This window comes from Calliphora vicina, chromosome 5 (genome assembly GCF_958450345.1).
Source record: "Calliphora vicina chromosome 5, idCalVici1.1, whole genome shotgun sequence".
Taxonomy (NCBI): Eukaryota; Metazoa; Arthropoda; class Insecta; order Diptera; family Calliphoridae; genus Calliphora; species Calliphora vicina.
Genome location: NC_088784.1, coordinates 88,483,239 through 88,555,327, shown reverse-complemented (window position 1 = coordinate 88,555,327; position 72,089 = coordinate 88,483,239).

Below are 72,089 nucleotides of genomic sequence, written 5' to 3'. Positions count from 1 at the left end.
GTTTAATAGTTTAAGTTTAGTGTAATTAAAATTTTAGAAAATTTCAAATTGGCACTTCAATATTGTCTGGACGAATTTTTCATGTAAATTTGAATTTTATTTTTTTTTCCGGACAGTAATAAAATTTTTAAATTTTTAATATTAAATTTTTAATTCCGAAATAAATTTGCACAGTAGGTATTTTAAAAAAATTGATTTAGTTTACCCAGAATATATAAAGTAGGAGAAATAGCTTATGTTGGTGGCTCGTATGTATCACGACTTCTGGCAAACCTGAGGAACTGTGACCAATATCATCCGGAGATGGTTATGTCCGCTGGACTTCGATGAGGTGTTATATAGGAATAATTTTTTTGTAGTATTTTGGAAATGTCTTCAGACTTTACTTCTATATTTTTTCTATATATATATATTTTGCTGTTTAGCTCACAAACTGTCCGCTTTATGTATTGTTAGCAAATTTAAATGGGTAAAATGAACAATGTGTTTTTTATGTTTGTCTATCTCCTCTTTTTCTTCCAGTTGAAAAATCGAGATCACAGATTTTTTGCAGATTGTAATATGATATCGTGAGAAAAAGCACAGTGGTGGCTCATTAAATGAGTCCACCACTTTATATACGGAAATTTGTGAAGTTTGGTAGACAGAATGTAAATCTATGAGCAAAAAATATATATAAAAGCTCGTAAAATGAAATATATTTTACTTATTTGGCATTAAGCGGGCTTACCTTGAAAGTTATTTGTAATATGGCGTATTTAGGAGAATAAAAAAAGAACCAATTTATGGTAAATTAGTATTTAAGCAGAGCTAAACTCGTAGATTTTTAAAATATATTTATGAGCACCAGCAAGGATGATTTTAAGGCAAAGTTGGAAAATATGGCTGTGAGGAAAAAACGTATGGATTGGCAAAATTTGGCAAATTATTATATTTTAACAAGTTTACCTGCAAGTGGTGTTGATAATTTAGCTTTTTTTTTTTTTTTTTGATAATATGATTGACACAAAGGCCATGAAATTATTATTAAGAATTGTTCTTAAATACACAATTATTTGCTGTTTAGGAACACTATAAATTTGGTGTGCGTTTCCGAACAATTGAACTTTCCTCGTGCAATGTAAGATGTAAAAGAATTCCTCAACGGTATTCTTAGAGTTAAAGAAGATATTTTAGACAAAAAAACTTCGATAAATTCCTGGAAAACACAATGATTACCGAATAATCGAGTTGAAACAAGCATGCGTTATGTTGCGTTAACATGCGTTTCTATGCGATCCTATGCGTTGGTCTACTTTTTGACGTTTTGAAGTATATCAACTGAAAGATAATTTAATGCCAACTAAACACTGCTTTTTAGTTATTACATTTTCTATAGAATACTATTATAAACAAGGAATTTAACTAACTATTATAATAATGATACCGCTATTAAATAGATTTATATTTTATGAAAGAATAAATGTATTTCAATAGTAATAATTTACTTTAGGTGGTAACAAAATGTGATACAGTAGGGTTTCGATTAACATTGTATTGAAATATAAAATAGAAGTTAGAAGACAATCAAGAATAACTGTGTTGAATATTTGAACAGGCATCTTATGAGCATAAATTATAACTTCGGACAGTACACTGTTTCACATGGTCGTACATACGAAATCGATGGACTGAATGCACTGTGATATTCATTCCAATGACTCTATCATCATTCTTGTTGAAGCCCTGGAGAGAATAATCGACATCGAATCATTGACATCGGCATTCATTTACAAGTGTCTTTGAAATAAGGATCACTATATTTTCCTCAACATGCCTACATGGAGGAAAATCGGTTGAGACAGCATTTCACTACATAGAGAAATCCCTTGAATTTGACAATTTTACATTATGGAGAATCCATATCAAAACTTATAGAAAACTGCTATTTTCGTATTTTACATCTTCGATTTTAATGAATTTTACCACACATATTATGGTTACAAAGGGTTCCTCAAATCTATGACTATTTCATCGGAAAACCTTTCCATTTCAAAAATATCGCGATTTGAAAATTGCAATATTTTTTAAGATTGTTTAAAATTATATACACAAAATTGCCCATAACTTTGAAGCCCAACACAATATTTGATTCAATTTTAAAGGCAAAGATTGTGTTCTTAAAATGGTGTGAATAAAATTGTTCACTTCCAAAAGGTTAAAGGTCAATATTCGGAGTATATATTTCAATGTAAAAATGTCAAAGTTCGCGGTGTTAAAAATTCAAAAAGAAAATGGTATGATTACACTCTATTTATATTCTTGCAAAAGAAAATTCGATGGGGACTCGATTAGTTCAGTTGTTATAAAGATAAACGTTACTAAAAGTACGTTTATTTGGACTTTGAGTAGCTTCGAAGTTATGGACAATTATGTGTATATAATTTTAGACAATTTAAAAAAATTTTCAATTTTCAAATCGCGATATTTTTACATCGTTATGAGTTTCCATTGAAAAAGTCACTGATATGAGAAACATATTGGATATGTTATGTATATGGTAAATTTCATTAAAATCGGAGATGGTAAATCCGACTGCTGTCCGCATTGACACGAATCTTCCCATTAGTAGCTGGATATGAAGGAGTTTTGAATAATGTAGAATCTGCAACTTTTGGATATCCCTACAATATCTTGGTCTGGACCAATCAATTGTGAGGTTTTTTATGAGGATAATTCGTTCTTAAAAAGGAACCGCCACGATCGCGAGAATGGCCACGACGGGTACTCCGCAAGGAGGCGTCTGCAGGAAGGCCATAGGACGTATTGGCAATAAAATCTCTGGCAGGTGTGTACACAACATCAAACATAGTTCAGGAATGCCGGACATACTTAAATAGAATGGCGACATATTCAACAGTCGTACTCATGGGGGTACATGGACACGGAGAAATTTTAAGCAGATGTATTGCTGATGGTCTGGTGAAAAAAGCGTCATGATGCCTGATGGAGACATAGACGGGATTCCGTTATATAATTTCAAGTAACAAATTTGTAATTTTTACTATGAGCTCGCTCAGACAAGATGGGGATGTGAACGCACCTGTACGATTACGAGAATGATATGGGCCCGACTAAACCGAAGGCGGACAACATATCTTCTTGGCCTGAAATGCTCACAATTAAGCAATATAGTGGCAGTGATAACCGGACACTGCATATTTGGCAATTATGCGAAGAGACTTGGCCTGTTCTATAATGTCTTCTATAGAAGTTGTCATTTCTTTGTTGTTATTTCTTCTTTGTAATTACCCATTATTAGTAGATCTATGCACCAGGTTTCTGGGAAATCGTTCCTAAAATAGTCTTTTTGAGCTATCGGAAATTAAGTTAGAATGCATCAATGCCTTTATTAGGAATAGCAATTGGCTACTCAAGCAAGACACCGTAATCTCCATGGAGTAACCCAGTATCATTTAAAAGACTGGTGCATACTATTCTCTTCTCATTTCTCGTCTTCTGACCACTTTTATCTTTATTTTTTCTACTCCTTATTCTATCTCACTATTGTCCAGCTTCTTAGTAATGTAGACGGTATGTAGTTGTCATTGAAAAGTAAGTTATTGAGTAAATCTAAGTCATTAGCTTGTAATATATGGGAGCTATGACTTTGTGTAGATACATATATAAATTAAACATTTATGACCGATAAAGTCCAATTTCGAGAGGACATTTGTTTGGGGGCTAGGTGAAATAATGGACCGATTTCCATGGGCCGAAAAAAATTATACGTACCACCTGTACTTTGCGCACAAGGTTGACATAGACAGACAACCAGCCAGACGGACATCTTTAATCGACTCAGAAAGTGGTTCTAAGAAAGTGGCACAAACGCATTGAAAACTATCCCCAGTGATTCTACCTTATACAATTATTTTATTATGAATTTAGCATTTATTTTTGTTGTCAATTTCGTAGTTTAAAATTATTAATGTTAAAATTTATTATACCCTACACCACCATAGCGGGGAGGGTATTATGCGTTTGTGCAGATGTTTGTAACGCCCTAAAATATTAGTCTAACACCACCTTAAAGTATACCGATCGACTTAGAATCACTTTCTGAGTCCGTCCGTCCGTCTGGTTGGCTGGCTGGCTGTGCGCAGAGTACAAGTCGCAATTTTGAAGATATTTTAATTAAATTTGGTATGTATTATTTTTTCGGCCCAAGGACCAAGCCTGTTGAAAATGGCTGAAATCGGTCCATTATTTCACCTAGCGCCCATACAAATGTCCTTCCGAAATTGGACTTTATCGGTCATAAATGTTTAATTTATAAATGTATCTACACAAATTGCGCTTCAAATAAGTCTTGTATATACAAAATTTATGTCACCAAATTTTGTTACGATCGGTCCATAATTAGTCATAGCTCCCATATAGACCCGCTACCGAAAATCACTTTAATGGTCATAAATCGCTTAAAAATTTTGATATACTCACAAAATTCAACATAGTAAACATTCATATAGACATAAATCACACGATCTAATTTCATGGTGATCGGTCCATAATTAGTCATAGCCCCCATATAAGGCCCACTTCCGAAAATCACTCAAAATATAAATTATTGAAATTTTAAAAGAAAAATGTTTTTGTTGTATTATATGGTCGGGCTTGACCGACCATACTTTCTTACTTGTTTTTCACTTCAAGCGTTCTTGACTTTGGAAATACCCATGTATACATTATAAATACCTGAAGTAGGGAAAACTTGAGTTATTTCAGTGAAATTAAATCATTTGGAATAAAACTAAAATGTGTTCCTGACTCTCCATTTACCATTGCTGTTACTGCTTGGTTTCATATATATTTCTTTAGCATTTGATAAAATTACTTATTGCTATCATTTTGGTGCATTCAAATAGCCATGAGCTTTTTACTTTTCTTTTTTTTGTGGTCATAATTGTGCCGCTACTGAAATTAATTTTTAATGAGATTTTTGTTATATAAAAAAACGCTTTGGATATAAAACACATGTTGTGTCAGAATATGAAAAATTGTTTCAACTTTATGTGAATAAATGTTGTTAGTGGAAATTAATTTACTCAAATTCTTGATAAAATTAAAGAAAATTTCGTTAGCATTTTCCAGGGCCTACATTTTCTTGTTTAGCAATAAATATCTCACCAACAATTTATTTTATTATTTATTGTTTCGGCCGTACATTAATACAAATCCATATAATATTTTTTTATTATGCCAAAATTGCCAAATGCTTATTTATCTTCAGATATTTATCTGCATAATTATGTTCAGTATAAAATAAACAAACAAATAAAACTGGCAGCATTTTGTGATCAGTCCAGTGTGCAAGATTAATGGATGCATGCATCCATGTCAATCTTATAAAGTATTGCGTGAGCCAAATTTTTATTTTCAAACAATTTATGGCCGTATATTCTATTGAACTCTGAAAAAAAGGAATGAAAAACCACTTAAATTAATATTATCTAATGAAGTAAAAAGAAACTACATATATATTTACTCTAGCTGGCATTTTGGGGCCAAATGAATGAATGAGTTAATGCGTTAACTCGTACAAGTGGCCAACTTTATGGCGAAAATTGATGAAATATAAAATTTATATTGTAGATTCATATGTTTACTGAAAATGTCTGATGTGTTTTTCTTTGTAAATGTTTTTTTTCTTCTTGGTGATAAATGAAACTTAATGAATTATTAAGTCAATAAATTGAAAAATCAAAAAATTCTTTGTAATTAATTATGAGGCTGCATTTTACAGATAAATTGATTTGTTTTTGGTAGAAATTTAAGATTTTGTAGGAAATTGATGAATGTGTTTTATTTTAAAAATTGTAGTAAAAGTTATTTGAAACAAAATTGTGGGTTGAAAATGTAAGAGATCACTTTTCCATTCGGACCACTATTTACCGATTTATAGCCAATTTTATGTTTGACTTGATCACAGTTGATCTTCCTTTTTAAATTTTAATGACTATTTACCACTTTTATGTTTTACTTGTTATTCATATAAAACATCGATTTTTTTATGAAAATTTAAGTGATCGCAGATGATCGTCCTTTTTCATTTACATGACTATTTACCGTGTTGTAGCCACTTTTATATTTTACATAATTTCCATATAAAACATAGATTTTTGGTTGAAAATATAAGTGATCGCGGATGATCCTCCTTTTTTCATTGAGACCACTTTTTACCAAATTAAATTAAATATAAGTGTGGCTATAAATTTATATTTGATTTGATTTTCACATAAAAAATCGATTTTGAGTTGAAAAAATAAGTGATCGCAGATGATCGTCCATCTCATAGCCACATTTATGTTTCATTTATTTTAATTTTAAAATTAGATTTAAGTTTGAAAATATAAGTGATCATAGATTACTATCATTTTCCAGTTTATCCACTAATAGCCATTTTGTGTTTTATTTTCATATAAAAAAAATATTTTTTTTTTAAAAAAGTAAGAGATCGCATATGATCGCCACATTTATGTTTCACTTCATTTTATTAGCTGATAATATAAGTGATCACAGATGATTATCCTTTTTCATTTGCACAACTATTTACCGGCTGCTAGCCACTATTATGTTTTACTTAATTTCCATATTAAACATAGATTTTTGTTTGAAAATATAAGTGATCACTGAAGATCCTGTTTTTTCCATTGAGACCAATATTTACCAACTTATAGCCACATTTATATTTATGTCTTATTAGCATATAAAAAAATATTTTTTTTTAAAGTAAGAGATTGCAGATGATCGTCACATTTATGTTTCATTTTATTTTATTAGTGGAAAATAAAAGTGATCACAGATGATCCTCCTTTTTCATTTTCACGACTATTTACCGGCTGCTAGCCACTTTTATGTTTTACTTAATTTCCATATTAAACATAGATTTTTGGTTGAAAATATAAGTGATCACTGATGATCCTGCTTTTTCCAACTTATAGCCACATTTATATTTATGTCTTATTTTCATATACAAAATCATTTTTTGGTAAAAAATGTAAGAGATCGCACATGATCGTCACATTTATGTTTCACTTCATTTTATTAGTTGAAAATATAAGTGATCACAGATGATCGTCCTTTTTCATTTGCACGACAATTTACCGGCTAATAGCCACTTTAATGTTTAACTTAATTTCCATATTAAACATAGATTTTGGGTTAAAAATATAAGTGATCATAAATGATCCTCATTTTTCCATTGAGACCACTATTTACCAATTTATAGCCACATTTATATTTAATTTGATTTTCACATAAAAAATCGATTTTGGGTTGAAAAAATAAGTGATCACAAATGATCGTCCATCTCATAGCCAATTTTATGTTTCATATCTTTCATATGAAAAATAGATTTAAGTTTGAAAATATAAGTGATCATAGATGATTGTTTCATTTAATTTTCCATTTGGAGCACTATTTATCATCTTATAGCCACTTTTGTGTTTTATTTTCATATAAAAAAAATATATTTTTTGTTAAAAAAGCAAGTGATCGCAGATGATCGTTACATTTATGTTTCATTTCATTTTTATACGAAAAAAGGTAGATTTAAGTTTGAAAATATAAGTGATCGCAGATGATCGTACTTTCTTCACTTGAAATATTATTCAGTATTTATTTTGAAAATATAAGCGATCACATCTTTTTCTTTATTTTTCCATTTGGAACACTATTTATTGAATTATTCAAATAGTTTATGTATACTTGAATCAAATAAATTGAACTTTAGTTCAATAACGCTTAAATACAGTTTAGTATACCCTTCAATCCATTTGTAATTTCTACATTTTTCATTTGCGGCCCCAAAAAGTATTCACATATTTAGTATACTTAATTTAATCAAATAGATTTTACTTTTTTTCCATAACGCTTAAATACAGTTTACTTTAAGAATCAAGCTAACATGACCTCAACAACAAAGGCATTAATAAATAGAAATTTGATTTTTTTCTTTTTTAGTCATCAAAGGTTGTAATATTGATGTATTCTACATGCAAAAATTCTACATCCTCTGAAAGTCTCCTTTCAATGCTTTTTGTATAAGTTGAACATTTAATCCTAAATGACTCCATTATAAGATAATCATGTTACACCAGATTACCGCACAAAATGTCTCTTTGATTGTGAATATGTATAAAAGAAAGAAAAAAAAGCACACTTCGTCCTTTATAAACGTACTCTTCTTAGTTGATCAGGCATTGTCTGCTGGTACGCTTTCATAGTCAGTTAGTTATTTTCTAGTTTCAAATAGCATAAAATAATAATTCGCATTTGTGATTATTATTTCAATTTGTCTAATGATTCTGAATGATTGACTGAATTGAGTCAATGTTGCGAATGAAACCACAAAAGGTTTATAAAGGTTACAATGAAACGCTCATAATGATATGTATATATGGACATTTATAAATTTTTTTATTTAAATTTATAGTTAAAAGAAGTAAATTATTTTTATGGCATATTTAAATCACTGTATTAAAAAATACAGAGAGACTAATGCACGTGATATCTGTTGAAGTTAGTAACTAGAATGTGACTGTCAGAGGGACGAAACGAAAAATTCCGATTAAAAAAAAACAAGTAAGAAAGTGTGCCCGATCATATAATACCCTACACTAAGTAAAAGGCAAAAAAAATTTTCTTTTAAAATTTCAATAATTTATATTTTTGAGTGATTTTCGGAAATGGGCTTTATATGGGAGCTATGACTAATTATGAACTGATCACCATGAAATTAGGTCGTGTGATTTATGTCTCTATGAAAGTTTACTATGTTGAATTTTGTGTGTTTACCAACATTTTTAAGCGATTTATGCACGTTAAAGTGATTTTCGGAAGCCGGTCTATATGGGAGCTATGACTAATTATGGACCGATCGTAACAAAATTTGGTGACATGAATTTTGCATATATTAAACTTATTTGGAGCGCAATTTGTGGAGGTACATATATAAATTAAGCATTTATGACCGATAAAGTACAATTTCGGTAGGACATTTGTATGGGGGCTAGGTGAAAGAATGGACCGATTTAAGCCAGTTTCACTAGGCTTGGTCCTGGGGACGAAAAAATAATATGTACCAAATTTGATCGAAATATCTTCAAAATTGCGACATGTACTCTTCGCACGAGGTTTACATGGACAGCCAGCCAACCAGACGGACATCGTTTAATCGATTCAGAAAATGATTCTAAGTCGATCGGTATAATTTAAGGTGGGTGTTAGACTAATATTTTTGGGCGTTATAAACATCTGCACAAACGCATAATACCCTCCCCACTATGGTGGTGTAGGGTATAAAAATCAAAGTATTTTAATTTTTTATTATTATTTTCCCAACGTTTCGTTTGTTTGTTTCAAACTTATTCAGGGGTTTTTTCCTTTTATTGTTGAATTCTATCGACAAAAACATATAAATATTTTATTATAATTCATTGATATCACAGTTTAACTTACGAAATTCTATTGTTACATTGTCAATGTTATTATTTAAAACAAAACTGGACTTCACGACACAGAATTAATAAGTAAATAATTTTATTTTAAAATATGAAAAATCAAAAGAAATAATCTAAAAAGTGCATTAAAAATCCCATTAACATATTAATCGACATCGAATTATAAAGATACCTTCACAATTGTTTATTATCATAACCCAGAAAGCTCCAAAGCCCTAAAAATTCAAAGCACTTGAACATTTTATTGGAATTTGACTTGAATGCAAATGTAATTATGTTTTAAACTTCAAAAATATTTGAAAAATTAAATATTTTTCAAACAATAAACATATGACTTGAATTTATGTTTTTTACTGGAGAATGCTATTGAAATAAAGTGTAATACAACTGGAATTCAATTGCTTGACTATAATTAAAGGTTTGAATTACACTTGCATTGGACTTGAATTCCAGTAAAAATGCTTATAGGGAAAGAATGAAAAATTTTGTTTCCTCCCCATACTACTCAGAGCTTATCATATTTGAAGTTTCGATATTTATAAAAAAATAAATTAAATTTGGAATCAAAATTAATATTCCATTTCATTTGCCCATAAACAGAAAAAAGTTTCAACATAAATATTATGATTTGATTTCATTGATTTCAATTCATAACATTTAAGGAATTTATAGACGGCAATACTGAGTATTAATATTTGTCAAAAATTCAAGTATCATAATACAATTTCATCGTCTATACAAAATTTGTATTCTTTGTATTTCTTCATAAGTTTTCTTCTAAAAGTTACAATTTTTAGATTCGTTTCGATGTCCAAATTTGTTGCTAATTGAATCATTCTATTATATCCATAGATTTTTCGGTTATAGCAACAGATATTCAGTTGGCTAAGAAGAATTACGGTTGAAATAACCGAATTTTTTTCACTAAACTCAAGCCACAGCATAAAAATTTGGTTATTAAGAATGAATCTAATTTAAAGTCTATGTTGTTAAAGGAATTATTAAGATGCCTAACAATACATTTTTTGGGAATATTCAATGAATATTATTCATGTTTAGAGAAAATAAAAATAGTAGTGAAATAAAAATAAAAATCAATTGTCGTTCGTTGGTAATTGCATCAGTTGAGAACGGTCAGACCGATTTAGACAATTTTTTTTTTTAATGTTGGTCATAGTCCAACTTAGGTTTTTACGGAATGAAAAAATGTCACGCCCACTTTTATGCCCACTTTTTGATTTATCTAACATCGGGAAACGGCTACACCGATTTGGCTAATTTTTTGTTTAAATGTTCGTAGTTATCCAATTTAAGTTTTTACTGAAGGAAAAATTGACCACGCCCATTTTTATGTCCACTATTTTCGATTTATCTAAAATCGGAAAATGGCTATTTGGCCAATTTGTTTTTAAATGTTCTTAGTAAAATTTGTAAGAAAAATTTACCACGTCCAGTTTTTTCGATATATCTAAAATCTAAGAACGCCTGGACCGATTTGGCAATTTTTTTTTAAATGTACGCAATAGTCCACAAAAGTTTTTTCCACCCAATAATACGCTCACTAATACGCCCACTTATCAAATGCTGTAAATATGTGACCAAAGGTAGTGACATGGCATCTGGTTGATCGACCGACATCTAAAACATTGACCAGATTTTTTGATATGTGCCGGAATGATAAATTTGCTATACTCCGAAATGCCAAGATATTACTTGGAATCAATCGTCAAAGAAATTTCAATGGCTGAAACAAGGCATTGCACTTCCAGGTTTCCCCCATTTATTTTCCAACGACATATTAGGTCCATCCGAGAAACGTCTATTTGCGTTGCCCAAAAACCGATTTTTTATATAAAAACTCACAATATCTAAATTCGCTAATAACTTGGCCAATAAGAATTTAATCAAGAAAAGGAGCTCGATCTGTGATAACTCATATTTCTGAACAAAAGTCGATTGTTTATATAAAAACTCAAAATATCTAAATTCGCTAATAACTTGGCCAATAAGCGTTCAATCAAGAAAAAGGGCTAGATCTGTGATCACTCATATTTCTGACAAAAACTCGATTTTTATATAAAAACTCAAAATATCTAAAATCGCTAATAACTTGGCCAATAAGCGTTTAATCAAGAAAAGCAGCTCGATCAGTGATCACTCATATTTATAAAGAAAAATCCATTATATAAAATCTCAAAATATCTAAATTCTCTAATAACTTGGGCAATAAGCCTTTAATCAGGAACAGGACCTCGATCTGTGATCGCTCATATTTCTGAACAAAAATCGATTGTTTATATAAAAACTCAAAATATCTAAATTCTGGTTTTTAGTTTAATTTAGTGACAAAAAAATTCCCGTGAATGAAACCATTTTTTAATTTCCTCCCGGGAAAGAAAAAAGTCCGCAAATTTGGGAAACTTTTTATTTTCATATGTATTGGTTATGAATTTTTAAATACAAATAAGACAAATTTGAAGAAAATATAAAATAAAAATAAAGTTTTCAGGAAAATCAATCAGCAAAGAAATAAAATATTCGAAACGATTTTTTGAAATACCGAAGGATTTCAATAATATTTTGAATTTGTATTTGTATTGCCGTCCATAAATAACTTTATTAATACTTTCTTAAATAGTATGATTTTTTTTCATATCTTATGTTTTCAAACAAAATTTAGGTGGCTTGAAATATACATATTATTTCAATTTCATTTATATTTGTATGTTGTTCAAAAATGTTTGAAACAACATTCTTTTAACAGGATGCTATGATTTAATGTGTATGGATGTTTTATCATGTTTAATGATATTTTTAAAACTTAAGATATTTTTGATTCATCTTAAAATATTGGGCAATATATGGCTATTATTTTTGAATAAACTCATTAGATAATGCAATTATAATGCAATTTATTATAAAATATTATTAAATTTATGTAAAAAAATCAAAAATTTGCATCTTATTCTGCATTAAAAAAGTTTGGGAAAAAAGTCATGTTCGATTAATAATATTTATTACAAAATTCATTCCAATTATGAGTTTCTTTTTTCTGTGTAGATGCATAAATAAAAAATATATAAACTGTTTTACATCATAACTAAATACCAAAAGAAATCATAATATTTGTCATGGATTCTCTCACATTCTCAACATTTTTAAATAAATAAAATGTTTAATTACTGACAATATGTGTAGCAATCAAATTTAAATGATTTAAGGAATTTAACCTTTTAAAGCTGAAAACTATATTTAAAAAGAAGGTTTTTATGTAAATGCTTGCTCTTCTTAAATACAAATACAAATATATTTATATTATTTTATACACTAAATAAAAGATGCTTAATCATTTATAATATTGTTTTTTATCATAAATAAATGATAAAATCTCTAACAAAAAAAAAGCAGAACGAAAGAATGGTCGGACAAGCCCCACCATATAATACCCTACACTTAGTGATTGCGGAAGTGGGACTTTATGGGATCTATGAGTAATTATGGAACGATCGCCATGAAATAATGAACCTAATTCAGCTAGTTTCAATAGGCGTCGTCTTGGGTCCATAAACAATTAATCTTCAAAATTGCGACCTGTACTTTGCGCAAAAAGTTTACATGGACAGCCAGCCAGACATACGCTCGGACAGACGGACATCGTTTATTAAATTTAGAAAGTGGTTCTGAGTCGATCGCTTCACTTAAAGGTACTTAAAGGGTGATAGATAAATAGTTTTGGGCGTTACATACATCAGCACAAACTCATAATACCCTCCCTCTATTGTGGTGTAGGATATAAATACGACAATATTAAATTTGAAAAAAAAGTTTAAGGTCTATATGTTTAGATGTGCTGTATTATTATCCTGTTAAATTTTTTTTAATAAAAAAAACAAGCAAATCATATATTTTTTTTTATTTCTAGTTACACTTGTTTTAATATTGTATTTTTGTGATTTTTATATAAATTATCATTGTGTTTGTATGATTTTTGTCATCTTTATCATTCAATCTTGTTACAGGGAGTGTAAAGTGTACTTGAATTTTATTTTTCTTATTTACTTGCTGGATTTAGAATCATGATTAAGCATTTCACTTGTACCCGGTGGTGCACTGTGTGTTTATTTTTTGTTGTGCATAATGTTGTTCAGTGGTGTGTAGTGTAGTGTATAGTCATGATTTATGCCTTCAATATCAATGATTAATGACTGTATTTTTAACTTGAAATTATTGTTATTTATGTTTGAGTATGTACGAGTACTTACTATCTGTGTATTGAGGTATTATTATAATTTTTTCCGTATGATTTCTAAATGCTTTTAGCGACACAAGTAAATCATGTATTAATTCGTCATCTACAAAAAATAAAAAAAAACAATCGTAAACAAATATCATGTAGAAACAGTAAAGTTAAGTTTAATAGCATGATAATAATACTTACTTAATTTAGGTTTAATTTGAAGCTTTGAGTCAGACTGAAAATAGTTTTTCTATTTCATTTACAGAAAAATATTTTCCATGTTTTTTGAATTTTTATATAAAATCTAAAGTTCTCAGAATTTCGAAATTCTCTTTAGTTTGGTTTTTATATATGGTGGATCCAAATTCATATTTTTTTAATAAATGACTTCAAAATACCTAAAGTAAAACTGTTAATAACATTTGAATTGTTAGTCAGACTTATGAATATTACATGTCAAAGCTTTTTTCCTAAAGAACTGAGTTTCATCAGAGCAGCATGGAATTATCCTTGAACATAGGATATCTCAATGCCCGATCTTTGATCACTCATATTTCTGTCCAAAAATAGATTTTTATACGAAAATATCAAAAAATCTTAATTCATCTATATCTTCGTAAATACGCGTTTAACAAGGAAAAGAAGCTCGATCTGTGATCACTCATATTTCAGACCAAAAATCGATTTTTATATGAAAATCTCAAAAAATCTTAAATCGTTGATATCTTTGTAAATAAGAGTTTAATAAGTCGATATCTTTGTAATGAGGGAAAGAAGCTCGATTTGTGATCACTCATATTTCTGACCAAAAATAGCTTTTTATATGAAAATCTCAAAAAATCTTAAATCGTTGATATCTTTGTAAATAAGCGTTTAATAGAGAAAATAAGCTCGATCTGTGATCACTCGTATTTCTGACCAAAAATAGATTTTTATATGAAAATCTTAAATCGTCGATATCTTTGTAAATAAGCGTTTAATAAGGAAAAGATGCCTGATCTGTGATCACTCATATTTCTGACCAAAAATAGATTTTTATATTAGAATCCCAAAAAATATTAAATCGTCTAACTTCGTAAATACGAGTTTAATAAGGAAAACAAGCTCGATCTGAGATCACTCATATTTTTGACCAAAAATAGATTTTTATATGAAAATCTCAAAAAATCTTAAATCGTCTACATCTTTGTACGCGTTTAATAAGGAAAAGAAACTCGATCGGTGATCTTTGTAAATAAGCGTTTAATGAGGAAAAGAAACACTATCTGTAATCACTCATATTTCTGACCAAAAATAGATTTTTATACGAAATCTCAAAAAATCTTAAATTTAAAAGAAAAGAAGCTCGATCTTTGATCACTCATATTTCTGACCAAAAACAGATTTTTATATGAAAATCTCAAAAAATCTTAAATCGTCAATATCTTCGTAAATACGCGTTTAATAAGGAAAAGAAGCCTGATCTGTGATCACTCATATTTCTGACCAAAAACAGATTTTTATACGAAAATCTTAAATCGTCGATATCTTTGTAAATAAGCGTTTAATAGAGAAAAGAAGCTCGATCTGTGATCACTCATATTTCTGACCAAAAATAGATTTTTATATAAAAATCTCAAAAAATATTATAAATCGTCAATATCTTCGTAAATACGCGTTTAATAAGGAAAAGAAGCCTGATCTGTGATCACTCATATTTCTGACCAAAAACTGATTTTTATACGAAAATCTTAAATCGTCGATATCTTTGTAAATAAGCGTTTAATAGAGAAAAGAAGCTCGATCTGTGATCACTCATATTTCTGACCAAAAATTGATTTTTATATGAAAATCTTAAATCGTCGATATCTTTGTAAATGAGAGTTTAATAAAGAAAAGAAGCTCGACCTGTGATCACTCATATTTCTGACCAAAAACTGATTTTTATATGAAAATCTAAAAAATCTTAAACGTCTATATCTTCGTAAATACGCGTTTAATAAGTAAAATAAGCTCGATCTGTGATCACTCATATTTCTGACCAAAAATAGATTTTTATATAAAAATCTCAAAAAATCTTAATTCGTCTATATCTCTGTAAATACGCGTTTAATAAGTAAAAGAAGCTCGATCTATGATCACTCATATTTCTGACCAAAAATAGATTTTTATATGAAAATCTCAAAAAATCTTAATTCGTCTATATCTTAGTAAATACGCGTTTAATAAGGAAAAGAAACTCGACCTGTGATCACTCATATTTCTAACCAAAAATAGATTTTTATATGAAAATCTCCAAAAATCTTTAATCGTTTATATCTTCGTAAATACGCGTTTAATAAGGAAAAGAAGCCCGATCTGTGATCACTCATAGTTCTAGCCAAAAATAGATTTTTATATGAAAATCTCATATTTCGAACCAAAAATAGATTTTTATATGGAAATCTCAAAAAATCTTAAATCGTTTATATCTTCGTAAATACGCGTTTAATAAGGAAAAGAAGCTCGATCTGTGATCACTCATATTTCTATCCAAAAATCGATGTTTATATGAAATTTTCAAAACATCCTTAATCTAAGTATCTACGCAAATAAGTATTTAATAGATAAAATGAAGTCAATCCATGATCACCAAAAATTAAAAAAAAAATTATAAATATTATCACTTCCCAGGTATTTATACTTCATTCTTTTTTTTATGACTGTAATGAATACGAAGCTTTTGTTGCAATTTCAAAAATGATGTGAAAATACATCACGATATAAATATCACGTGCTAAATCATACTGCAACGAATCTACATATATGAACACAACAATTATCAATGGAAATATACTTTAGTTAAAAAAATCACTTTAAAGTATTATATACAACAGAGTTTTCCAATTTCTTGTCGGGTTGTGGATACAACGATAGTTGCTAATATATTGAAAACAGCAAGGCGTCAAACCCTACCTGCTTCCCTAAAGAAATTGCTATCAAAATATGGAAACCAATAACACATTTATTTACATTTCTTTATTTTTTATTTCAAATCCTTCAAATGTTGCGTTCTATAATTTCAGTTCCAACTGTTAGAATGTCAATGCGTGTGTGAATTATTCTGCGTTTATGCATACTTTTTAAATAAGCACACATTCATAGTTACATAATAAAGTTTATGTACTTGTATATCTGTGGCAATATTCCATAACATCTTAAGTTGGGTTAAGTTATAATGCATAATTTGCAAATAGTTATTTATAAGAATAAAATATTTTGCACAAAACTAACTAAATATTAATAGAGATTTTTAAATCAACTTAAGTTCAGCATCTAAAAACCAAATGTTAAAAATGTGATCAAAATCGGTTAACGTTTTGAGGTTGCTGAAAGCTGATTTCAACTGACAGACGTATAGACGGACATGGCTATATGGAAATGAAAATTTTTTAAATTGCCCTTGCCACTCATGGTTAAGGGTATAAAATTACATTTCTATGCCTATTTTCTAATATTTAATTTCAGACTGTTTCTTTGGGTTGCTAATTTACAAAACTTATTATTGTAAAAATATAAAATACATGACATTTTTATATTGTATTTACAAAAAGAGCCTTACTTAAACGAAAAATTGTCATTTTATTAAAAATATAAATTTTGCAGTTACGTTTTTTTAATGTGTTGCCATAACAACATTACGGCAAACATTAATGCATTATGATTTTTAAACAGAAAATTAATGGAAAATCACATATTAAAATATGATAAGCCTTACAATATCTTTTTTTCTTACAGCTCTCGCCGTTGTTTTTCCTGTAATGATAAATTATGACATCATGATAATGATGACAATGATGAGATGAGATGATGTTGTAAAACATTTTACTGCCTACTAAAGTATTACATATTATTTATATATACATTAGGACTGTAACCAAAAATAGGCTCTAAGATAGCCAGAAGTTAAAACAACTTAATCGAAACAACCATTTACATTACAAATATTTGAATGTCAGAAATTTATTAGTTTGCAAAATTGCTCAGCATAAAAATGATGTACAAATAAAACTTTAGTGTCTGTTTTCATATTCTTTTTAATTTTATTTGTATAATATCTTCAACCCTTTGGTAAGAGGTTTCCTCATGATTTGGCTTAAGCAACCAGTGAAATGCACACAGGGGCGAAAGCTTATCCTCCAACAATAAATTTCAGTGTACTTGTCAATTATTAAATTTGGGAATTTAACACAGAAAAACTAAATCTTTCTAAAAAAAAATTATATTCCCAAAAATAATATTTTGAGTTATATCCCTAATTTATATTATATTTTTTTTAATGTATCACCATTTAAAAGTCATGATAATAATGATATTAACTAAATTATATTCCTCTTACTTCTTTTAAAAAATCATCAAGTATTATTGTAGATTATAGATTATTGTATGCGTAAAGTTCATGTGATATATGATAATTAAACTTTTTCTTTAATTAATAACTTTTTAAGGAAAGCAATTTCCTAAAATATCACATCGGTTAAGTCAAATCTTATTGAAGCATTATAAAACAGGCAATATATCTACCTATATTATATATATAGAGAGACTAGTCGTTGAACTAGCCCAAATGCCAAAAGGTAGAGACATGAAAGACTATAGGTTCCCCACTCCATACGTAGATCCATTAAGAATAGATTTTTGGAAATTCGAAGTTTTAAGCGCTAAAACTGGGTAAATTCGATAACCTAATATCTGCTAAACTAATTAGATACAAATGAAATTTAAAATATATCTTTAGCGACTTAAAAAACTAGTAGACCGCTGTTTGGTACTTTTTGAAATACGAACCATTATGAGGAGAAACGGTTAAAATTTTATATTGGTCAGTTTTGATAAAATTTTTAACTTTGATTCCCGCTAATTTTTTTCTTGGACCAGCACTTAGGGGATGACCCCTACTCATGCAAAGCATTGTGTTAGAACTAGGAATGGGAGTTATGGGAGGGACGATAGAGGGAGTAGAGTTTGTGAACATTTGATTTGAATTTTCCTATATTGAAAGTGACAATACTTCAGGATGAAGCTTATTCCACATACGGAGAGAACGGCTAGAGAACGAATTTTCATTGTAATGTGATGTGCGATCCACTGTCCAGTCGACAATGAATTGATGTGCCCTTGCCGAAGAGCGTGTGTTGCGTAAAAAACTACGGGTTTCGGGAACAAGTTCCCTAATTTCAGCAGAGCACATACCATTGTAGTATCGGTAGAACAGTGAAACACAACCCACATTGCGACGATGTTCCAGTGAGTTCCAAACTGTCACCGATAAGCATCTTCGCCTTCTCCTGTACGCGGTCGAGTAACTCGAAAATAGACTTCGAAGCACCGGCCCACACATGAGAGTTGTATTCCATATTAGGTAGAATATAAGTGGTGCATATAGTAAGAAGATCAGATGGAGTGAAGTATTTCTTACACCGTTTTAGAAAACCAAGAGCTTCTTTCGACACTCGAAAAATGTGTTTTGTCCATCAACAGCTTCTGATTCCTTAATATTTACACCACCCATAAAAACAGATGGAGCAACATGATCTGCTGTGCGTTTGTGTGTTAACATACAATATTGAGTCTTGCGTGCATTGAAATCAAGATCTAGGTTGAGCGTACCATTCATGTTTTGCCTCATTGCTCCACTTTCCGACAGGCTTGGTCTATAATTAAATGCATATGAATGGCTGTCACATGTAAAAGAGTTGATTGGGTTGGAAGTTTCACGAAGAAGGTCGTTTATAAAGATAAGAGTAGAGTAGAAGAAAGGACGGAGCCTAGCGGTATCACTGAATTGATCTTAGACTCATTTGATGAAATTTAATCTATAACTAATCGTATAGTGCGATCTCTAGGAAAGCTCGATATAAATAGAGAGAAGTTATTACCGACACCAAAAGCAATTAGTTTTGCTAAAAGCGTACCTGTCTATCAAATGCTTTTTGCAAATAATTCAGCCAAAATGTTAGCTTCATCAATAGTTATATAGTTCAGGTTCTAGTTCAGGTTCTAGTTCAGGTTCTAGTTCAGGTTCTAGTTCAGGTTCTAGTTCAGGTTCTAGTTCAGGTTCTAGTTCTAGTTCAGTTCTAGTTCAGTTCTAGTTCAGTTCTAGTTCAGTTCTAGTTCAGTTCTAGTTCAGTTCTAATTCAGTTCTAGTTCAGTTCTAGTTCAGTTCTAGTTCAGTTCTAGTTCAGTTCTAGTTCAGTTCTAGTTCAGTTCTAGTTCAGTTCTAATTCAGTTCTAGTTCAGTTCTAGTTCAGTTCTAGTTCAGTTCTAGTTCAGTTCTAGTTCAGTTCTAGTTCAGTTCTAGTTCAGTTCTAGTTCAGTTCTAGTTCAGTTCTAGTTCAGTTCTAGTTCAGTTCTAGTTCAGTTCTAGTTCAGTTCTAGTTCAGTTCTAGTTCAGTTCTAGTTCAGTTCTAGTTCAGTTCTAGTTCAGTTCTAGTTCAGTTCTAGTTCAGTTCTAGTTCAGTTCTAGTTCAGTTCTAGTTCAGTTCTAGTTCAGTTCTAGTTCAGTTCTAGTTCAGTTCTAGTTCAGTTCTAGTTCAGTTCTAGTTCAGTTCTAGTTCAGTTCTAGTTCAGTTCTAGTTCAGTTCTAGTTCAGTTCTAGTTCAGTTCTAGTTCAGTTCTAGTTCAGTTCTAGTTCAGTTCTAGTTCAGTTCTAGTTCAGTTCTAGTTCAGTTCTAGTTCAGTTCTAGTTCAGTTCTAGTTCAGTTCTAGTTCAGTTCTAGTTCAGTTCTAGTTCAGTTCTAGTTCAGTTCTAGTTCAGTTCTAGTTCAGTTCTAGTTCAGTTCTAGTTCAGTTCTAGTTCAGTTCTAGTTCAGTTCTAGTTCAGTTCTAGTTCAGTTCTAGTTCAGTTCTAGTTCAGTTCTAGTTCAGTTCTAGTTCAGTTCTAGTTCAGTTCTAGTTCAGTTCTAGTTCAGTTCTAGTTCAGTTCTAGTTCAGTTCTAGTTCAGTTCTAGTTCAGTTCTAGTTCAGTTCTAGTTCAGTTCTAGTTCAGTTCTAGTTCAGTTCTAGTTCAGTTCTAGTTCAGTTCTAGTTCAGTTCTAGTTCAGTTCTAGTTCAGTTCTAGTTCAGTTCTAGTTCAGTTCTAGTTCAGTTCTAGTTCAGTTCTAGTTCAGTTCTAGTTCAGTTCTAGTTCAGTTCTAGTTCAGTTCTAGTTCAGTTCTAGTTCAGTTCTAGTTCAGTTCTAGTTCAGTTCTAGTTCAGTTCTAGTTCAGTTCTAGTTCAGTTCTAGTTCAGTTCTAGTTCAGTTCTAGTTCAGTTCTAGTTCAGTTCTAGTTCAGTTCTAGTTCAGTTCTAGTTCAGTTCTAGTTCAGTTCTAGTTCAGTTCTAGTTCAGTTCTAGTTCAGTTCTAGTTCAGTTCTAGTTCAGTTCTAGTTCAGTTCTAGTTCAGTTCTAGTTCAGTTCTAGTTCAGTTCTAGTTCAGTTCTAGTTCAGTTCTAGTTCAGTTCTAGTTCAGTTCTAGTTCAGTTCTAGTTCAGTTCTAGTTCAGTTCTAGTTCAGTTCTAGTTCAGTTCTAGTTCAGTTCTAGTTCAGTTCTAGTTCAGTTCTAGTTCAGTTCTAGTTCAGTTCTAGTTCAGTTCTAGTTCAGTTCTAGTTCAGTTCTAGTTCAGTTCTAGTTCAGTTCTAGTTCAGTTCTAGTTCAGTTCTAGTTCAGTTCTAGTTCAGTTCTAGTTCAGTTCTAGTTCAGTTCTAGTTCAGTTCTAGTTCAGTTCTAGTTCAGTTCTAGTTCAGTTCTAGTTCAGTTCTAGTTCAGTTCTAGTTCAGTTCTAGTTCAGTTCTAGTTCAGTTCTAGTTCAGTTCTAGTTCAGTTCTAGTTCAGTTCTAGTTCAGTTCTAGTTCAGTTCTAGTTCAGTTCTAGTTCAGTTCTAGTTCAGTTCTAGTTCAGTTCTAGTTCAGTTCTAGTTCAGTTCTAGTTCAGTTCTAGTTCAGTTCTAGTTCAGTTCTAGTTCAGTTCTAGTTCAGTTCTAGTTCAGTTCTAGTTCAGTTCTAGTTCAGTTCTAGTTCAGTTCTAGTTCAGTTCTAGTTCAGTTCTAGTTCAGTTCTAGTTCAGTTCTAGTTCAGTTCTAGTTCAGTTCTAGTTCAGTTCTAGTTCAGTTCTAGTTCAGTTCTAGTTCAGTTCTAGTTCAGTTCTAGTTCAGTTCTAGTTCAGTTCTAGTTCAGTTCTAGTTCAGTTCTAGTTCAGTTCTAGTTCAGTTCTAGTTCAGTTCTAGTTCAGTTCTAGTTCAGTTCTAGTTCAGTTCTAGTTCAGTTCTAGTTCAGTTCTAGTTCAGTTCTAGTTCAGTTCTAGTTCAGTTCTAGTTCAGTTCTAGTTCAGTTCTAGTTCAGTTCTAGTTCAGTTCTAGTTCAGTTCTAGTTCAGTTCTAGTTCAGTTCTAGTTCAGTTCTAGTTCAGTTCTAGTTCAGTTCTAGTTCAGTTCTAGTTCAGTTCTAGTTCAGTTCTAGTTCAGTTCTAGTTCAGTTCTAGTTCAGTTCTAGTTCAGTTCTAGTTCAGTTCTAGTTCAGTTCTAGTTCAGTTCTAGTTCAGTTCTAGTTCAGTTCTAGTTCAGTTCTAGTTCAGTTCTAGTTCAGTTCTAGTTCAGTTCTAGTTCAGTTCTAGTTCAGTTCTAGTTCAGTTCTAGTTCAGTTCTAGTTCAGTTCTAGTTCAGTTCTAGTTCAGTTCTAGTTCAGTTCTAGTTCAGTTCTAGTTCAGTTCTAGTTCAGTTCTAGTTCAGTTCTAGTTCAGTTCTAGTTCAGTTCTAGTTCAGTTCTAGTTCAGTTCTAGTTCAGTTCTAGTTCAGTTCTAGTTCAGTTCTAGTTCAGTTCTAGTTCAGTTCTAGTTCAGTTCTAGTTCAGTTCTAGTTCAGTTCTAGTTCAGTTCTAGTTCAGTTCTAGTTCAGTTCTAGTTCAGTTCTAGTTCAGTTCTAGTTCAGTTCTAGTTCAGTTCTAGTTCAGTTCTAGTTCAGTTCTAGTTCAGTTCTAGTTCAGTTCTAGTTCAGTTCTAGTTCAGTTCTAGTTCAGTTCTAGTTCAGTTCTAGTTCAGTTCTAGTTCAGTTCTAGTTCAGTTCTAGTTCAGTTCTAGTTCAGTTCTAGTTCAGTTCTAGTTCAGTTCTAGTTCAGTTCTAGTTCAGTTCTAGTTCAGTTCTAGTTCAGTTCTAGTTCAGTTCTAGTTCAGTTCTAGTTCAGTTCTAGTTCAGTTCTAGTTCAGTTCTAGTTCAGTTCTAGTTCAGTTCTAGTTCAGTTCTAGTTCAGTTCTAGTTCAGTTCTAGTTCAGTTCTAGTTCAGTTCTAGTTCAGTTCTAGTTCAGTTCTAGTTCAGTTCTAGTTCAGTTCTAGTTCAGTTCTAGTTCAGTTCTAGTTCAGTTCTAGTTCAGTTCTAGTTCAGTTCTAGTTCAGTTCTAGTTCAGTTCTAGTTCAGTTCTAGTTCAGTTCTAGTTCAGTTCTAGTTCAGTTCTAGTTCAGTTCTAGTTCAGTTCTAGTTCAGTTCTAGTTCAGTTCTAGTTCAGTTCTAGTTCAGTTCTAGTTCAGTTCTAGTTCAGTTCTAGTTCAGTTCTAGTTCAGTTCTAGTTCAGTTCTAGTTCAGTTCTAGTTCAGTTCTAGTTCAGTTCTAGTTCAGTTCTAGTTCAGTTCTAGTTCAGTTCTAGTTCAGTTCTAGTTCAGTTCTAGTTCAGTTCTAGTTCAGTTCTAGTTCAGTTCTAGTTCAGTTCTAGTTCAGTTCTAGTTCAGTTCTAGTTCAGTTCTAGTTCAGTTCTAGTTCAGTTCTAGTTCAGTTCTAGTTCAGTTCTAGTTCAGTTCTAGTTCAGTTCTAGTTCAGTTCTAGTTCAGTTCTAGTTCAGTTCTAGTTCAGTTCTAGTTCAGTTCTAGTTCAGTTCTAGTTCAGTTCTAGTTCAGTTCTAGTTCAGTTCTAGTTCAGTTCTAGTTCAGTTCTAGTTCAGTTCTAGTTCAGTTCTAGTTCAGTTCTAGTTCAGTTCTAGTTCAGTTCTAGTTCAGTTCTAGTTCAGTTCTAGTTCAGTTCTAGTTCAGTTCTAGTTCAGTTCTAGTTCAGTTCTAGTTCAGTTCTAGTTCAGTTCTAGTTCAGTTCTAGTTCAGTTCTAGTTCAGTTCTAGTTCAGTTCTAGTTCAGTTCTAGTTCAGTTCTAGTTCAGTTCTAGTTCAGTTCTAGTTCAGTTCTAGTTCAGTTCTAGTTCAGTTCTAGTTCAGTTCTAGTTCAGTTCTAGTTCAGTTCTAGTTCAGTTCTAGTTCAGTTCTAGTTCAGTTCTAGTTCAGTTCTAGTTCAGTTCTAGTTCAGTTCTAGTTCAGTTCTAGTTCAGTTCTAGTTCAGTTCTAGTTCAGTTCTAGTTCAGTTCTAGTTCAGTTCTAGTTCAGTTCTAGTTCAGTTCTAGTTCAGTTCTAGTTCAGTTCTAGTTCAGTTCTAGTTCAGTTCTAGTTCAGTTCTAGTTCAGTTCTAGTTCAGTTCTAGTTCAGTTCTAGTTCAGTTCTAGTTCAGTTCTAGTTCAGTTCTAGTTCAGTTCTAGTTCAGTTCTAGTTCAGTTCTAGTTCAGTTCTAGTTCAGTTCTAGTTCAGTTCTAGTTCAGTTCTAGTTCAGTTCTAGTTCAGTTCTAGCTCAGTTCTAGTTCAGTTCTAGTTCAGTTCTAGTTCAGTTCTAGTTTAGTTCTAGTTCAGTTCTAGTTCAGTTCTAGTTCAGTTCTAGTTTAGTATAAAGACGTTACTTGACCATTAATATAACTATAATGTCACTACCAGATGACATGCAGTTAAAAATATTAATTTGAAACCCATAACATGGTTTGTTTCTTCACACTTCAAGTTTTTCTTAACTGCATACAATTTATTAAGACATTAATATCATTTCCAACTGAAAATTTAAACAAATAATAAATTTAATTTAATTATTTCTATTCTGCACAAGTTTTGATTTGATTTATGGTTGTTTATTTTTTATGTTTTTGTGTTTTGTCGACTTTTTGCCGCAAAAGCCATTTGATATGAGAAAATAGTTTAAGTTGATATTGTTTGTACATATAAATATTATGCAATTTCTTGAATGAACTGTATAGAAGGTATAGTTGAATTCGGAAATGATTTGTGTCAAACTGAATCAAAGTAAAATAATTTGAGCATTTCCTCGTTTTGAAATTCAAATAAATAAATGGTTACTGCTTGTAGTTTGAGAAGATAGTAATAATTTAAAAGTGTTTCCACACAAGAGTTAATTGCACGACGAGCTTTTGTGAGACAAAAAACTTGAAATTAGTTTGTAAATTATACTAATATTTGTAGAGTGTATCTTCTATTCGAGCAATTTCCATCTTAATTTCTAACTTATTTATTTGTTCTTGTTTCCTTAATTCACAGTCATTTATTCCTCTTGAAAATAAATAGCAATCCAACATTGAAGTATAAATAATATGTATATTGAGATCTTATATTCAATAAGGTCTATCTGCAAAATCCGAAATGTTCAGGCGAAAAAGAAAAAGTAAGATCATTAGATCTTTCACATTTTTGACATAAGAGTTGAAGAATGTGAATACGATTCTATAAAAATGTTAAAATCTTAGATAAACCACTTTGTATTATAAAACAATTTTTTAAAAACAAAAATTTTACATTAAACTCCCCTCATTGAATATCTGCAGTTAACTCCTATTGGAATATAAGCCCTCAATATTTATTTTTATTTCCATTTATTTCTTTGTTTCCTATTGTGGCCATAATTCTGCATGCAAAATTTTCAAGTCAATGTTTTCTGTGCAACAATTCTGTATTTGTTTGGATTTTTGATATTTTCTTTTGTTTTTTTTTTTTTTGAGAATTTTCATATTTCTTTAGTCACTGCACACAAATATTTCTTTTTTCTTAGTTTTGTTTATATAAATATTTTCTTCATGCTGGAAAGTCACTTCTATATGTATTTTGTGGCTACCAGTATTTTTGCCAGCTGTGCCATAGAATTCATAGTTTTTCTTTGGCTTGAGTTTTAGGTTTTACTTTAAGAGAAAAAAAAACCAATAACTAGCAAATTTAAGGTTAAGCTAAAATTGCAGTTTGTTTTGCCTGCAACTGACCTAAATGTGTGTTAAAGTGGAAAATTAATTCTGTAAATTTATATTCTAAAATAATATATATATATATGATTTCTTGTGTGTAAATGAGTTTAAGATTTACATATGCATATTTTCAACTTTTTTTATCTAAAACTGATGGTAATTTAGTGATACCGCATGAGACATTAACAGGTTAAATACTCTTTCGTTTCGGTGATCGAAAATTGGCAACCTAGATCATTTGACTTAACGCCATTTGATTTATTTTTATAAGATTACTTGAAGCATGTGCTTTATGCTAATAAGCCGTCAACCATCCGTGCATTGAAGGAGAAAACTTAATGCTGCATCAAAGAAATTTTAGTGAAACTTTAAATAATTAAATTGTGAATTTAGCACATAAAAACTAATGCCAGCAGAGCCGTGGAGTCTATGTGAACGATTTGTTATTCCATGCATAATCCTATCCTTCACAGACAAAACTATATTTCAATTCAAATGTTTATCACATATTAAACTGGTTTTAATTATTTTATAATTGAATCAAGTATGTAAAAATGATAAAATAAAAATTCGATTGTGAATAAAACTTGATGATATTTTTTAATGATTTTTATATATCGAAACTCAGAATAACTGAATTCAGCTTCTCAAAAATTTTGAAATTTCCTTATACATGGATTACCTAAGTTCCTCAAATTTGTCCATTCCAATGAAATAGTATTAGGATTTACAATAGATGGAGTATCTTTTGAACGAGATTTTTGTTTTTTTTATAACTTACTAGCTGACAGACGATGTCCTGTCCTAGGTTATGTTTGATTTACATTTGATTTTAAACTATGTACAATGAATCTTGTGGTCATAGAACCGTTACTGAGAGACAAATAACCTAAGTCTTGCAACAACACATGTAAATCAATGTATATATTTTGAGTTTTTATATAAGTAATCGAATTTTTGTCTGAAATATGAGTGACTGCAGATCGATTTCATTTTCTTAATTAAACGTTTATTGGCCAAGTTATTAGCGAATTTAGATATTTTGAATTTTTTTCTTGATTAAACGATTATTGGCCAAGTTATTAGATATTTTAAGTTTTTATATAAAAAAATCTATTTTTTATTAGAAATATGAGTGATCACAGATCGAGCTCCTTTTCTTGATTAAACGCTTATTGGAAAAGTTATTAACGAATTTAGATATTTTGAGTTTTTATATAAAAAATCGGTTTTTGTTCACAAATATGAGTGATCACAAATCGAGCTATTTTTCTTGATTAAACGCTTATTGACCAAGTTATTAGCGAATTTGGATATTGTGAGTTTTTATATAAAAAAAACGATTTTTTGTCAGAAATATGAGTGATACCGCCTAAATTTTTTTCTGATTAACCACATGCCTCCTTTTTAGGCAAATATACTTTCAATATCACTCATACGTCCCATATGCTGATTCTCTAGAAAATAGAGTTTGTCATATGTGACGTATGCTTAATATTTAATTTGGATAGTTTCATATTTATTATCCGAATGATTTAATCCAAAACAATTTTCACATCAATAAAACTGACTTATACTAGCAAATAATTCTTAAATTAGTTTATCATACCACTATAGTGGGTAGGGTATATTTTGTCAGCGCTGATGTTTGTATCGTTTAAAAATATTGTTCCAAACCCCCCACAATGTATAATTTCATTGTTTTTTCGATTTAATTATAAAAACAAAACTCCTTTTTAAAAAAAAACAAGTAAGAAAGTATGATCGGGCTTGACCGACCCTACACTAAGTAAAAGGGAAAAAAACGTTTTTCTTTTAAAATTTCAATAATTTATATTCGTGACTGATTTTCGGAAGTGGACCTTATATGGGAGCTATGACCAATTATGGACCGATCACCATGAAATTAAGTCGTGTGATTTATGTCTATATTAAAGTTAACTATGTTGAATTTTGTGTGTATACCAACATTTTTAAGCGATTTATGCACGTTAAAGTGATTTCCGGAAGCGGGTCTATATGGGAGCTATGACTAATTATGGACTGATCGTAACAAAATTTGGTGACATGAATTTTGCAGATATAAAACTTATTTGGAGTGCAATTTGTGAAGATACATTTATAAATTAAACATTTATGACCGATAAAGTTCAATTTCGGAAGGACATTTGTATGGGGACTAGGTGAAATAATGAACCGATTTCAGCCAGTTTCAATAGGCTTGGTCCTTGGGCCGAAGAAATTATATGTACCAAATTTTATCGAAATATCTTCAAATTTGCGCACAAGGTTTACATGGACAGCCAGCCAACCAGACGGACGGACAGACGGACATCGTTTAATCGACTCAGAAAGTGATTCTAAGTCGATCGGTATACTTTGAGGTGGGTTTTAGACTAATATTTTTGGGCGTTACAAACATCTGCGCAAACGCATAATACCCTCCCCACTACGGTAATGTAGGATATACAAATTATTGAGTACAATAAACAACAACCCAGGTATTTACAAAAACAAGTTTTAAAACAAAATATGTAAACAACAACAATATAATGGTATCAGAAAGTGAGACGTTTTATTGACCTTAAACATTTTTAATAGTTCTTGATAAAGTAATCAATGTTTGGATACGTTGCATTTTGATATTATTTTTAAACTTTTTTGGAATGTTAGACTACAATGTTTTTACTACATACAAGTTTCATTGCATTTTAAAATAAAGCCTGTCAGCCATATTCAAGACATCCATTTAAGTTAAGATTTTTTTTAATTTTAAGTTTTCAATAGAAAAAAAGTTATAGAGTTCAGTTGAGTTCAGTGAAATTTTGTTTACTATAGTGTTAACCATCCTTTCTATTTCTAGAAACAAAAAAGAAAATCCTCCCCAATTGACCCCCGGACAAGATTGACCCATAAAATTGTCATCACCAAACAAGTTGATCGTAGTGAAATTTTCGAAATTTTGCTTTAAACAAAGCAAAAAGACAAGACCGTGTTTTAAATTTTATATGTGGAAATATTAGTACTGGAAACGACAAAGTTGTAGACTTTTGTTTGTGAATTTTAGAAAGTCCATAAAGTCTGGGAGCCGTTGCTGCTGATTTTCGGAATTGGGCTTCATATGGGAGCAATGACCAATTATGGGCCGATCGTTATAAAATTTGGTGAAATGACTTTTGCATATATTTATATTAAATTTTATGGCAATACCAATATTTTTCAGAAATTTATGCTAGTTAAAGTGATGTTCGAAAGTGGGCCTTATATGGGAGTTATGACTAGTTATGGACCGATCGTGACAATATTTGGTGGTGCGAGTTTGGCTTATATAAAACTTATTTGTGCTTAATTTGGTTTGGTTTGGTAGTTTAACTATTTTCAGATAGGTTAATCGTATGGAGGCTAGGAGAAATAATGAACCATTCTAACCAAATTCAATAAGCTTTGTCCTTGGGGTAATGTTAAAGCTTGTACCAAATTTTGTCGAATTATCTTCGAAATTGCGACCTCTAGTTTCATTACAAAGTTTACATGGCCGGACAGAAGGACGGACGGATATCGCTAATTACACTCAGAAAGTGATTCTAAGCAGATTGGTATACACTAAGGTGGATGTTGGGACAGTAATTTTTTACATTACAAATATCAGCAAACATAATCCACTATACCCTCCCCACTATGGTGGGAGGTAGACGTAATATTGCCACGCCCACCTCAAATTTTTCTACAAAAATTTATCAAATCGTAGGAAAACTGTGTTTCAAAAATCATTGTATTATCTTTACCCTTTTTTAAAATTCAGACTTTAGTCCCTCTAGATTACACAAATCTGACAATGTGCATCGTTTCAAAAAACTGAGACCTTGAATGCTCCTCGCGGCACTTTAGACTGAATACTTGATTTAATTACGAAATAATTGAAACCAGTTCAATATGTGACAAATATTTGAATTGAAATGATTTAAGAAATAGTTTTTTCTGTGTATGTATTGTATTAAAAAAAATGTAGAAAATAAAGAAATTGTTATTTATATTAATTTCCAAAAAAATAGAAAGGAAAAATTATCAGGTGTCAAATCGTACACGAACGGTATCAAGTCGATAATTTTGGGTGTCAAATTGACAACGGTCTGGTGTCAAATCGTACACAAACGGTGACAAATTGTCAACGGTCGGCTATAAAATCGTACACGAACCTTGTCAAATCGACAACGGATGGTGTCAATTCGGCTACGGAATGGTGTAATTTTTTCGTTGTCAAATTGACACCGTTCGTTTACAATTTGTACACATACGGGGTTGATACACTATTGACACCGAATGGTGTCAAATTGTACTCAGATGTGTTCACTTTTTCCCTGGTTGTATAACTCGAAAATTATAATACATAAATGGCACATGCAAGCATGTTTTTTTTTGAAAACTGATGGGAAACAAAAATAGCAAGTGTTTAAAAATATTGCATGTTGAAGGTACCCTAATTCGAGACCCTATACCGCGGCCCTGGAGAATTTGAATGTTCAATTTTAATAACTTAAACTTGAATACGTCAAATGTCAAATTTTATCAATATCGGTCCAACTGTTTAGAAATGCCTGATTTAATTCCAAAAAATATTTGTAGATTTTGGTCATGGAATTTTTTCCTTGGAAAATGCATATATGTGCACCCGATTGTTAGCAAGCGCGGCAGCAATCTTACGGAAAGCTTTCTTATATCCAAGTGATCACCAAGTGTAAGATACATAAGAGATCCTACGTGCCCGGCCAACCTGCTGAATCTACACCAAAGCCAAATATCCATGGCGATAAGTTAATGCTCTGTATTTGGTGGGACCAAATGCGTCTTATCTATTTTGTGCTGCTGAAATATGTCCAGACCATCACAGGAACCTATACAGATTTATAGTTCACACCTTGCCTCATCCGACTACAATTAGTTTTGATCAAAGCTGAACGCTCTCTCTGGGATACGCTTCACCTTGGAACACAGTATCCGATATTGGCTGGATGCATTCTTTGCCTCAAAATATGAGCAGCTTTTTGGTTCGGAATTCATATGTTGCCAGAAAGATGGGAAAGTGTTATAGATAACATGGCCAATATTTTGATTAAATATTTTTAAAAATGGATTTTTGACAATAAAAAAATTTAATAAACAGCTATTTTTTCATATTAGATATGGTTTAGAAAATATCTTTATATGTATTTTTATATATCAAACAAAAATTTTTAATTTTTTCACAAGCCAAATATTTAAAAAATTCTGGAATTTTATCATTTAACCAATTTATAGCAAGTAATTTGGAATGATTTTTTACATTCTTGTGATTTGTGGCAGAAAAAACACACATTTATTTCTCCAGCTAATCTGTTAAGTGTAAACATAATTTTCTACGGTCGTAATGTTAATATATTGCTTTTTTATGTAATTTTAAAAATTACATTTTCTGTTGTTCAGCTTCAGCTAATTTTATTACACACAATTTTGATTTATGTTTTTTTAACAAACTTTGTATTTAAAAACGCGAAACTTTGTATTTATAAACCGTAATACAAAATACTTTTAACAATGTATTTTATTCATAATTTTCATAGCCAAATCAACAGGACTTTTCACTTTACGCCACCGCTTAAAAATTGTTGACTATTTCAAGTTGTTTTTCTTATTTTTTTGGGTTTTTTTTTTTGGTTAACTGAGACTGTACAACAATATCATTGTTATTATTGTAAAAGCATTATTGAGTTACTCAAGCATATTTGAGAAAAGAAATACACTGAAACACACTGAGAAAAGCAAAAGTTGCTACATATTACAAAAGAAAATTATGCAACATGCCAGCGTATAGCTGGCTGTAAGTCAACCAATATAACAAGCAACTAGTGAACAAATATTTCTCAAGGTTTTCCTTTTTTATTATAGCAACAATTATTGTATTTTCAATGTAAGTTTTTGCTGGTAAAAATGTCTTTAACAGATTCCAAAATTTTATTAAATCTTTGTGAGAAATGTGAATAAAAATCTGAATCATAAATGAAAGAAAGAAATCATGTAACAAACGAAAAACTTACAAGTAGTTTTTTTACTATTCATCATATATATTACTTGTAGAATGCAGGCATATTAGACTGGGCCAAATATCAGCAGCATCGAAATACTGACTGTATTTATCAGTGCTGCCAGGAGCTGGCGAAAAAAGAAGCTATATTGGCTTCAAAAAAAGGCCAGAAAAAGCTAAACCGCTTTAGAAAAAAAGCCAAAAAAAGCTAAAATATTATAAATTAAGAATTTTGGTTTATATTTATTTTTAAATAAAAAATTAGAAAATATGTTCATAAAATTCATCTGCTTTACTTAAAGGAAGTACTAAAAAGTTAAATACTAGATTAACCATGTCAGAAAATGGACATTGTTGGTTCTATATTTGTCCATTTGTAGTTTAATATATTCTGCCCCTGAGCCTTAAGCTTCGTAATTTTATCAGCACTTTAATTTTTCACTAACAATATGACATAATATATTTTTTTTGGTTTTACTACTTTATTATCAACGGGAAAAAAATTGATTTTGCGTAGAGTTTTCATATGGTAATCTTTGTCGCAATTGCTCAATTAGTTTAATTTGTCGTATTATTTTTGTCATAATCTTCACTAATTAAAACGTTCTTTATTTTATCTCTCATTCATCAAACTAGTATGAAAAATGTGTCAAAAACATTAAACAATTTTCAATTGGCGACGATAATGGATCAAATTCCTTGAATTTTAAATCAGAAAACAGCAAATGATTTATTTATTTTTTGTACTTTGTGTAATACTGGTTTTAAAAAAAGATGGTACGCCAAATTATAATCAGTGTATTAATTACTTAAAAGTTTGGCTTTTTAGAATTGCTGGTTTGACGAAATTAAAACAAAATGGGTTTTAACTCGAAGCATAGATCCACAAGACGTTTAATGGCTATTGATCGCCATCGAGTATCACAAGCCTTCAAGAGTTTGTGGGGCTCTTGTCCATTATATAATGATGAATATAATGTGTAATAACAATTTCGCCTTGAAAGAAAATTTGCTAGACATTTAAGCTTTCAGATATAAAATACTCTATTTCATTTTGAACCACTTGATATTGGCAATTGCTATTTGTTCTTTTAATACTGCACAATTCTTGAGTATGTTGAAAAGCTAAATGAAAATCAGTAATGAATTAAAATGAAAATGGTTCACAAATATAAATTTAGCCTTTTTATTTACTCTTTAGTCTCGAAATTTTTAGCCTTTTTTAATTTCAAAAAAGGCTATTTTGAAATTAAGAAAAGGCTAGAAAAAAGCCACGTAGCTAAAACCAAAATTTCGAGGCTAAAGAGTAAATACAAAGGCTAAATTTAGCCTCAAAAAGGCTAAACTGGCAACACTGGTATTTATACATATTGTTTGTGAAAAAATATTTTAAAAATTGATGTGAATTTCATTTACAAATTCCATCCCAAAACAATAATCTTGAGTTCTTTTGTGATTTTCCAAAATATCTTTTCTGCATTCCAGCTGAAATATTCAAAATCTACAATATTTGCGAATATAAGATCAAGTAAATCAAACATTTTTATTTTCACTAATAAATTAGCTTTGAAAATAACTGAGATTTAGTTTTGCAAAATGAGGTCATACATATTTGTTGTTTTGTGTATTTATAGCTTTCTTTTAGATGTTAAATAAAAAATAAAACAAATAAGTTACACAAAACACACAAAACTTTAATAATGCAATTAGTTTGTAGCTAAAAGTTGGAAAATATGTATAAAACATAAACGAATTAACAATCTATTGTTCTATAGAAATTAGCAATTAGTTCATATTTACATGTATGTATTACTAACATAATACAAGGAACACTAGCAAGTTAGTAAGTCTATGTGTAATTTTTAGTATTTTCTCCCCCATAACTGTATAAAATTTTGAAATCGGTTCAAAAATATGTGAGTTAGACAGTTTTTTTTTAAAAATAACTCAATATTTTTAGGGTGTTTCAAAATCTGTTTTTGTATAACCTGAGCTAGTCCCACAACTACCATTATGTCGCTTTTCAAGTTCTGACAAAAAGTGTTATTTTGTAGCAGAGTGTAATTAATATCGTGAAGAAATTGGACATAAACAAGATTATATGAACCTCAAAACAAAACTTTATGTATAATGATATAAACATAAATTTCGACATAATTCATTTAAATTCCACATAGAAGGCTAAAGACTCTCTTACTTGTTATTTTTGATAGTGGTTTTACTTTCATGCGTTTCGGTTACAACCTGAATATGTGTTTCAATAATTCATGCTACTTCACTAATTTGGGAAAAAGAAGCAATATCATATTTTTAAGTTCTATAGGTTAAATTTAAATACAATAATAGTGCTTGGGAAAGGCTTTCAAAATTGCTGTAGCTAATTCGTCTAATAGTTATTTATATTCTTTGATTTACTATTTCTATTTCTTTGATTTATTTGATTTTAAAAAGCTCTATGTGCGTTTAAAAACAATCTTCATGGAGGAATGCCTCCAATTCTTGGTCTTCAAATCTTGTCTCAAAGAACATTTATGGGTTAATTTTGTTTTTTTTCGCTATTATAGTAACTGTTGGTTTTAAGGATATATTCTTCTTAAGTTTCATCTAAACCCAAATCAGTTTCTATTGGAAATCCCAAATATTGCAATGCCATTTTCGAATAACGAATAATCCGAACAATTTTATGTAGAATAATCGAATAAAACGAATAAATGTTCATATATATTTAAATTTATTAAATTGCTTAAATTTTTTCATAATTTCAAATTTAAATAGGTAATAATGACTCACAAAAATTGTATTGTTTCTGAAATTCGACAAATAACTAAAGACAAAGGGACCTTTGATCACTGTAGATGAATGTTCCGATAGCTCCTTCTATAAATATTACTGCAAGAATTTACAATTCTAAAAACAAATCTTTCAAAATTTTTAACATAGGACTTGAACCAATGAAAATAAATGGTACGAAATAAAATATTTGTTATTTAGCTGGCGAAATATTAGAAGAATCGCAATTAATAATCAAAATATTAACTTAGATTAAAGTGGAGTTGAATGTGATTTTGAAACGGTCGTCGAAAGTGATATTAAGGATGACATTTATAATGATTACATTGAAATAGATGACGGCCATGATCTTAAAATATACATATGTATATAAGTGATGTTATTAACCGCGTACGTAAGTGTTGCAAAATATTTAATAAATCGAATGATAAACACAAATATTGCAAACTAACGTTTTGTTGCAAGAGTTTGTCATATATATGATTTTGAACATCTTTGACTGACTTCAAATTAGCCACGTTCACTGACAATGATATCAAACTTTCGACAGATTAAGTTTATTGTGTTGTTCGGGAGTTAATCTGATCAGAATATTTCTGTTGAAAATTTAATGATGGACTTTGTTTTCGAATGTTTTTTTAACATTATCAATAATTGAATTTTTAACTTTAACGTTATTTTTTGTTTTTCTTTAACAATAAAATATTAAAAAACCAACATCAAAACTTCATTCTTTACTTTTTTAAAAAAAATTAAATTATTCGAATAATTCGATTAATTTTAAACGTGTGCTCGAATTATTCGAACAAGTTAAAATCTCTTATTCGAATTATTCGTTTTATTCGAACACGAGAAAAATCGAATACCCTATTATGTACCGATTATCACAAAATTGGGTGACATGACTTCCGTTTATTTATATGGGTGTATGACTTAAAAATGCGGGATTTACAATAGATTTCTACATCTCTTCATTGCGGTTATTGTTTTTATTAATGTATGCCATTTTGAGGGGAATATATCTGTCATCAATTCTTACTGAGTTATTTAACATTTTAGTATAAACAAAACTATTTTTTTTTGCTTCGAAGATGTCGTCTTTGTACCATCAAACCGTCATATGCGGGAGGTTTTGCGTTACTGCTTTAATTTGAAAGAAAGTGCAGCTGAAGCACACCGATTGCCCTCCAAAGCTGAATGTGTGAATGTGAATGTGTTCCATCTACTTCATTGTACGAGACATGGTTTGTTCGGTTCAGAAGGGGCTATTTTGATACGGAAGCCAAAATAGTTTGAAGATCAAGAATTGGAGGCATTACTCTATGAAGGTTGTTGTTATACTCACAAAGAGCTTGCAAAATTATTGGGAGCTACTCAAGCAGCAATTTCAATTTAAAACGTTTTCAAATAGTAGGATTCATCCAAAAGCTTGGAAATTGAGTACCGTACCAATTGAAGCCGAGACACCTTGAAAGAAGATTTAGCTTGTCCGAAATGATGCTTGAATGCCCCGCCCGACTACTATTTGTTTCGATCGATGCAGAATGCGCTCTCCGGAATACGCACAGTGGATAATATAAGGTGAATGCATATCATAATTATGTTTAGAAATGTTTGAAATTATCCATTAAACAAGTTCTATCGTAAAGCTAAGATATGAAGCAATAATTATTTGCAGAAATTATAGTTATTACGAAAACTTTGACTAGGATTTTAGCTGTTGGCGCCGTTTGTCGCATGCAAATAGCATGCAAAAATGTTGAGCAACTCAGAAATTTAAAAAAAAAATTATCAACTTTTTTTATTTTAGTTGCTTTTCAAAGCTTATTTGCTATGATACGTTATACAAATTTATAACTATGTATAAAGTAAATTTAGTTCTTAACAAAACAGTGTTTTAATTTTTTTAACCGGATGAGAATTGTAAAAGTTATTCAACTTTTCAGTAACACATTTTATACTATTTTCTCTCTCTCCCTCATATGTACAAAAACAAGTAAGAGAGCTATATTCGGCTGTGCCGAATTTTATATAACCTTCACCAAAATATACTTTAAAATAAAAATTTTAAATATTTTTTAAATTTAATTTTTTTCCAGTTGTTTTTCGAAATTTTTTTTTAAATATTTTTTTTAATTTTTTTTATTAATTTTTTGTTTAATATTCAGTGAAAAAAATGTTGGTGAAAAAAAAAATTCGGGTTAAAAAATATTTTTTCCGATTTTGACCCATTGTAGGTCCAACTTACTATGGTCTTATATACGTCGTTGCACAGGTCTTTGAAATATCTATCATTAGATATCCATATTGTCTATATTAATGATTTAGTAATCCAGATATGAGTCAAAAATAGGTCAAAAATCGAGGTTGTCCTGGTTTTTTCTTTATATCTCAACCATTTATGGAACGACTTTCTCGATTTTAAATAGCAACTGAGCCGGAAGAATTTCGGAGATATTGATGTATCATTCGTGTATGCATGTTATTTGGGGGCTTCAGAAAGTTGATTTCAACACACAGACGGACAGACGGACATGGCTATATCGACTCCGCTATCTATAACGATTCAGAATATATATACTTTGTGGGGTCGCAAATGAAAAATGTAGAAATTAAAAATGGAATGACAAACTTATATATACCCTTGCCACTCATGGTGAAAGGTATAAAAAACCAAAAAAATTTGTTTGTACAATTTTTAATTTACAAGTTGAATTTTTTCGAAAAAGTTTAATAACTTTTGCAAATTTAAACCGATTAGTAATGTCTCATTTGTTATCTTTAAAATACTGTGCAAAAAAATAGCTTTTCATAGAAAAAAATTAAAATAACTACTGTAGAATTTAAAAAATTACGAAAAAAATAAAAAAATGCTAGACTTTTTATAAAAAATTATATAATTTCATGAAATATTCAGACATTTAATTCGATGTTTTTCCATAATTCTTTAAAATTTTGAAATCATTCTAAAAATATGTGAGTTAGAGGTGCCATAGTACTATTACTTTTATACAAAAACTCAAAAAAGAAAAAGTCAAAAATGTATTTTTAACCGTTCATAACTTTTTGTTAATAAATCGATATTTATGATTAAAAATATATATTAAAGCTTAAAGTCCCACCTATTCATTTGATCCGAAATTTACCAAAATTTGTCACTGTGCGGTGCAGCCGTTTAGTCTTGATTGTTTTGGGAACTAAGGGTACCAATTTCATCGGTTTCCCCCCTTTTTATCCCTTTCTGGTCCAAGAATTTAAAAAATATGTAGTCTGTTGCCGATTCCAAGTAAAGACCAATCTAGGTTTAGGCATGATTGCGGAACTGAAAATATTTTTGGGCGTTACATCTGCACTAAGGCAATATACCACTATGGGGATGTAATGTATAAAATCCATCCTGTCGAATAATTTGAATAAGCAAAAACCGGTTATCTGGTTTTCGTTTATTGAATTCTCTAGTAACATACGATTTAACACATTTGAATTTGACACTTTTACTTATTTTTAATGTGTTTGTATTTGTCATTTAATTTCATTCGTTTGTTGTTTTATTCAGTGGTTATGGTTAATTACATTTAACAAAAAAAATTTAATTATAAACCTTGAAAACCAAACACAACAAATAAAGTTGGGTTAATTTTCATCTTCTCGTATAGTAAAAATATATGAATCATGGTGGCGAATAAGGTCTTAAATAACACTATTTCCAAAACACGTTTTTTTGCATAATACTGTTTAACTGGTCCATTAATATTCCAGCGAAAACCTTACAATAACTTAGTTTTCAAAGTATACTACATACCGTCTGCATTACTTGGAAGTAGTCTAGTGGCTAGTCTTGAGTTTATAGAAGACAGAGTAGAAAAAGGGGGAAAACTCTCGAAACTCCTCTCCTCTCTTATCTACAAACTCAAGACTTACGCAAGTAAACTTGACGTGTGTGAATCAGCACTTAGCTGTAAAATTACCCAAATGGTTAATGCGTACTTATACGCTACGAGGCGCGGATTCATATGTAAAATAATATAGTATATGCCTAAATTTATGACTCAATTACCTACATACAAATATCATTGATGATGATGTTACAAATATTGAATTAGTGAATGTATTTTCTTGAAGTAATTTAATTAGTTAAACAAAAAAACAACATCTTAAGATGGTAACCACAAGCAGTAAGGTATGAATAATTTATTTAACAAAATTTCAAGGCAAAAATACTGGAGCGTTTTAAATATCTAAATAACAAATCTAAAAATAACAATAGAAATATTAAGTATAATTGTGAAGATAGAAGATAATGAAGACATATTAGTTCTTTAAGCTAATCTAGGAAATTAAGTTTTAATTTTAAATAAATATATTTTGTATTATACAGAATAGGATGGTACTATTTTGCACTTTTGCTATTTTTGGGACTAAAACCTCTAAAAATTATCGGATTTTGCTAAAATTTTCACCACTTGGTTTTTAGATGATGGAGATTTGGATCATCGAAAAATGTTTAAATAAGAACCACCTTAGTGTACGTAGATTTAAATAATATAACCACTACTATACACAATCAGTCGCTTCTGCTTTCATTACTTAATAGGTCACGTTTTCATCGTATTTTATATAAATTATCTTAAATCTGATTTTTCGCTTTTACAATTTTGTCATATTCAAATTTAATTTCTTTTTCAAAATACACACATTCAAACATACATTAATACAACAACAGAAATAACAACTAAAAATATTCAATTTTAAGAATGTGAAATACGCAATTACACGTACACCATAGAACATGTACGTGTTCAGTGACAGGCATTGATTTGATTTCTTGCCATCAAACTCGTGCATATCAACGTTGTAAATATGTCGACAGCGGTATATATGAGATATACAGACATACATTCAAATGTTTAAATTTGACAGCCCTTGGAAAATTTCATGAACATTTTAAAATAGTAAAAAAAAATATTTCATATAGAAAATTAAATAAACAATCTCATTAATATACATTTATACATTTGTAAAATAATATAAAGCATATATGAGGACAAACAAGTTTTAATCCTTAATTTTATAGGTGTGTAATAAATTAGGAAAGAATAGCTAAATGGATGTGATTTATTACTGATTTTATTCTCATGAAAATTTTGATGCATGATTGTGAAAATGTAAAATTTCAATTACTTATATGTGGCATTGTCAACATTTTTAAAACCAACATTATTATCTCATTTTTTAATGACTACTTCCTACTATTTGCATTACCTAGAAGCAGTTTAGTAATGGCTGACGATTTATGTTCTAATACATCCATAAGTACTAGTTAAAATTTACTTAGTTAACTTTATTCTCCCGTTATACTACACTATTACGGCCAATATCAATCGTCTAATACGGAAGCTTCATTATTCAAGACTGATTGGTTGAAATATAGAAAATACATCAGCAGCCACATCCACACTGAATGTAACAAAGATATCAATGATTTTCGGCCTTGGATCACTCTAAGTGCCAAATTCCTCCTAAAATGTGTATTTCTAATGCAGAAATTAATAGACTCCTCCTCGAAAAGAGGAGATGTAGAAGAGATTGGCAACACAACAGATCCCCTGTTGCTAAGCAGAGGCTCTCCATTAAGCCACCGGTAGAGGGTCAAAGTCCGATAAGAAAATCTTATGCTTCCTTGGCACGTAGTGCAAAGGATAAAGCCGTAGTTTTCGCTGAACACTTAAGTAATGTGTTCCAACCAAACCCCCCCATCAAATAATTTTGTATTGGGGGATTTACCTGTTTGGATAGGAACAGACTCCGAACTAATCATTGTTAGTATAGAATATGTTCACAAGATCATAAAGGACAATCTTAAACTAAGAAAATCACCAGGCTATGATTTAATTACACCTTCCATGATTGGAAACCTACCAGATGTGGCAATTATTGTGCTCACAGTATTATTCAATGTGATCTTGTCTCTAGGAGTATTTCCGAATGATTGGAAAATCTCACAAATTTGAATGATACCCAAGCCAGGAAAGAATTTGACATTGGCATCATCCTACAGACATATTAGTTTATTGCCTTGCTTGTCTAAACTATTTGAGAGAATAATCCAATTGAAAATTTTAACATTCTTAAATAGTCAAAACATTATCCCAGATCATCAATTCGGATTCCGTAAACATCACGGAAGAATTGAGCAAGTTAACCGCCTAACTGGAGAGATACGAAAATCTTTCGAAATAAAAGAGTACTGTTCGGCAATATTTCTAGATGTTGCCCAGGCTTTTGACAAGGTATGGCATAAAATCTAATACACAAGATTAAATGCCTACTGCCTTCTAGTACTCACAAAATACTAGAGTCTTACCTATCGGATCGCTTGTTTAGGATAAAATGCGGCGATTATGTGACAAGCGACTACACGATCAATGCTGGTGTACCTCAGGGAAGTGTTCTAGGACCAACCCTGTACTTATTATATACCTCAGACTTGCCCGATTCCGAAGAATTAACCATTTCCACCTTTGCAGAAGACACTGCAATTCTTAGTTCTCATGTGGACTTAAATGTAGCATCTAGAAGCCTTGATAATTATCTCAGGCACGTGTAGACGTGGTTAAAAAATTGGAGAATACAAGTGAACGAAATTAAAAACAAGCTCATAAGGTTTTCACATGGGAGAGGAAATTGACAACCAGACACTAAACAGTGTGAACATCCCACAGTCTGACCACGTTACATACCTTGACATTCATTTAGATAGACGTCTTACTTGGCGTTGGCACATAGAAGCCAAGCGGCTCCACATGAAACTAAAAGCTTCTAATTTACACTGGCTAATCCACCACCAATCGAAATTAAGCCTTAACTGAAAAGTTATCCTGTATAAGACAGTATTAAAACCAATTTGGACATACGGAATCCAATTATGGGGAACAGCAAGCAATACCAGTATAGATCTCATACAGAGTGCACAATCCAAAATTCTTAGAACCATGAAGGGAGCTCCATGGTACATAAGAAACGGGAACATCCACAGAGACTTAGATGTACCCTTGGTCAAAGATGAATTCAGAAAAACTCGTGAAGCTTATTTATCAAAATTACATCATCATCCGAACCCGCTGGTTGCGTAGAGCTGATTTACCACTCATCTAATTTTCCAAATATGATTCTCCACTGAGAGGACAATAATTGATTAGTTTTAAGATTTAATTACATATTGTAAGGCCTAGAAATTAAAGGCAGGAATAATATTATAATAAATGTATAAATAAAAAAAAAACTTTATTTATGTAACTCAAATCTAATCCAAATTTATGTAAAATATTTTTTCTTCAGTCAATTTGAATTTTTTTAACCTGTTTTCTGCAGCAATTTTCTCTACTAACAGAACCATAAAAATTAAAATGTTCTTCATGGCTTGAAATATTATGCTCGAATTGTGGGTATTACGCATTTGTGCTGATATTTGTAACGCCCAAAAATATTAGTCTAACACTCATATCAAGGTATGCCGATATACTCAGAATCGCTTTCTGAGTCGATCTAACCATGTCCGTTCGTCCGTCTGTACGATTGGCAAATTTGAGCGCAAAGTTCAGGTCGCAATTTCGAAGATATTTCGATCAAATTTGTCACATGTATTGTTTACGGCCCATTATTTCACCTAGGCTCATACATAAATTCTTGATTTATGTAGATATCCACACAAATTTTTTCATAAGGCGCATTTCCTAAAATTACTTTAATGAACTTAAAACTCTTAAAACTGTTGGTATCCAGAAAAAGTTTAACACAAATAAGTATGTATACAGTAATATAGTGAGAATTAATGTGACCAAATTTCATGGCGTTCGGTTCATAATTGAGCATAGCTCCCATACAAGGCCCACTTCCTGACAATAAATCTTTTAAAAATGTTGGTCTTCGAATTAACATAAAGAGGTTTCATATAAAAATAAATTATACGACCTAATTTGATCTTTCATTAGCTATATTTATTGTCTATATACAGAAATTTGTACTCGATATACAGTGGTTGACAAAACGATGGAAACTTTTCCAAATATTTCATTAGTGGCCTTAAATCTGAAATAATTTTTTAAAAAATTTTGAACATTTTTGTAGTATTTTATTTGTATACTTTTATTAACTTAATTTAACAAAAAACAAAGGACATAATTAATTAAATTCTAAAAATGAGAAAACAAAATTAAAAGATTTCTTTATTACGGCAGTGACAAAACAATGGAAACTTAGGTATTATTTTAACCACTCGGTTACAACCCTAGAGGTATGTTTTGGGTCGTTGTCGTGTTGGAGTCTCCAAACTAGGGGCATATTTTCCTCAGCGTATGGATACATAATATTGTTTAATATGGTTCTGTTCTTCCATCACTGCCTCTTAAATTGTATTTGGATTCGTCAGTAAAGAGGACAGTATTACATTTCTGTATCGACCCTGGCAAATTGTGGACGAGCAGAACGGTTCTTTTTAGAAATGAGTGGTTTTTTCACAGGACGATACCAAGGCCAGCCTCATTTGCCCTGCGACTAACTGTTCCGGTACTTATTTCTAATTTTAGGCTATTAACAACCCCTCGAGGAGTTGTTTTTGGGAATTTCTTGAACTCTCTCACTATTAAATTATCTTGTCTAGGAGTAGTCTTAAGAGGTCTTCCACCTAAATGTTGAGTTTTTACAGAACCGGTCTCACGAAATTTCTTTATAATTTTTGAAACTGCTGATTTATTTATTGAATATTTGTCACAGATACTTGTTTGATTTAAACCAGCTTTAAAATCGTTAAATATTTTATTTTTTAAGTCTTCACAAATCTTAACTATAGCCATTTTCGTTAACTTTGAAAAAAAGCAATTATGCGAAAAACTTAGAAAAGAAATTGTGAAAAATTACCAGAATTTAAAAATAAAATAAAATAACCATAAACAGGATGCTTTTTACATCGTTCTTTTAAATATTATTTTCGTTTTACACTTCTTTCTGGCAGAAGTTTAAAAGTTTCCAATGTTTTTTCAGTAGCGAAATAGTGAATATTTTTGGTTTTGTTCCCTTTTTTCAGAATATAATTAACTATGTTGTTTGTTTTTCAGTTAATTTATATAAATAAAACTATACAAGTAGATTACTAAAAAAAAAATTATTTTATATTTTGGGCTACATATGGAATGTTTCGAAAAGTTTCCATTGTTTTGTCAACCACTGTATATCCAAAAACTAGTAATAAGCGTGGATTTTTGCTCATATCTCAGACATTTATGTACCATTTTTTTCTGATTCTAATGCCGAAATTCTCGAGCATATTCTTGATATACTGATAATATATGTTTTGCATTTTTAGGATATCTGTAGCCTTCGCAAAGTAGAGTTACATATATAGGCAGACGAACAACGTCTGACCAACTTTCTTACCTATAATAATCCAGCAAAAATATAGTTTATAGGCTCCCAAACAAATATTTTATGAATATAAAACGTAACGACAAACTTATACTTACTCCTTTCCCCCACTTATGGTAAATGTTATAAAAATAAAATTATTAAACGAAAAGAAATAATGTATGCATTTTTATTGACTGGGTTTTAATTTACAATTCTTCCCACTCAGTTACACTTTTGAATACTCCTTATGTATATTTTCATTCATATGTACAGTACCGAGCACAAAATATGCAACGCTGATTTTGCTTATAACGGTATCCGAAGCATAACTTTTGTAGTTTTTTTTTCTTTGTAATTAATGGCAACTTAAATTTAAGAACACAGTCATACAAAAGTGAGCGGAAAAAAATATACCGGGATTCTCACAACGGAAATACTTATAATTTTTCTCGATCACTGAAAAAAGTGCGCAATACGAACAGGTAGAGATGAACTACCTGTTCGAACAAAGTGACAGAAAGCTCAATAAAAAATTTAATGTAAGGGTTTTCGGAAAAGGTTCATAAATTCATCACTATTGATTAGAACCAAAGTATAATAAGTAGTCCAACTCTACAGCAGTACCTAACTCTAAACATGTGTTAGTAACAAAAATGTACAAGTGTTGTTGCCTTTTTAATTTTCACCAGACACACAAAGTTCTATAAAAATGTTTAAATTTGAATTTATTTAAATTTTGTTCTATTTTCAATACCAAAAATTTAAACTCTGTTCAATATTTTAAAATGAAACAAATTTTTCGAAACAAAAACAAAGCACACAGAAAAAAAAATTCATAATTGGAATGAATTTTGTAATAAATATTATTAATCGAACTTGACTTTTTTTTCCCAAACTTATTTCATTCAAAATAAGAACATGTTCATAAATATTATAAAATTTTACATGACGGAAATTTTTGCTTTTTATACCCTTCACCATGAGTGGCAAGGGTATATATAAGTTTGTCATTCCGTTTGTAATTTCCACATTTTTCATTTGCGACCCCATAAAGTATATATATTCTGGATCGTTATAGATAGCGGAATCGATATAGCCATGTCCGTCTGTCCGTCTGTCCGTCTGTCCGTCTGTGTGTTGAAATCAACTTTCCGAAGCCCCCAAATAACATACATACATGATTCATATATCAATATCTCCGGAATTCTTCCGGCTCGGTTGCTATTTAAAATCGAGAAAATCGGTCCACAAATGGCTGAGATATAAGGAAAAAACCAGGACAACCTCGATTTTTTACCTATTTTTGACCTATATCTGGATTACTAAGTTATTAATATAGACAATATGGATATCTAATGATAGATATTTCAGAGACCTTTGCATCGACATATATAAGACCATAGTAAGTTGGACCTGGTCTGAGATATAACCAAAAAAACCAAAACACAATGTAATTTGTTATTGCTTTCTATGACGTCATGCAAATATATGTATAATAACAAACAAATCTTTATTTGTATGTATGTGTTTTTTTTGTCAATCTTCAGCAATGCGAATTTATATACCAGGTGGTGTCGATTCTACAACAAGTACAACATTTACAAAAACCACTTGCAATTTGTTTTTGTTTATGTGGTTTAAGCTGTCAAAGTTTGCCTGTTGTTTTTGTTACTTTTACGTTTGTTGTAGCATTCGCCGCAACAATCACAGGATAATTGACAACTCAAACATCCAAACAACATTATCAACACCACCTGCTATATAAATTCGCCTTGAGAGAGAGCTTTTTATAATGTGTTCTCAAAAGAGCAACTCTCTCACGCGTACACAGAACCAGTGTTGCTATATATTTGTTGAAGAAAACTTTTTATTTCTAAGTACATACTAAAATTACAAAACCCAATTCATACATATATGTAATCAAACTGAGATAATTTATGTGAATTTAGTGCTGGAGACACTTTCAATATATTCAAATCAATCTCCCCATTTAGTGAATGAATTTGGGGACTATCATTTTGAAATCATGGGTTCAACTTATTGATATCAATTTTCCAAAAAAACTTTTTTTTTTAAAAATAAAACTTTTTGCGTCTCAAAAACCTTGCTAAAAAGGGAAAACTTGACATATGGTAACACTGCACAGAACACATATTGTACAAAAACAACAACCACGTTGTTTGAGCACGTTGCGTTTGCGCTTATTTAATTTTTGTTGTTGTTTGTTGCTATTGTCAACAAATAATTGAGCAACGCAACCACTCCCAGCAAGGCGAATCTATAAAAGGTGACGAGAGAACTACAACATGTACAAAAACAACAGGTACTTTGTTTTTGTTAAAAGATAGTCGAACTGTCAAAGTTGCCTGTTGTTGTTTTTGCTTTTGGGTTTGTCGTATTTTTCGCCACAACAATCACAAGTGAATTGACAGTTCACTTGTCTAAACAATTCGCCTTGACTCCCATATTGTTATTCTATTTTTTTTAGCCGTTTTTAAACATGAAAGTAAATAACAAACATTTCAGAAAAAACTTTTTGTTCGATTGTTGTGTTTAATTCTTTTAATACCCTTCATCATAAGTGGCATGGCTATATACATATGTATATGTAAGTTTGTCATTCCGTTTGCAATTTCTATAAAATTTTATGAAATTTCAACAGATTATGTAAACGATTCTATATTGGATTTGCTGTTACGGTTCCATATGTGTTCTAATATTTTAAGATTTACTTTTAATCTTATATACAAGGATGGAAAATTATATTTTTGTTCCGCATTAAAATAGTATTAAAAAATTACTTTCTTCATCACCAGAGTACTTAAAATTTTAATATTACTGTAGCTTTATGTTGTAAACAGTCGTCTGTTATCACAAAATTGTCTATAGAAAGTGCTGTTGAATACGAGATTTTCTATAGAAAATGCTGTTATAATAGACAAGATTTTTAAAGAAAATGCTGTTTTTCATACGATTTTCTATAGAAAATACTGTTATACACAACATGTCCAAAAAATATAGTTATAGACAAGATTTTCTATAGAAAATTATTTTATTTTCTATAGAAAAATGTTACACTCAAGATTTTCAACAGAAAATATAGTTATACTTAAGATTTTCTACAGCAATTATTGTTATACACAAGATTGTTTATATAAAATATTGTTCTACGCAAGATTTTCTATAGAAAATATTGTTCTACACAAGATTTTCTATAGAAAATATTGTTCTACACAAGATTTTCTATAGAAAATATTGTTCTTCACAAGATTTTCTATAGAAAATATCGTCATACACAAGATTTTCTATAGAAAATATCGTCATACACAAGATTTTCTATAGAAAATATCGTCATACACAAGATTTTCTATAGAAAATATTGTTATACTCAAGATTTTCTACAGAAAATATTTTCTATAGAAAATATTGTTCTACACAAGATTTTCTATAGAAAATATTGTTCTACGCAAGATTTTCTATAGAAAATATTGTTCTACGCAAGATTTTCTATAGAAAATGTTGTTCTACACAAGATTTTCTATAGAAAATGTTGTTCTACACAAGATTTTCTATGGAAAATATCGTCATACACAAAATTTTCTATAGAAAATATCGTCATACACAAGATTTTCTATAGAAAATATCGTCATACACAAGATTTTCTATAGAAAATATCGTCATACACAAGATTTTCTATAGAAAATATCGTCATACACAAGATTTTCTATAGAAAATATCGTCATACACAAGATTTTCTATAGAAAATATCGTCATACACAAGATTTTCTATAGAAAATATCGTCATACACAAGATTTTCTATAGAAAATATCGTCATACACAAGATTTTCTATAGAAAATATCGTCATACACAAGATTTTCTATAGAAAATATCGTCATACACAAGATTTTCTATAGAAAATATCGTCATACACAAGATTTTCTATAGAAAATATCGTCATACACAAGATTTTCTATAGAAAATATCGTCATACACAAGATTTTCTATAGAAAATATCGTCATACACAAGATTTTCAACAGAAAATATAGTTATACTTAAGATTTTCTACAGCAAATATTGTTATACACAAGATTGTTTATAGAAAATATTGTTCTACGCAAGATTTTCTATAGAAAATATTGTTCTACACAAGATTTTCTATAGAAAATATTGTTCTACGCAAGATTTTCTATAGAAAATATTGTTCTACGCAAGATTTTCTATAGAATATGTTGTTCTACACAAGATTTTCTATAGAATATGTTGTTCTACACAAGATTTTCTATAGAAAATTTTGTTCTACACAAGATTTTCTACAGAAAATTTTGTTCTACACAAGATTTTCTATAGAAAATTTTGTTCTACACAAGATTTTCTATAGAAAATTTTGTTCTACACAAGATTTTCTATAGAAAATATCGTCATACACAAGATTTTCTATAGAAAATATCGTCATACACAAGATTTTCTATAGAAAATATCGTCATACACAAGATTTTCTATAGAAAATATCGTCATACACAAGATTTTCTATAGAAAATATCGTCATACACAAGATTTTCTATAGAAAATATCGTCATACACAAGATTTTCTATAGAAAATATCGTCATACACAAGATTTTCTATAGAAAATATCGTCATACACAAGATTTTCTATAGAAAATATCGTCATACACAAGATTTTCTATAGAAAATATCGTCATACACAAGATTTTCAACAGAAAATATAGTTATACTTAAGATTTTCTACAGCAAATATTGTTATACACAAGATTGTTTATAGAAAATATTGTTCTACGCAAGATTTTCTATAGAAAATATTGTTCTACACAAGATTTTCTATAGAAAATATTGTTCTACGCAAGATTTTCTATAGAAAATATTGTTCTACGCAAGATTTTCTATAGAATATGTTGTTCTACACAAGATTTTCTATAGAAAATTTTGTTCTACACAAGATTTTCTACAGAAAATTTTGTTCTACACAAGATTTTCTATAGAAAATTTTGTTCTACACAAGATTTTCTATAGAAAATTTTGTTCTACACAAGATTTTCTATAGAAAATATCGTCATACACAAGATTTTCTATAGAAAATATCGTCATACACAAGATTTTCTATAGAAAATATCGTCATACACAAGATTTTCTATAGAAAATATCGTCATACACAAGATTTTCTATAGAAAATATCGTCATACACAAGATTTTCTATAGAAAATATCGTCATACACAAGATTTTCTATAGAAAATATCGTCATACGCTAGATTTTCAACAGAAAATATAGTTATACTTAAGATTTTCTATAGCAAATATTGTTCTACACATGATTGTTTATAGAAAATATTGTTCTACGCAAGATTTTCTATAGAAAATATTGTTCTACACAAGATTTTCTATAGAAAATATTGTTCTACACAAGATTTTCTATAGAAAATATTGTTCTACACAAGATTTTCTATAGAAAATATCGTCATACACAAGATTTTCTATAGAAAATATCGTCATACATAAGATTTTCTATAGAAAGTGTTGTTCTACACAAGATTTTCTATAGAAAATGTTGTTCTACACAAGATTTTCTACAGAAAATGTTGTTCTACACAAGATTTTCTATAGAAAGTGTTGTTCTACACAAGATTTTCTATAGAAAATGTTGTTCTATACAAGATTTTCTATAGAAAATGTTGTTCTATACAAGATTTTCTATAGAAAATGTTGTTCTACACAAGATTTTCTACAGAAAATGTTGTTCTACACAAGATTTTCTACAGAAAATGTTGTTCTACACAAGATTTTCTACAGAAAATGTTGTTCTACACAAGATTTTCTTTTTTATACTCTGTTTATTCACTTGAGGTTAAAAAGGAAAAATTAGTCTTACTAACAATTGTTATATTATTTCAGTTGTTATACCATCATATTTGGGTGGAGGGTATTTAAGATTCGGCACGGCCGAATATAGTACTCTTACTTGTTTTACTTAATTTTTTTAATAAATTGCATTATAATTGTATTATATAATGAATTAGTGCAAGAATATTTGCATAATAGCCATATATTGGCCAATATTTTAAGATAAAAAGGAGAATATCTGAAACTTAAAAATTATCATTAAACATAATAAAACATTCATAAATATAGAATCATTTCATCCTCTTAAATCAATTTAATCATTTTCGCGCTTTTTATACAATTTTGTAGCTGAAAATCATAAAAAAACTAAAAATTTTTCATGAAAAATTTCAAACATTTTTGAACAACATAAAAATAAAAATGAAATTGAAATTATATTTTTCAAGCCTTCTAGATTTTATTTCAAAACATAAAATATTAAAAAAATCATACTATTTAAGAAATTGTTTATAAATGTTATGAATTGAAATCAATGAATTCGAATCATAATATTTATGTTGAAACTTTTTTCTGTGCATTAATAAAAAACAAGTAAGAGAGCTATATTCGGCTGCGCCGAATCTTATATAAGTTAACTTTTTATTTTATTTTTCGGGTAAGTCAAAGTTTTATTTTTCTATTATTTACTGTTTCTCTCTTATTAGTAAATAAATTCGACAACAAAATTATGAAATTAAACAGTTTTCAAATTTTTATTTTATTCTTTCAATTTTTATTTTATAAAATACTTATAATAATAATTTTTATTTTGATTTAAATTTAATACATTTTTTTATCTACTTATCTTATAATAATTAGTTTTATTTAAATTTATATGTATTTCTAAATATTTTATCTTATTTCTAAATGTTTATTTTAAATATCTACTATGTAGATTTGTTTCTTTAAAAAGATCTTAAACTTTTAATTTTGTTTCACATTTTAATTTTTATTTAAAAATATTTATTTTAGATATCTTAAGTTTACATTTATTTTTCTTAAATTTAAATTTCTAAATATTTTATTTTATTTATAATTTTTATGATTTAAAAATTGTTTAAATTTTTTTCTAAATATTACTTTTATTTATAAATTCTTCATTTTAGTTTTCTACTATGTAGAACTGTGTTTTTTTTTAAGATTAAGTTTATTATTCCTTTTTTTCATTTAAATTTTAAAATACTTTATTTTATTTAAAAATGTTTATTTTATTTTTATTTTTTTTTAAAGTTAAATTTATTATTTCTTTTTTTTTAATTTTAAATTTCACATTAAATTAAAAATCTTAAGTTTCTTATTTTGCTTCACTTTAAAATTTAATTTAGAAGACATTTTTTTCAGTAGAGAAGATCACTTGTTTTGTTATTCAGTTGAAATTAAAAACTAGAATAATCAAAAATTTTAAATTTATCAATTACTGAAGCAAAATAATAAGACGAACAAGAAAGAAGAAGAGAGAAAAAGCAGTAGACAATGGTTTTAATATTTAACCGTTAGGTTACTAACAGAGAATAAGAATGAGAATAAAAAGAAGGAGCAAATACTGAATATTTGTTCTCCTTTTAACAATGAATGAATCAAAGCATATCAATATTACGAACAAGAAAGAAGAAGAGAAGTCAAATAGAGTGAGTTCCTAAATTAATCATCAAACAATGTTTTTAATATTTAACCGTTAGGTTACATAGCAACTGCTCATTTATTTCACATATTCCCAGTTTAACAACAAAGTAAAAATAATGAAACTGGTACAGTTTAAATAAAAACAATCATTCAAATTGTTTTGTTAACAGATTCGTTACTTATACCCTTCACCAAATTATACTTTAAAATAAATTTGTTTAAATATTTTTAGGTAAACAAAATTTATTTTTTTTCCAAATTTTGTTTTTTTAAATTTTTTTTCCAAATTTTTTTAAATTTTTTTTTTTTTTTAAATTTTTAAACTTTTTTTTTTTGAAAAAAATTTATGACAAAACAAATTTTTTGATGAAAAAAAATTCGGGTTAAAAAATATTTTTCCGATTTTGACCCATTTTAGGTCCAACTTACTATAGCCTTATCTACATCGTTGCAATGGACTTTGAAATATCTATCATTAGATATCCATATTGTCTATATTAATGACTTAGTAATCCAGATATAGATCAAAAATAGGTTAAAAATCGAGGTTGTCCCGGTTTTTTGCTCATATCTCCGTTATTTATGGACCGATTTTGCCGAAATAGCAAACTTCTCGAAAGCATGTCTGACAGAATTATTGAAGATTTGGATCCCGAAGATATCTGGGGTCTTCAGAAAATTGATTTCAACAGACAGACAAACGGACAGACAGACGGACATGGCTTAATCGACTCTGCTATCTATAAGGATCCAGAATATATATACTTTATAGGGTCGGAAATGAAAAATGTAGAATTACAAACGGAATGACAAACTTATATATACCCTTCTCACGAAGGTGAAGGGTATAAAAATTACGACATACAACGATTCAAAGCTACGACACCAATTGTGAATTGGGCAAATGTGTGTAAAAACGTGTATTAAACTATGTTCATTCGATAATTTATAGTTAAAATTTCGAGAATTTTAATGTGTTTAATTCTCTCACAAGGGTGTTGAATTCACGCGGATCCCGTATATGTGAGAGAGTAATTTAAAAACTAGAGACTACTTGGACTACTTGGTATACTTTGAATAGAACTATAAAACTTATATTTTTGTAAATTGTAATATTAATTTAAATCAAATAAAAGAAAATCAAAACTGTAATTTTAGTGGTTTTATTTTTATTAAGATATATATATGTTACGATTTTTTCGATCTCAGTTCTTGTAAATCATTATCTTCTCATCATAAAAATGCTGGATTTTTTTAAATTTTAGCTTTTATTTTAAAACATTTGTACAATATAAATTTATTCAAAGTATAGGCCATTGTTAGCGATGACCTTTTCTCATTTTTGTAGTAACATATTTATTTCTATCCAAGAGAGCTGCACATTTTTTGAGGCCAACAACGAATCAAGCCAATATCGGATAGTATGTTCTGAAGTGAGGAGTATCTCCGAGAGAGCGTTCTGCTTCGATCGAAATAATTAGTAGTCGGGGCATGGTCTGGACTATAAAGTGGGTGCGATTCCATTTCGTTTGGCCGCATATTCCGGGCATTTTTTTCGACCAATGCTCGCTTCAAACGATGCAGCTGCCTTCGTTACTCGGGATGTTCTGGTCAGATTTTAGCAGCTCATAATAGACCCATAATAGAATTACCGTGGATACTTGGCATTGGTGTCGATTCGGCTAGTTGTCAGGGGTTCGCACACGATATTTTACGCTTCGAGTTATAATAGTGGATCCAGTTTTCATAGCAAGTAATGATTCGGTGTAAAAACAGTTTTCTTTTACAGCGTACAAGCATCATTTCGGACATACAAAATCATATTTGATGGTCTGTCGTCATCAATTCGTATTGTACCCAATTGGATGATGGCTGCTGCTCGCAAACATTTTGAAATTGCTTTTTGAGTAGCTCCCAATGATTTTGGAAGCTCTTTTTGAGTTAGACAAGTATCTTCATGCAGTAATAACTCCAATTCTTGCTCTCTGGCCTGGTAAATCTTTGCCTTCCGTGTCAAAATCACCACATCCGAACTGCATAAACCATCTCACGCACTGTGAAACTGATGGAACACCTTCATTATAAGCTTTGATGGGCAATCGGTGTGGTTCAGCCGCAATTTTTTTTTCAAATTAAAGAAGTAAGGCAAATCTTCCCGCATGTGACGAATTGCTGCTAAAAGATTCCAAATTTTCGATGCGAAAAAAATTTTGGTTTTTACATTGAACATTAGTTCAGCGATTAAGTGAGATTAAGATTAAGTGAGACTAAAAACAAAAACCGTGTTCAAACAACATCTACTTATAGTAATTCGCGACAAAAGGGTATATCACATAGAATTTTAGCGATACACATTTTCTAAATATACAATTTTAACTTTGGAGCTCGACAAAAGACGAACCCAGGCGAATTTTAAATTTTGTAGCAACTTTAAATTGTGTATAGTTATAAAAAAATCTGTGTAACAAGTATTAAATTTAAAACGGATAAATTCCGATTCTTTGTCGAAAATATTTGTTTCCTCCCTATAAGCAACATTCGTAAGGTTGAAATTCACATATCATTGCATATTTTGCGATCTCTACTGTATGTGTATTAAAATATATACACAACATTGTAATATATCAGTGATACACAAATATGGTTTTCCATAGTAATGTCTTCAAGATATTAATTTATCTTTCAGCACATACATTATTAATAACAATAACCAACCACACGGTGTGGCGTTAAGTTAATTTACTACCTCATACAACCGCACTTTATTTTAAACTGGTTTACTATTATTTTTCCTTTTCTTTTAATTTTTTCATTTATTTATTTATTTTTGTTCATTATTTCATTTTATACTTCTGCAAACAGTTGCCATTTTAATTTCTTAATTAACTTTACGCCATGTTTCACCTGAAAGGCATTTATTAATTACACTTCTTTGCACAAATTCAATTTCTTTGAGTTACAATTGTGTGTTTTGCGTTGTTGTTGTTATTATTATTTATTTTTAAAATTATTTAACCAGGTTGGCAAGTTGTTCAAGCTTTTGAGAAAAATTCCATAAAAAAATCTTTAAATAAAGAAATTTACAAGTAATTTATATTGAGGCATAAATAAATATCCTTCACTTCACTTTAAAGTTCCTACAGGGTTGGTGCTGCTCACGTAAATAGTAGTTGTTGTCAATGTCTCATTTATTGTTGTGTGTTTGAGTATGAAGCTAAGTGTATTTATATGCAAAACTTAAGCAAAAGTGCTGAAAAGAGTATTGGCTTCAAGAATTGCCTTCTCAGTTGTCTTTTGTTTAAAGGAGTTGTTTGCTTTTAAAACAAATACTAATTAAAGGCATCAGTATAGGGGTAAATTGTAAGGAATATGTAATTTAAGATCAAGTACAGTTAAAACTTAATAAAAAATAAATTAATTTTAATAAAGTTTATTGTCAAAATCGTAAAGAGCGGGTAAAAATAAAGTATTTAACCCTGCTGTTGGTTTAGAATAAACAGATAATATAAAAAACATATAAGGGAATCCACTTTTTTATAGTCAACATAGATGAAATATATAAAAGATTATTGTGCGATTCCCCTTTTTTGATTTTTGCTGTAAAGAAGAACAAATACTTGCAAATACTTTGTGTGCAGTTTTTAACAGACGTGTTTTACTTACGACATGGCAAACTTGAACGATGAATACAAGAACTTCTCAATGCAGAAAGTGACTCTGATATTTTTGATTCGGAAGTTGATTATATTTCAGAAAACATATAAAACAAACTAATCAAAGAAAATCGAGGAAATGGTCCCTTAACCTAAGATTCGTTTTTTTTTTATTTTTCTCAGTCCTGTCAGATCCTTTAATTTTTGTATATAGCATTGGTTTATAAATTGACCGAGTGAGCTAAAAAACTAAGGCAGTATATCTCACCATTCAAAATATACAAAGGAAACAATTAAAAATTTGGACCAAATGAACTTAACCTAACCTGTTTTTACCACGAATGTCTATTTATTTGAAAGTAATTTTTTTTCAGTTGTTATAGTCTTGCACTAAACATATAGCTTTTCTAGTGGGAAATATATGTTTCTCAAACGCACACAGCTATCAGGAATTTTTATTGGAAGGAAGCAAGAAATTTTATTTCTACACCCGAATGAGTACAATAATCTTTATCAATATGGAAACATAATAATTCCGACAAACAGATTACGAGTAGCAATCTATTGTCACAATATTTTGTATGATATTTTTGTTATAAAAGTTTTTGTTTTTCTTCATATATAAAAAACTAAGTATTTTTTAAAACTTTAGTTACGCACACATTCATGTATATACCCGCTAGTTCTAATTATGGTAATGCACCTTTTGTGTCAGATTTGTTTATGGAAATTATTGGGAAAATCCAATTTCTGTTAAATTGGCTAAGAACTTTGGTAGCAATATCTTAATTTTCTTAAATTCTAAGCTCAATTTTGCGTTATTTTTTTCAGTTCTTAGCATAATTTATTTTTAATAATATCTTCCAAATTAAATCAAAATTTGTGTCTTAACCATTCATTGAGAATTAATGCATAAGCTTAACAATAAGCTTTAATTTAATATTAAGTTGAATTTGAATCAATTTGTAATTCTATCTGACGTTTATTCGCTAGTAGTGTAATCCGATAACCATACGTCCTTTGATCTACAGGGTATATTCATTAAAAACTCCTCCCTTGGTGGCTCATAACACATACATAACTACGTACTTTCATATTCATTAGGGTGGCCTTTATATTGAACTTTTTCGATATTCGTTCCCTCCAAACCAATTGGTAAACATTTTAGCAAAATCGGATTATGTTAGGGGTTCTACAATTTGTTTGAACTATGTAGACAAAATCTTTGTAAAATTTTATTTCGGAATCGAAATTTTGTATGATATTTAGTAAGGTATTCGAATTATTCGATTTTTCTCTTGTTCGAATAAAACGCATAAGAAATTTTAACTTATTCGAATAATTCGATTACACGTTTAAAATTGATCGAATTATTCAAATAATTTAATTTCTTTTTTAAAAGTAAAGAATGAAGTTTTGATGTCGGTTTTTTAATATTTTATTGTTAAAGAAAAACAAAAAATAACGTTAAAGTTAACAATTCAAGTATTAAAAACATTCGAAAACAAAGTCGATCATTAAATTTTCCACAGAAATATTCTGATCAGACTAACTCCCGAACAATCTACAAAACAATTGACTAGCAAACCCTTTAGTTTCTGTTTTGGAGCTATGCTTTAAAACATTTGAACTAGTTGGACATAATCCTGAATTCAAATACAATACAACTTTTTTATGGAATTCATTAATTCGGGTTTTATATTGAGTAACTAATTCTTTAGTAAATTAATTATTCACTATTTCTAAATTATTTATAACAAATTGTATTATACACCAAGCTCAACGTTGCCGAATCTTTGCTTAATAAAGTGGTCTTGGAGTTTGATATCATTGTCAGTGAACGTGGCTAATTTGACGCATTTACAAATACGCAAAATGTTTATTACCATGTTAGACAAAGATGTTCAACGATGTTCAAAATCATGTATAAGACGAACTCCATGCTTTTCTTGCAACAATTCGATTTATTACATATTTTGCAATACTTACGTACACGTTTAATAACATATATTTTAAGATCATGGGCTTCATCTATTTGAATGTAATCATTATAAATGTCATCCTCAATATCACTTTCGATGATCCTTTCAAAATCACATTCTCCATCACATTCAACACCACTTTAATCTAAGTTAATATTTTGATTATTAATTGTGATTCTTCTAATATTTCGCCAGCTAAATAACAAATATTTTATTCCGTACCTTTTATTTTCATTGGTTCAAGTCCTAAATTAAAAATTTTGAAAGATTGGTTTTTAGAATTGTAAAATATTTATATATTTATAGAAGAAGCTATCGGAACACTCTTCTACAGTGATCGAAAGTCCCTTTGTCATTAGTTATTTGTCGAATTTCAGAAACAATACAATTTTTGTGAGTCATTATTACTTATTTAAATTTGAAATTATGAAAAATTTTAAGCAATTTAATAAATTTAAATATGTATATGTATATAATAAAACGAATAAATGTTCATTTATTCGTTTTATTCGATCATTCTACATAAAATTGTTCGAATTATTCGTTATTCGAAAAAGGCAATTTTTAAATTGTTCGAATAATTATTCGTAAGAAATTATTCGATTAATCGAACGATTATTAGTCGAATGAATACCCTAATATTTAGGTTAATAAGTAAGATGTGGTTAAATTTTTATTTCGGAAGTGGTTTTTATATTGGAGTTATGACCAATTATGGACCGATCCATATAAAATTTGGTTAGCGTTTCTAAATATGAAATTATTTATGTCGATAAGTGATTTTGGGGGTTGACTATAAATGCAGCTAGGGTCAAATATGGACCGATTGAAACAAAATTTCGTTTTGTGAAATCCTTTTGTTCGCAGATTTTTTTGTGGATACCACTAAACGGTCATCCAATGGGAACCTTCGAAATTTGACAGTTTAGGTTATTAAGTTTGATTTACCTAATTACCATTAACTTGTATAACGTTCAAAAACACGTGCAAATAATAAATTTTTTTTATCACATTGGGTGGTCGGCTCTTTCGAATTTGGGACGATACATAAGATATTTCGAGATATCTCAGAGAAACTTTGTTTTATTGAAATTGAAAGATTGAAAGCGATTAGTTAAAGTACCTTTATATTCTTAACAGTGTAATTGCTCTTATTTAGGGATAATCATTGAAATGATGATGGTTTTTACTAACTTATTTTGCCCTAAATTGGAAGATAATGACTCCAATGACATAAGGGTACATTAACTCACTTGGAGGTGAAGTCAACTGTCCACCAAGATCGTGCGATTTGACAACGTTTGACTTTTTCTTGTAGGATTTTTATAAGTCGCAAGTTTATATTTAAACTTAAACATAGGAAGCCCTTAATGAAATATGCATTATTATATAGGCATTTATGTACCATAGAGATGTATTCCAGAACGAAATTTATATGGGGCTGGCAGAAATCATGGAGCAATTCTTGTTCTTTTCCTGTCGTTTTATCAAAAGAATAATCTGTGCAAAATTTCATGATCTTATCTCAAATATATTTGAAGAAAATTGCATTTTTTGAAAAATATCAACTTTTTTTGCAGGTTGTTTCACATTTTGGTCCATAACTCCGGTTTTACTAGGCCGATTTTCGCTGTACACTGTGCACGAATTTGACTCGTTTTTTCTGTCAAGCAGGGCAAGTTAACCCAATTCGAGTAAGCTGAATCCAGTGGTGCTAGCCTTTTTTTTTAGGTTAGTTATTTCTAAAATGGAGGAGGTTCCACAACATATTTTTGATTGAATAATCTAAAAAACCGAAATTAAAATAAAAATAAAATTACCTTTAATCAAGACTGAAACTTTTTTTAATCTTCGCAGTCGTTTTAGAAATATAATTTTATTTGGCAAAAACAAAATAGTTTTTAAATTTTTATTTTTAAAACGGTAAAAAAAAATTGAAAATGCAGTTATGCTTTTAATTTTTTCCAAGCGCATATTCCATATTTGGTGACTAAATGACGGTGGACCTTGTCTATGCCGAGAAGCGCAAATTTCAAATATAAGGGCCACCCTAATATTCATACAAAAACAACAACATATCAACTTTACAAATGTGCTTAACACTTGCTCTATCTACTGCATGTATGTATATAATATTTCAAAATGTTTGAATATATTTTTATCCAAGTTCGTGTGTGTGTATTAGGTGTCAGTTGAATATCCTTCCTTCATTGCCAAAGTCTTGACTCTATACTCATTCCTCCTTGATTCTTATCAAATATCAAACATTTTATATAAAGTGTCGTTGAGAGAATGAAATGAAACCAAAAAACTAAACTTAAACTATATAACAATACATTATAATGATTTTGGTTTAAGAAATAAAGAAATATGAAAAATTGTTTTTGTGGGTTAGTGTTATGCGTGTGTCTACACATACTTACACACATTGCAAAATATGGAAGACACTCCTCATGTTCAGTCAGTCTCTCATACTCAGGGATTAGCCACATCTTCGTTACGCCGTTTTAATGTACAACGCGACAAGAATGTGTTAATGTAATCTAAAATGTTTTCATGTTAGTAGTTCGTAAAGAAATACTTTTTCTATTTTTATACTGTTTAAGGTACTTTCACATTGTTCAAATATATGATGAAATAAGATTAAATACTATTTTCAACAAAAAAACATTTTTTTTTTGAAATTTAGTTTAAAAAAAAAAATTTTGAAGATGTAAAATTTTAGATTTGAGATATGCTTGGAATTTTCTGATTAGTTTTGGTATCCAATAATGAGATTTTTTTAGTTTTCACTCAAAAAACCTACTAGTTGTTTATTAGCTTTGCTTATTCCATCAAATATTTCAGCAACGTGAATATATCTCAAGATAAAAATATATTGTTTTAATATATTTCAGACTTCACAGTTAAATTGGTTTATATTTTTGTACTTTTTGAAGCGCTATTGTTACATTTAGGAAAGATATCATATTTTCATGGGCTACGCAATAATAACACTATACTACATCAAAAATATGCAGGGGTTCTCATACAACAGTTCAGTTTTATTGGAGGCTATAGAGTTCGGAAATACTTATGGTTTTCTCAATCACTTCGTTTAGTACTTTTATTTTTTTAATGTCACAACTTAAAAAATTATCAAATATGTTGTTTTGAAACTGATTTTAAAATTGTTTCTTCGCACAATTTCGGATATTGGTTTTTAGTTGGATAATGATTCTTGTTAACATACATTCTTTATTTTAAATATCCCCAAAGAAAACTGTCAAGAGGCTTGTACGCTAAATATAGCGTTCGCCGAATATGTCCCTTACCACTGAGGCACCTGCAGTATGTGCTGTGACTTCATCTTGTTTGGATGTCCTAACAAAAGTTTCCAATATCGTCCAATATACACCAGCATTGACAAAATTTCAACATCAATGTCATTTTCTAATAAATATGGGCCAATTATCATTTCGGACGATACACCGCAACAAACAGTAAAATCATGTAGCTTTGCTAGCCATCAAATTGTAAATAAAGTCAAAATTTTCCACTGCTTTTTCACGAAAGCGAATGACATAGTCTAGCTGTTGGTGGTAGTCTATCCTCTTCAATTCTTTCCCGGTAGAACTTTATATGGGAACAAGTCTAGTACTCCGGAGTGACCGCCGTGATAGGCCTCGTTGTGTCGAATGTCTCATTATTGATGTTGTGGGACTATAATGTACGCTCTGCAGTACACGTTCAATATTTTGAGTAGTTTTCACGGTAGGTGATCTTCCCGCACTAGGAAGGGTTCCTACAGACGCATGTTGACGAAAATTTTCAATTAAATGGTGCAATGCGCTCACAAAAATGACGATGATGTGCACACTATGTCAACACAATGGATTGTTAGATTGAAAAATAAAATTCAATTCTTCGTGTTCGTTGTTGTTCATCTTCAAAAAGTGCTAAAAAACATAAATAAAAAATAATAATGAAAACGATCTTATTTCATCGCCTGTGTCACATATATAGAATCTCCCCATAAAGTTATCAATTATCTCCTATAACTTAGGAGATATTCGCATTTGAAAATCAAATTTTCAAAATATATACTCCACTTTTTTGATAACAGCGAATTATTCCCGAATTTCTCAATTTTTCTTTTATTTTACAGTAAAATTTTTACTACAACAAATGTATATGTCAAACAAAAAAAAAGGCTTGTTTAAAAATCGTGACTGACTCTACAATTATATGCTTTTGAATTTAAAAGGCGATTTTTCGCTAGTTTTTTGGTAAAAAACAAGTACTTTGTTTTAAGTTATCTAAAAAAGTTCTAACAAGATGTATTAGGAATTTATACTTTTTGAAAAGCTAACTTTACACTAAATATTTGAAATGAAAACAAATTTTAAAAATTGTTGATACCGAGATAGACCAGGTCTATCCAAAAAACGCCTATTTTGTAAAATTAAAATTTAGGGCAAAAGTTCTCAAAGCGCATAGTCGCTATTAAAATATAGTTACCCATTTTAGATGGCCAAATATGTTCTTAATAATTTTGTAAGGGGTTCCGCCATATAACCATAAATAACAATAAATGCAAAAAATTTAATTTGAGGGACTTTTCTAAATTTTTTTTCGGAACACATACAATGAAATATCATCGTTTTAAAAGTTGAACATATCCGAGGTGTCCTTATTTGGGGACCCCTAGCAGCACCGATGATGGACCCATGCGGTCCAAATTTAAGTCTTAAACTCGACAACACTTCTGCTTTGCGGATGTCAAATTTCATTTAAATCGGAATAAAGCAGTTACAGATTTATTTCCCTCTTTTTTTCACTGTGTGTTGTATGAATGAACATAATAAGTTCATGTAGTTAACGTATATTTATTACTGAACTTTTTATATTATATATCATTCATACGTCACATATGATAATTTCTTCAATGTAATTTTTCAGCATATGTGACGTATGATTGCTACATAACTAAAATAATTCAATATTAGCCATACGTATAAGTAATTATCGGATCTTGTTTTGTCTTGTCTATCGATGCCTAATCGATGCCTAAAAAATATAATCAGAAAACAAAATTCAAATGAATCGTTATAATACTTTATATGTAAATTATATACAATCCAAATTAAAATATATACGTTTATTGTAGATGTCATTATAAACGATCAAACAATGATAATTTTCAATTTAATTCACAGTGGTGGTGTACTCTTAATTAATTAGATGCAAAATTGTACTATAAAAGTTATTTTATATTATAAATCGATGGTAAACAATTTTGTTGCATGAATAAGAAATTTGCATAAATGCCACAGGCATTGGTAAAAACACAACCAAGTCACGGAAGATCAGGGAAAGAAGAGCAGCTGGAACAGCTGCGGAACGCAAATAACGTCTTTAATAAAGTCGGGAGAGGACATCTACGTCATGAATCACGGCTTCAGCAAATGCTTCGCAGTGTATTTTTATCGGAAGCTGCAGAGACACACCAACACCATAGCGAAAGACTAGAAGCCAATCGGTCCTGAATGGCTCGATCAAGAGAAAGACTCGATTTAAAGTTGGTGGCGTTTCAAGGATGTACTTTGTTCCCCAAGAAATCCCCGAGAAAGTGTTGTTCGTACGATAAAGTTGAGCAGTCTAAGCCGCTTCTAAGTAACATTTACGGCGCCACTCCAATTTCCAAGCACTTCCTTCAAAATATCCGCTATCAAATGACGTCCTTCGGGGTAATCAATTTCGTAAACAACGTCGGCTTCATGACCACCTTTAAAGTTCAAGGCCAAATGTACCACAGAATTGGAACATTGCTCCCAATTCCCAATGATGATGCACTGGAAATGAAGCTACAGAAGCCGAACGCTATCAACGAACATGCGTGTGCATTTGCTGCAAGACCCTTCTGACGAAACATTCTCAAAACAATTGTTGGACATCGGAAATGGAAAAATTCCAATTGATCTCGTAACAAATAAAATTTCGTTCCCGAACTTCTGCCAAATGGAATTTAATATTCAAGCCATTGTCGACAAGGTATTCTCAAGTCTTACAACCGATTACACAAATTCGGATTGGCAGTGGGAACATGCAATTTTGACACCAACAAATGATGATGTCAACCAGCCCAGTGAGCAAATTCAACTGAAACGGCCTGGTGAAACAATGAAATACAGCTGTCAATAATCAAATTGAATTTTTGAATTCATTAGAACCAGCCGCAATGCTACCGCTTGTATTAACGTTAGATAAAGGTTGGATCACCAATAATGCTTCTCCAGAACTCCGGAAAATTAAGCAACGGAACAAGATTGACCATCAAAATATGCTCAGAAAATTTAATTGAGGCAACAATAATCGGTGGCAGATTCAAAGGCGAAGATGTACTGATTCCACACCAGCCAGCAACATTACCATTTAAAAAAAACATAAACTTAATGTGAATCAATTGATTAGCGTTCGGCTTAAAAATGTCTTTTCGATGCAGTGTGTTTCAGATTTGGCTATACCTCACATTAAACCATTTATCACATCATTCCCTTTAAACGCAATATTTTTGGCAAATCACCCTCGTACATTTTTAATAACCTCTAACGTTAAACATTCGATTTCACAGCTACTTTTCTTGAGCTGTCATTTAACGTCTCATAAAACATAAATAGAAATCCATTGGCAGAAATAAGAAAAATAAAAATAAAAATAAAAAAAACGTTTCTCTTTAACCCCCAACTACAACTCATAACGAGTCATGTTTGTATAATTTTACAGAATTTCTTCAATCTATATTTTTTGTATTTTTTTTTTTTTTTTTTGTTTAAAAGATTACAACTGCACATCTTCTTTTTGTAAAATACATTTCGATAAACTTGTCGCTTTCGTTATTTTTTTGTACAATAATAACAACAACAAAAAAAGAAAAGAAAAACAAACACTTGACAAAATAACCCACATATGAACACACATATCCTCCATACATAGATTTTTTTAGTAGACTCCTTTTTTAGGAAGTAGTTTAACAAAGGAATGAGTACAATAACAAAAAAATATGAACATGAATGTTTGTATATAAGTGGCTCCTTGGGGAGTCATATATTGGTTTCTAAGATTACTTATGTATGTAGTTGTAATGTCTTAGGAAAGTAAATATGTATGAGTGTGTGTTAGTTTATCTGTGCATGTAGGCTGTCTTGTCGTCATGTTCATTGAGTTTTAGTATCCCAGAAAAAAATCTTTATTTTCATTACTATTTTGTTAGTTTAAATAACAGTAGTTGGATAAGAACGAATCTTAAATAGACTACACTTGATATAAATATTAATGAACCAAAAAAGGATAATAAATAGTAACATGAATAAATTAAACAAATTAGAAAAAGTCAGTTTCACAATCTTCTAGTAATAAAATTTAGTTTTATTTAAACTAATCAAAAAAAAATTAATGAATTTAATTAAAACTATATTATATAAACACACAGAAAGAAATAAAGTTGTACAAGATCAGCACTGTAATAAAGTATAAGGCTGCATAACCATTCCCAGCAGGAAACAATTCTAAAACTCACTTTTTAGGCTTTCTAAAATACCTGTTTACACATTCTAAAAGATGCGATTGTCATTCTACTACAGGTTTTATGCTGAATTCCAAAATTTGTTTGCTTTTATTTTTGTTTTCAATAATTTTTTTATTCTATTAATTATTTATTTTAATTAAATAGTATTATGGATTTTGAACAGTATTATCTAATTTGTATAAATTTTCTTAATATTTTATTCAACAAAAAGTCATTGGTCCTGACTCATTCACATTAAGAATATTTATACAAATTTTTTGGTATGAAAAAGAGCATCAGTTTTGAAGGACAGAGTTTCAAAGTGACATATCTTTGAATCTAATTGAGATATTGACTTGAAATTTTTTTTGTAAGACCAAAAATTAACTTATCTAAACAAAAAATTATAGCTCGGATTAAATGTGGATCAAATTGTTCCTAATATTTGCAATCCTATTAAAATTTTGATACAAATTTTAGTTTTACACTATCAATAAATATGTAATATGTAATAAATACTTTATTTATTAACGAAACTCAATGAAATTTTCAACTTTTTTTAAGTTTGTCATTTTAAATAACAACGTGTAAAAAAATTGTCAAAACGTCAAAAAAAAATTCCGCAATTCCTAAAAATTTAAGCAAAAATCCCAAAAATGGTGTTTTTTACAATTTTGCCTAGGTCCACACTTCCCTTGGGGCTGGGAAAATGCTTTGGAGATAAATAGGAAATATTAAAAGGAAACACATCTAGGTTTCCAAATCCGTTTTTCATTTTCTACTCCCAGCTTTGGGATTTTAGAACATGTGGCCCAAAATTTGAAATTTTGTTCAAAAATAGGTCAAATTTCGAAGGGGCGACATTTTCGAAAAATGGGACTTGTTTTTATACTAAAATGTTCTCCGTAAGGATGCCTTAAAAAAAAATATAAAATTCTTATATGTTCTTAAAGAAAGTTTTTTTTAATAAAAAAATAGTGAAGTCACCTTTTTGTCCAAAAAACAGCAAAAATCAACAATTTTTTGAATATTTAAGTTGAAAATCGTTTATTTTTGGATCCATAATCGATATTGCTCTGAAATCTTTTGTGTGTATTTAATTGTCTAACTAACCAAAAAATTCGAGTCCATTCGGTCCAAAATTACGACCTATATTTTTAAAAATGCGGACCAATTTATGGCAAAATTTTAAAATTTCAATTTAGAAATGCTAATAACTCGGAAATTATAAGAGATAAATAGCACACCCAAGCATTTGATTGTGCCCCACTGTGCGCTCTAAAAGAAACGATTAAGCAAGGCCTTGGCTCACAATGACAAGCCGTGTAAAATTGGAACGTTTTCTCCATGCGGCTAGGTGTCCTTTACTCTGCAAAATAATGATTTTCCTGCTGGGTTGTTTACCAAACTCAAAAATTAACATTCAATAAAAAAGAATTTTGAGAACAAATTGTGCATTGCAATGTCTTATTGTTCACCATGTACAACAATATCCTGAACATTTTCCCAAAACCAAATAAAGTTTTGAGGTTGCACATACTTTTTAACTGGTATTGTGGTCGAACGTTTCATGTCATGCCGGTTTCATGTCATGCCGCATAGTCAGAGCGTTTTTCGGCCAATCTAGCTTCAAACGAACCAGTTGCATTTCGTAAAGTGATCTTCTGGTCAAATTTCATCAGCTCATAATAGATTGGACACTTTTGCTCCCACCAAATACAGAGCTTTACTTTAGCGCCAATGATATTTGGCGAAAAGCAGGAAACCATTATTTGACACACAATGAAATAATTAACCAGTGGTGTAATGAGTACAACGTTAACTAGCAGTCGGAAGGTTGATAGTTCGACTTGTGGCTGCGACTTACTATTTATTTTTTTTTAAATAATTAAAATTAAAAATACATAATTTTATAAATAACTCTGCTAACAAAACAACTTATTTCCGGCCAAAATATAAAGGATTACTTGTGCGACATCGCGAACAAAAATAAGTACTTCTTCCAGTAGAATAATAAGTAGTCTAATCGTCAAATTCCCCTTATTTTGCGGCTTATTTTTTATATTTCAATTTTTTTATATTTTTTTTGTTGTAAATTTTAATAAGTTAAGTAAACTTAATTGTGTTTTCATAAATTTTACGATAGTTCCAGCTACAAAAGATGAAGATGACGAAGAAAAATTTGCAAATACACTTTGTCGATTAAATAATCACAACTTAAATTATTGTCACTAATATAACGAAAGAAAAACTGCTTAAAGTAACAGCTGACTTCATCCGACAGCGAATATCGTTAAAAATTTTATTGAATAGCAAATTCGTTAAATTTTCGTTATATTTATTTTAAAGATAGGATTGTCGTTATAAAAGTTAGTGAATCGCACTACTGGATTACAACTACGTATATAACGATATAGTAAGTCAGACGTACAATAGGTCAAAATTGGGAAAATTATTTTTAACTCGAATTTATTTTTCACTAAAAAAATTTTTTAATCATTTTTTAATCATAAATAAATAAACTCGGCTGTGGCGAATCACCAAATTATATATTAAAATAAAAATTTGTAATTTTTTTATGTAAACAAAATTTACGAAAAGAATTATATGGAAATTTTTTTTTTAAATTTCATCTTTTTTTTTTGTATTTTATTGTATAAATTTGTATGCCCTCCACCAGCATAAGTGATGAATGAGGGTATATATAAGTTTGTCATTCCATATGTAACATTGATAAATATTCATCTGAGATCCAACAAAGTATATATATTATTGATTCTTATGAAATTCTAAGTCGATTGAACCATGTCCGTCTGTCCGTCTGTGTAAAACATGCTCACGTCCAAACTACGCAAACAAACTTAGTAGAGTTACAAGAGAAATGTTTATCATTGTCCTAAGCAGTTTGGTATTGAAAATCAGCGAAATCCGTGCAGTGGAACCAAAGTTATGAATTAAAATGTGGGACAACCACAAAAAAATGGATAATTTTCACTTATTTTTGGTCATTTATGTAAATATATTGCAGCTAATATCATAAAATTTTGCACTCATTGCTTTTATGATAAAAGGAGTAACTCTGATGAAAATTATAAGAATCGGTCCATGATTTCTCTTAGCCTCCATACAAATTTCTTCCCGAAATATGGTTCTATGTTCTATAAATGCCTACAGAATAGGAATATCCATAGAAAATTCAGCAAAAATACGTTTCGTGTAAACAAATTATATTACATAAATTTTTGGTGGATCGGCCCATATTTGACCATAGCCCCCATATAAAGTACACTTAGATAAGCATAAATATCTTATAAATGTCGCTATGAAGTTCAAATTCGACACAAATAATCCCCATATATAGCAAAATCGCTGTACCTAATTCTATGAAGATCGCCTGATAATTGTTTATAGCACCCATATAAGGACCACTTCCGAAAAACACAATAACCTACATAAATATCTAAAAAATATCAATATCAAAACAAAATTTCACACACATCCGTAGTTTATATTTAGAAATCATACTACTGGATTTTGTGAATATCGGTCCATATTTGACCATAGCTCCCATATAAGGTCCACTTCCAAAAATCGGTTAAGTACTCATAAATCTCTTATAAATACATTTATCATGCTAAAATTCGACAAAAATTATACCCATATATATAGATATCACTGTACTAAATTTTATGCAGATTGGCCGATAATTGGTCATAGCTCCCCTATAAGGCCCATTTCCAAAAAAAGATATTAACCTTAAAAAATATTTAAAATATATCGATATCAAAATGAAATAACGCACAGATCAGTAATTTGTATACAGTAATCATACTTCTGGATTTTGTGAATATCGCGCCATATTTAACCATAGCTCACATATAAGGTCCACTCCCGAAAATCACTAAAATCCTCAAAAATTTCTTACAAATATAGTTATCAGGTTGAAATTCAAAACAAATTTATTCAATATATAGAAAAATCGATGTACCAAATTTTATGATGAGAGGCCCATAATTAGTCATAGCCTCCATATAAAACCCACTTCAGGAAAACCCATTAACCTGCACAAATATCCAAAAAAAAAGCTATACTGAACCAAAATTTTACACCGATCAGTAATTTGTATCCAAGAATCGTACTACAAGTTTTTTCAAAAATTGGTCCATAATTCGGCATAGCTCACATATAAGCTCCACTTTTGTTAATGGCGTTGTTTATATGAAATTGTACAAAAATAGCACTCAAATACTTACGCATACAATAGGTCATAGGTTCCATATTTTGAACCAAAATAGTATACAGATCAGTAATTTTTAAAATCATACTACTGAATTTTGTGAATATCGGTCCATATTTGGCAACAGCTCTCATATAAATACATAAAAATCGCGTTAAAATATTTTATTAGAATCGAATCATAAAAGGTCATAGCTCCCACATAATTCCCACAACCAAATATTTTGAAATTTGTCTAAATATATTTGTATACTCTTTTTTTATACTATGTTTCTTCACTTGAGGTTAAAAGGGAAAAATGTTGATCCAAACGTATTAACTAATTATTAAGTATATAAATTGTTAAATTTCATACGTTCTAATAGGTATTTCAGTTATAAATTGCTGAATTAGATACAAATTTTTGTACAATTGAAATAAAATATCTTCTGCGTAAATTAGTCTTCCTAACAATTGTTATATTATTTCAGATGTTATACCATCATATTTAGGTGGAGGGTATTTAAGATTCGGCACGTCCGAATATAGTTTATTAAGTTTATTAGTGAAAAAAATTTTATATTTTGCTGAATCACCAAATTATACATTAAAATAACAGTTTGTAATTTTTTTATGGAAACAAAATTTATAATTTTTTTGTGTTTTAATAGATTTTTATTTATTTAAAAAAATATTTTACAGCCTCACGACCAATTAAGAGCGTGAAGAAAATTAAAATTTGTTGAAAATATTGCATTTTTAAAAACTCAAACTAGCAATTTTGGCCCAATTGAAACAAAGCAGCAAAGCTGATGCAGAGTTACAAACCAATGACTTAACTCATAATGTATTTTCTATTCTATATGATTTTTTAGAAAATTCCTTTAGAATTCAACACAATATTTAATATGTTGCTCCCTTCTCTACACTCTCTCTCACTCCCTCTCGCACAGTTTCTATCAAAACTGACGTGTAAATGTTTACATTATTGTTCCTTTTTGTTGTTGTGCTTCTTGACAAAAATGTCATCAATATTGGTTAAACATAAAATTTCTAATATTCTTAAATGGCTTAAAGGTATGAATGGTGTAAAAAAGTACCCAAAATAAAGAAGAACTAATATATAACTACAACACAATTTCATTTCATTTCATCAGCATCATTGGTATCATACAATTATTGTTGTTTTTGTTGGCATTTTGGGTACAATTTCTATTGCTTGAATTATTGCTATTTGGGGAACGAACACATTACATTACAACATTCTTCTTTACACTTCATGTAACCAAAACTGTATACAATATTGAAAAACTAGTGTTCGAAATTAATAAATAAATAAACAAATATGTGTTATATTTTGTTTGTCCTTTATTTTTCTATTTTTTTGTTTTCTTTTTGGAAAAAAGCATATTGGATCAATTTTTAATTTCAATTTAATGTACTGCTTCTTGGTTGGGTTCATCATGTGTTGAGATATTAAATACTTAAATTAAATACAATACTATTGGAATTATGACATAAAACTTTTGAAATGGAAAATTGTTTGGGTTTTGTGAAAAATATATTGCAAGCTGTTTACTTTGCAGATGTTATGATTAAGTGAAAAATTTTCTATTTATTTAAGAATATTTGGTCAATACTCTTTTTATAAATTTCAACATTAGTCCTAAGGTTATATAATAGGGTGGCCCTTATTTTGTAAATAAGGTACAAACATAAATCAATGCAAGCGATTGAAACAATAGAAGGATTGACAGTCCTTTAAAAATAGAAAATTCAATGAAGAACCTAACTTACCACCTCAATATATTCATATCTTAATAACTATTGAAGACGCAATCTATCAGCAGATGAATGTGAATGCTAAATACAAACGAACTGCATATATCACAATCAAATCAGCAAAATCCTAAAATTTAGAAAAATGTACAATAGACTGCTCCAAAACAGTGTATTTCAGCAGTATTTAATTGTAAACTTCCAAAATACTCGTACAACTGCACTCTGAGAAAAAACATGGTTGTGGTAAACATAATCTAAGATCAACAACATTACTGGACATAACTTTGCGATATTCGGACATACACGCAGAGAAAAAATATAATTGGGCATGGTTACTGCAACCATTTAAATAGTGTTACAAGATTTTTAACAATATTATAGTCACAGTAACCATTTACATGATTGTGGTAACCATAATATGGTTAATTTATGATTCACATTATTGTATCAACCATATATATGGTTACAGTAAACAAGTATATGTTTGTGACAACCATATGTATGATGAATAATTTTATCATAATATGTTGTTCTCAGATTATGATAAGCCTTAAGCCGAGAGCAACATAATATGATAAGTCCTTCATCGTATGAATGGTTGTCACAAACATATATTTGTTTACTGTAACCTTATATATGGTTGATACAATCATGTGAATCGTAAATTAACCATATTATTGTTACCACAATCATGTAAATGGTTACAGTGACTATAATATAGTTAAAAAATTGTAACAATATTGAAATGGTTACAGTAACCATGCCCAACTATATTTTTTCTCTGCGTGTATAGATGGTCAAAATGCATAAAAAAGGCAAACAAATTAAAATTTTTCCTATACGATATCTCAATTCCTAGACCTGACCCAGCGAAACGCCGGTACACGTATAACCATTTCTTACCAATCTAACATTTCCCGGTGGGCTGTAAAATATCGTAATGTTCTTAAATAATCATATTATGGTACAAATAAATCATAACATGTTCCGAACTAATCATATCATGAAACAAATCAATCATAATATGACCCAAAGTAATCAAAATCATTCAAAGTAATTCTGTTATTATTAAAATGTATTTATTGAAATAAAAAAATTTTATTTTAGGTATTAGTTTTAGGTACTAAATTCCCAATAAAAATATTATCAATAAATTCAATGTAATTTATTGTTATTCGCTCTGGGAATGTTAGGAGTGTAATAAACCAATGTGTATGGGCTATAGCAATCGGCTATGTATTAATTGTACTAAGTCTGAATTTGACGAATGATAATTTTATCTCAAAAGACTGATTGTTATTTTTTTATATATATATAATATATTCAAATGTTCGTTTTTATTTTAATAAGTATATAAGTTAGGCTG